We start from the raw sequence: 72,089 nt of genomic DNA, 5'->3' as shown, positions 1-72,089 counted from the left end.
GTTATATTAAACAAACAATAGAAATTATTTCTATGTTTATAAATAATTGTTAATTCTAATACAATTATTGAGAATTTGTTTAATAAAAGGATCTTTTGATCTAATAGGGGTGGAGAAAAGTTAAGAAAACTATGCAGTTCAACGATCTTTTATATCTAATGAACTCTGGATTGTATTCAACTCCACATAATCTCTATAACACTTAGAGAATCATGATCTTTATAACCTTTAGGGGTGGATCATAATCTCTATATACTTAGGGGTGGAATTTATCCACAATACCCTACATAAAACATATTTTCTTTAAACATGGAAGTAATATAATGAATTAGCTATTATCAGTATAAATCCTTGATCTTGATTGTATGTTCCAATTTAGTTTTACTGTTGTAGTAAATAATGATACTTTTGGAACTTATTTTACCAAGATCTTAGATCTACTCACAAGTATGTTTATTAACATCCTAAATATGAACTTTCTAAAAACGATGAAATAAACACGTATAAAGTTTAAGAAACCTTACATTGGGTGCATCGGAATTAAATGACTCCTTCCGTTCAGATCTCTAACCCTTGTATCCTTTCTGTAGCAGAGTATTATCAAGATCTGAACCTGGATCTCTTTCTCTGAATCCTTGATGCTGAAACTCCTTTGCTGATGATCTTTCTTCACGATCTTCCTCACTATGATTGAGGTATTGCTTGCTGTGTGTGGGCACTACTCTAATCACTAAGGGAATTTCAAAATTCTAAGGAAGAAGAGAGAGAGAGAGTGGCGGCCAAGGAAGAGAGAGAAGGCTCAAGTTTTTCTGATTCAGAAGTGTATTTTTCCTGAAGCCTTCACTATCTATTTATAGCATTCCACTAGGGTTAGAATTGAATTATTTGGCATTAAAATAATAAAAATATCAGTTTAAAATGCCTACAAAAGTGGCCGGCCATGGCTTGGTGGATTTGGGCCTTGCTTTTTACAATTTTGCAATTTTAACACTTTTGTATCTGATTTTCTCAAAAATACCAATTTTCTAATTCAACCATTTAAATGCCAATTCTAACTATTTAATAACTATAAATAATTATTAAATAATATTGTCATTTATCATATTTATTAATTGAACCATACAAAGTATCATAATTAACAAATATGCCCCTATTAACTCTTTCTTTACAATTTCGCCCTTACTTAGTGAAAATTTCACAAATAGACATAGTCTAATTTGTGAATTATAATTGATTAATCAAAACCAATTACATGAGTCTTACAAACAATATTATCTCAACTAGTGCGGGGACCATGGGTCTATATAACCGAGCTTCCAATAAGTAGATAAAGAATTTAGCACTAAAATTCACTAACTTATTAATCCTTCGTTGAATCAACGCATAGAACTTAGAATTGCACTCTCAGTATATAGAATGCTCTATATGTTCCACCATATAGATGCATCATTAGTTATCCATTGTTATAATCCTAATGTGATCAATGATCCTCTATATGAATGATCTACACTGTAAAGGGATTAGATTACCGTAACGCCCTACTATGTATTTTATCCTTAAAACACTTGACCCCGTATAAATGATATTTCAGCTTATGTGAAATGAGTACTCCACCATTTATGTTCGTTTGGTCAAGCTCGAAGGAGATCATCCTTTGCTTACTATTCGCCAGATAGAAGCTATAGATTCCATGTTTATGTTAGCGCTCCCATTCAATTGCACTACCGTGTTCCCAAAATGTACGTATCACCCTGACCTAAAAGTAGGCTTAACTAACAAATCAAAGAACACGAATAGCCTTTCAAGATTGAGCCTAATCATAACAGGATTAAGAACATTTGATCTAGGATCAACTTGGCGATTCGGTCCCTTCCGATGCATACTCCATGCATCCAACCTGAGCTTTACTTTAACCAATGTTCTGGAAAGAACATAGGATTTCTCCAACTGCAAGTTAACTCTTGTTGTAGATTATCATATCAGTAAAACCCTGTGTCTGATAAATCTAGGAAACTTTATTCACATAGTAATGTTTACTTTCCAATGTGATGACAGCACGATAAACATGATCAAGTATGTGAAAAGGGTTTAAGATGAATTTATAAATCAAATAGACAAGCAATTGATAAAGTGAACCAAAACATACACAAATGAATGAAAAATACTATTGTTTCTTTATTGATGTTGAATAAAATAGATTACATTGAAATGGAGTTTTATTTAGGGCATAAAACCTAACAAACTCCCACTTGCACTAATATAAAACTAATTAGTACATATCAATTAATCCTAAATTCTGACGGTGCTTTTCAAAGGCTGTCACGACCAGGACTTTGGTAAATGGATCAGCTAGGTTGTCCTCTGTGTCAACTTTCTCAACTAGTACATCCCCTCTTGCCACGTATTCTCTGATAATGTGATACTTCCTTTCAATGTGTTTGCTTCTCTTGTGGCTTCGAGGTTCTTTACTGTTTGCTATTGCTCCATTGTTATCACAAAGTAAAACCAGAGGCTTTTCCATTCCAGGAACGACACCTATACTGGTGAAGAACTTTCTTAGCCAGACAAGTTCTTTAGCAGTTTCGGCAGCAGCTATGTATTCAGCTTCCATAGTTGAGTCCGATATCGCGGTTTGTTTAGCACTTCTCCAAACCACTGCTCCACCCCCAAGAGTTAACACCATCCCAGATGTAGATTTCCTGTCTTCAAGACTTGCCTGGAAATCTGAATCAGTGTAGCCTCTGGGATTTAAAGCACCACCCTTGTAGACTAACACAAGATTCGTTGTACTCTTTAAGTATTTCAGAATATACTTAACTGCATTCCAATGTTCATGTCCTGGATTAGACTGATACCTGCTCACGATCCCAACTGCATAGCAGATGTCAGGTCTAGTGCATAGCATTGCATACATTAGACTTCCAACTGCAGAGGCATAGGGAATTTTCGCCATGTCCTCTATCTCTTGAGGATCAGTCGGAGACTGTTCCTTAGATAGACGAATACCATATCTAGAAGGCATGTTTGCCCCATTGGTGTTGTTCATGGAGAATCTCTCTATGACTTTGTCTATGTAGGTTGTTTGAGAGAGAGCACGAGATCTGTTCTTCCGGTTTCTAATAATCTGAATACCAAGAACATAGGCTGCTTCACCCAAATCTTTCATATCGAATTGAGTGTTGAGCCATTCCTTGATGTGAGTCATTTTCTTGACATTGTTTCCAATAATCAAAATGTCATCAACATAAAGGACCAGGAATACTACTACTTGGTCTTCCTTGAGTTGGTAAACACAAGGTTCATCTTCATTCTGAAGAAAGTCGTAGGTCTTGATGATTTCATCAAACCTTTTGTTCCATGAGCGAGAAGCTTGCTTAAGTCCATAGATAGACCTATTTAATTTGCAAACTTTCTTTTCCTACCTAGGAAGAACATAACCTTCTGGTTGCTCCATATAGATGGTATCTTCAAGTACCCCATTAAGGAAGGCAGTCTTGACATCCATTTGCCTGGTTTCATAATCGAAAGCAGCACCTATGGAGAGAAGAATTCGGATGGATTCGAGCATGGCAATAGGACTAAAAGTTTCCTCATAGTCCACGCCTTCTCTTTGGGTATAACCCGTGGCTACAACTCTAGCTTTAAAAGTTTCGACTTCGCCTCCAGCTCCTCTTTTCTTCTTGTAAACCCACTTGCATCCTATTGGATGATAGTCGTCAGGTGCGTCTACATATTCCCAGACTTTGTTCTTTTTCATGGAATCCATTTCTGAATCCGTGCCGGCTGACCATCGTTTCCGTTGCGGACTAGCCATTGTCTGTTTATAGGTTAATGGATCATCATCAATACTGTCACCTACGACCATATTGATTTCACCATCCAAGCCATAACGAGCAGGTTTTGTGGAAACCCTCCCACTACGACGAGGTACGGTGGTCTTCTGAACAGAAACTTTAGTAGTAGATTTCTCAATTTGTTCAACTGAGGGAGTGGGATTGTCTTCTTCACTAGTGGAAGAGGACGCAACATTGGAAGGACTTATATCTGATAGCAATTCCTCTAGAATAACTTTACTTTTCGGTTTGTAGTCTTTAATATAGTTCTCTTCAAGGAAAGTAGCATTTGTAGAAACAAACACTTTGTTATCCTTGTGACTATAAAATAGTCCACCCCTAGTCTCTTTAGAATTTCCTACAAACATGCATACTTCGGTACGTGATTCAAGTTTGCCTTCTTTCTTTCTTAAGACATGAGCAGGGCACCCCCAAATTCTGTAATGGCGCAAACTAGGTGTTCGACCATTCCAAAGATCGACGGGTGTCTTAGGGACTGCTTTAGATGGAACAACATTTAAAATGTCATTCGCCATCTGTATAGCATATCCCCAGAAGGACGTAGACAGAGTTGAATAACTCAGCATAGACCTAACCATTTCCAAAAGAGTGCGATTTCTTCTTTCTGCAACTCCATTTTGTTGTGGAGTGGCTGGGGCAATGTATTGGGATTCAATTCCAAGTTCAATTAAATGATCTTTGAACTGCATATCCATATATTCTCCACCCCTATCAGTTCGCAAGATCTTTAATGATTTACCTAATTGGTTTTGGGCCAAAGCATGAAACTCCTGAAACTTTTCAAACGTTTCAGATTTCTTTTGCATTAGGTAAAGAAAACTATATCTAGAGAAATCGTCAATGAAAGTGACAAAATACTCATAACCACCTCGGGCTTTGACATTCAAAGGTCCACAGACATCGGAATGCACTAACCCTAGAGGGATTTTGGCACGCTCTCCCTTTGCAGAGAAAGAACGTTTAGTCATTTTTCCTTCTAGGCAGGACTCGCATACTGGCAGATCACCTAAGACGACATTTTTTAATGGACCGTCTTTGGTGAGCCTATTGAGTCTATCAAAGCCTATATGACCTAAACGTAAATGCCATAGATATGTTTGATCATCATTATCAATCTCTTTTCTTTTGAGGTTTCTAGGTCTAGCTACACTGAAAAGTTCACTATTTAGTGAGATTTGAGTACTCGGTCTTAAAACATAAAGCCCTTGTTCCATTATAGCAACACATATTTGAAATCCATTACGAGAAATTATACAATTTGTACTCGAAAAATTCAATATATAAGATTGTGTTTGCAAACATGAGACACTAATCAAGTTTCTACTAAAGTTTGGAATAAATAAAACATTTTCTAAAATTAAAAATCTTTGTTGAAACTTGATGCGGGCTTTTCCTCTAGCTTTGACCGACACTAATTCCCCATTGCCAACTTTAAGCTTTAACTCTCCTGGAAGTAGATTTTCCCAAGTTTCAAGCAACTGCAGTGAAGAACATACATGGTTATTAGACCCAAAATCAACAATCCAGATGGATTTGTCGTTCTCTAAAACACATGATTCAAAGACAAAAGCATTACCTTCGTTTGAATTGTTTAGAAGCCTGGGACATCGTTCTTCATGATGTCCCTTTTCATTACAATTCGAACATAGAAGATCATGTCTGATAATTGTACTTGAAGAAGCAGCTTTGCTAGATCCTTCATACCTAGTCCTTTTCCTTCGATTATGGATTGCAAACCCAGGGGGACCCATTGCAATCAAATTCCGTTCATGGGCTCGTAATTCTGCTTCGAGCTTGTTCATGTCGGAGGAGTTAGAATTGTTGATCATGTAAGAGATAACAAATTCATTATACTCCGGAGGAAGACTATTAAGGATGAGTTGGACCCATTGTTCTCTTGATAAATCAATTCCTAGTAGATTTGCCTTTTGGAAGTTCAGATTCATCATCAACAGGTGCGAGTTAATGGAACTACCAGGATGCATTTTCACACTATAGAGTTCTTTTGCTAAGATAGTAACTAGGAGAGGATCGGGGTGAGGTTTATTCAAAATGACACTACAACACATCAATAAAACAGAAGTAAGGTTTTGGCTCATAAATTCATACACAGTTCAGAAAATAAAAAGTAATGACATATGTTATAGAAATACTAAATCTAACATAGTTTATTTTCCAAGGTATTTCAACAAACTGATACAGTGTCCCGTTTAGGGGAGAGTCAAAGCATCATCCATTGAATAGAGTTGTCAGCTCATCTAAAATGATAACCATTCTAGCAACCTTTTATTCGATCAAGATTGGAATTCAGCGTTGTCCCGTTTAGGCGAGAGTCAAGGCAATTCTATCTTATGAGCTTCCACCATTGTTTCATAATTTGCAAGTCAAGTATGGTCGCCACCATTAGGGTGATCCATACCATACAAAACACTTACAAACTACTTATCATGCGAGGTTAAACGGTGCGAAATTGCTAATGAACGTTCCTCCATTAGGGAGGATTACTCACTAAAACAAACACGGTGTAAAACCCACAATGGAGATCGAATGTCTCTTGATTAAAAGCTCATTATTTAAAAAATATTATATGTATTTTGTATAATCATTTTAATTCGATATTATAATAATGAAAAATTACAAACTAAAGTTGGTTTAAATAAAAAATCAACTTTAATTAATTTTCAATTATTATTTAAATTTGAAAAATAAATTCAAATAAATATCGAACAAGTTCCATAATATAATAATGAAAAATTACAAATCAAAGTTGGTTTAAATAAAAAATCAACTTTAATTAATTTTCAATTATTAATTAAATTCGAAAAAAAAAATTCGAATAATAAATGGAACAAATTTGAAAATATCTTCAAATCAGATTTAATTAAATTAAAATTAAGTTATAACCACTTAATTTTGAAGATATTCCATTTTAAGTTAATATTCGAAAAGATATTAACCTAAAAAATATCTAAAATATTCCATTTTAAGTTAATATTCGAAAATATATTAAGTTAAAAAAATATCTAAAGAATCTTAATAGCCAATGCCTAAAATTCCTCAACTTAATTTTGAAATTTTAAATCCAAAAGATATTCAGATTTAAGTTGGTTAGTTGTAGATAACTAAATGTCAACTTAAATAGGAATATTTAATGAAAAATTTAAATTAAGCTTCAGAAAGAATCTAGATGGTTATAATTCTATATTTAATTAAATACAAGAAAATACATATAGTTTAGCTTAGAATATAAAATTCTTTAAACTATGGTTTTCTTAAATTAATTTCAAAATAAATGAAATTAATTATGTTGCTAATCAATTTTATTAGGTTAAACTAGTGTAATTAACCTAGTACAGTCATTCAAATCAGGCAAATGGGCCTTCACAATTGGGGTGGTTCATGTGAGGGGGTGCTGGGTTCAGTATGTCGTACCCACTTCTATGGCTCCCAACTCTCACACAAGGCCCAAAAGAGAGGAATTTAACCTTAAAGTGAACAACTGTTATTAATTGAATAGGCCCAAAAATAAATGGGCCTAAATAAATTCTATCAAGAACTATGATATTTTATTTTAGCAACAACATGCATCTATAATAAAATTAAACACATAGGCTCACACAGGCACACTTTGGATGGGTCCTATCATGTTGCTAGGTCATACACAGATGAAAGAAGATTGTAAATTTACCTGTTACAAATTATTAACTTGACCAAGGGAGCCATCAGATCATTAGATCTGGCAAAAAGTAACCATGGCTATTTGCAATCAAGTAATAATAGGTTTTGAAAACTTACACACAAGCTAAAACACATACTCCTGCAACAAGATTAGCTGGATAGTTGGATGTAGGATTTATTTAATTTTAAAATAAATAATTAATTTCGAAATTAAATAATTAATTAAAAAAAATAATTTTCGAAAATTTAAAAAAAATTTGAAATAAAAATTTCGAAATTAAATTAAAATTAAAATTTAAAATTAAACCTACAATTTTGAAAAATTAGGTTTCAACCATCCTAAATATCATTTGAAAATTTGCTAACTACTTTTAAAATTTTAATGTTATTTTATAAATAAAAAATTAAAAAAGATAAATGAATATATTTTTCAGATTTTAAATGTAATTTAAATAAATAAAATAACAAAATTTAAAAGTTAGCAAAATATCTTACATCTTTTTAAAATAACATGATTATAGTTATCTTATTTTAAATTTAAATAAGGTCAAATTATTAAAAAAAAAAGATTTAATTTAAAATATTTAAAATCTGACCTTAAATTTAAAAATAAGATAAGATATAATCAAATTTAAAAATAAGATAGATTATTAAGCAAAAAAGATAGATACTAACTATTTTTAAATACAAATTACACTAATATCTTGAATTAAATTTAAAAAATATTAAATTAATTCAAAATGATAATTAGAATTGAATTAGGAATAGAAATAGTATAAATACAGAACTACACAAAAAATTGGAAGTTAATTCCATGAAAAAGCATGAAAAAACGAAGAAAAATGAAAAAATTGCGAGCTGTACGGACGGGATGCTGTGCGCAAGGGTGTGATCTGGGCGAGTTTGTGCGGCGGAATCATGTCGTGCATGATTTTCGCGCGCGCATGCAAGTTTCACCACAACTCCGATTTTTTCCACACTAATTCAAATTAAATCGAAATTGAGTTCTGTAAAAAAGTAACTTGCTTAATTTTTTCCACACTATCCAATAAAAATAATTCCAGAAAAAGATATTCAATTATTTTTATCGAAAATCCACAAACATCAATCAATCATCAAATAACACTCAATACAACATGATACCATCCAAAAACAAACAAACAATCGTTTTAAAGTCCAAATTTCTTGCAAGTAAATCAATTACCATGGCTCTGAGGCCAGTTGTTGGAATTTATTTTACCAGGATCTTAGATCTACTCACAAGTATGTTTATTAACATCCTAAATATGAACTTTCTAAAAACGATGAAATAAACACGTATAAAGTTTCAGAAACCTTACATTGGGTGCAGCGGAATTAAATGACTCCTTTCGTTCAGATCTCTAACCATTGTATCCTTTCTATAGCTCAGTATTATCAAGATCTGAACCTGGATCTCTTTCTCTGAATCCTTGATGCTGAAACTCCTTTGCTGATGATCTTTCTTCACGATCTTCCTCACTATGATTGAGGTATTGCTTGCTGTGTGTGGGCACTACTCTAATCACTAAGGTAATTTCAAAATTCTAAGGAAGAAGAGAGAGAGAGAGTGGCGGCCAAGGAAGAGAGAGAAGGCTCAGGTTTTTCTGATTCAGAAGTGTATTTTTCCTGAAGCCTTCACTATCTATTTATAACATTCCACTAGGGTTAGATTTGAATTATTTGGCATTAAAATAATGAAAATATCAGTTTAAAATGCCTACAAAAGTGGCCGGCCATGGCTTGGTGGATTTGGGCCTTGCTTTTTGCAATTTTGCAATTTAACACTTCTGTATCTAATTTTCTCAAAAATGCCAATTTTCTAATTCAACCATTTAAATGCCAATTCTAACTATTTAATAACTATAAATAATTATTAAATAATATTTTCATTTATCATATTTATTAATTGAACCATACAAAGTATCATAATTAATAAATATGCCCCTATTAACTCTTTCTTTACAATTTCGCCCTTACTTAGTGAAAATTTCACAAATAGACACAGTCTAATTTGTGAATTATAATTGATTAATCAAAACCAATTACATGAGTCTTACAAACAATATTATCTCAAGTAGTGCGGGGACCATGGGTCTATATAACCGAGCTTCCAATAAGTAGATAAAGAATTTAGCACTAAAATTCACTAACTTATTAATCCTTCGTTGAATCCACGCATAGAACTTAGAATTGCACTCTCAGTATATAGAATGCTCTATATGTTCCACCATATAGATGCATCATTAGTTATCCATTGTTATAATCCTAATGTGATCAATGATCCTCTATATGAATGATCTACACTGTAAAGGGATTAGATTACCGTAACGCCTACTATGTATTTTATCCTTAAAACACTTGACCTCGTATAAATGATATTTCAGCTTATGTGAAATGAGTACTCCACCATTTATGTTCGTTTGGTCAAGCTCGAAGGAGATCATCCTTTGCTTACCATTCGCCAGATAGAAGCTATAGATTCCATGTTTATGCTAGCGCTCCCACTCAATTGCACTACCGTGTTCCCAAAATGTACGTATCACCCTGACCTAATAGTAGGCTTAACTAACAAGTCAAAGAACACGAATAGCCTTTCAAGATTGAGCCTAATCATAACAGGATTAAGAACATTTGATCTAGGATCAACTTGGCGATATTGACTTGAATAGATTTTACGGTAAGTTTAATTAAATCTAAGTCAAAGTTCAATATCGGTCCCTTCCGATGCATACTCCATGCATCCAACCTGAGCTTTACTTTAACCAATGTTCTGGAAAGAACATAGCATTTCTCCAAATGCAAGTAAACTCTTGTTGTAGATTATCATATTAGTAAAACCCCGTGTCTGATAAATCTAGGAAACTTTATTCACATAGTAATGTTTACTTTCCAATGTGATGAGAACACAATAAACATGATCAAGTATGTGAAAAGGGTTTAAGATGAATTTATAAATCAAATAGACAAGAAATTGATAAAGTGAACCAAAACATACACAAATGAATGAAAAATACTTTTGTTTCTTTATTGATCTTGAATAAAATAGATAACATTGAAATGGAGTTTTATTTAGGGCATAAAACCTAACAGATATCTATAAAAGTTCTTTGATAATGTATCACACTACCTTAATTGAGTGGGAGAATTTTCAAATTCTTTACCCATCTTCATTTGGTTGACACTTGTTATAGGAACTTAAGAACACTACTGAAAAGCAAATCTAACCATTCATGTGGATAGAAATAACTTATCAGAATTATGAGAATAAGATAAAAGAATTCTAGCACAGACTATTCGAATGACTTGAGCCAAGATTTCTTAATCCTCATAACATTTTATGGTATCTTAATTTTGATTACTGAATCTCTAGCAAGTATTTTTCACTTCAAATACTAGTCTGCTATGTTGATGATTTAGTCTTAAAAGAAACTTATAGTTTTAGACTAATACAATAAGTCACAACTAGATAACTCTCCAAACAATAAGAGGTTAAAGATATTATTTAACCAGACATCTGCTATTGAGTGGGAGCTATCTGAGATGTAATCAAATAAGGAACGTTAGAAGATATTCAAGAAAGATTTATGAAAGTGATCTATATGTTAGATATTAAGGAACTGTATATCAGTTATCCTTATATCTACCCCAACTCATTCAAAATTTTGAGGTGGTGGTTACTCTGGGGGTGGAGGAGTTATTCTATAATAATTCAAGCTCTACCAGAGAAGACTTATAACTTTATAAATTTGAAATTACTAGAAAGTTATTTTACTGAAGAAAATTTTACGCTGTATTATCTCAATTCCATATTTTAAAATATGAGAGGTATGTCTTCTATTTATTCAGATGTACTTTAAACAGTAAGGATTTCAGTATCCCTTGATGAGTAATGCATATAGTAAAGGATGTTTCATATTGTTTTGTGAACTAGTTTCCAGAAGTTTGGGTGGATTCAAATATACTACACTTGATCTGAAGATCAAGACAACAGATTGATTAATTTGCACAGTTTGTTTTATGTTAGTGCAAGTGGGAGTTTGTTGGGTTTTGTGCCCTAAATAAAACCCTTTACAATCTGATTAGTTATCAATATAAGAAATTTGAAGTGATTTATGTTTGCATGAATTTTACATGCTTATGGTTTAATATGTTTATTATGTTTATACACAAAATCTGTTAAGTCATCATATGTTTATTCACAATTACAGTATTGTCAACTCAGTGGAATGTGATTGTGATTATATGATTCAAAAGACTAAGTCCCTGTTTCATCAGTGTTTTGGATTTACAGTGATGTGATAATCAACGATGATGTGTACTTACACTTGGAGTAAGTGTTATGTTCTTTCCAGGACATTGGTAAAGTATACTAGTTTCGAATGTATGGAGTATACATTGGACTAGAGCGATATTGAACTTAGTTAAGATACTATAAACTTACCATTGTATCTTTCCAAGTCAATATCAGTAGTTGATCTTAATATTAAAAGAATCTAAATCGTGATATGCTTAGGCTCAACTCAGGAGTGCTATTCATGTTCTTTGATTTATTAGTTAAGACTACTTTTGGATCAGGGTGATACGTATATTTTGGGAACATGATAGTATGATTGAGTGGGAGTGCTGAACATAAATATGGAATCTATAGCTTCTACTGGTGTATAAAAGTCAAGTGATAATTCCCTTCGAGCTTAGCTAAATAGAAGTAAATGGATGAGCTCTTGTTTAAGTGACTAATTCTTAGATCACTAAACATCATTTACAGGTAGCTAAGTGTTTTAAGGGGCCAAATACGTTGAGGGGGTGAAAACGGTAAAATTATCCCATCTCGATGTAAATCATCTATATGGAGGATCTTTGATCACAATAAGATTATAACAATGGTTAAATGAGATAGCATATCTATATCGTGGAACATATAATATGCTCTATATAAGTCTGAGAGTGCAATTCTTAGTTCTAAGAGTGGATTCAACGAGGAATTAATAAGTAGGGATTTACTTAGTAAATGCGGTTCACTTATTGGAAGCTCATCATATAGATCCATGGTCCCCATTCTAGTTGAGACTATACTGCTTGTAAGACTCAATAATTGATTTGTAATTAATCAATTATAATTCTAAAGTTAGACTATGTCTAATTTGTGAATTTTCACTAAGTAGGGGTGAAATTGTAAAGAAAAGAGATTCTAGGTTTATTTATTAATTAAGAGACATGTCTAATTAATAATTAAATTAAATGACAATATTATTTAATAATCTATTTTAGTTATTAAATAATTAGTTTTGGCATTTAAAAGGTTAGAATTGGAAAATACTCGTTTTTGAGAAAATAGAAATAAAATTGTGAAAAACTGCAAAATCCAAGTGGGGCCCAATAACACCTGTGGCCGGCCACTTAAGCAGATTTTTCCAGTTGATATTTTCATTATTTTAATGCCAAATAATTGCTAACCTAAACCTAGTAGTTGGCTATAAATAGAAAGTGGTGGCTTAGTTCAATATATGTCTTTTGGTCAGAAAATCAGAGATTGCCTTTTTAGAGATTGCCTCTCTCTTTTCCTCTTCTCAATTTCGAAACCTTAGTGATAGAGTTGTGCCCACACACAGCAAGTGGTACCTCAATCATAGATTGGAAGACTATGAAGGATCACACACAAAGAGAAGGACATTCGGGCTCAGATCTTGATAATACTTTGCGACAGAAAGGATACAAGGGTTAGAGATCTGAGTGGAAGGAGACATTATTCCGCTGCCATCAATGTAAGGTTTTCTTAACTTTATATGTGTTTAATTATCGTTAAAGGTCATATTTAGGGTGTTAAACAACATACTTGTGAGTAGATCTAAGATCCTGGTAAAATAAATTCCAACAGTAAACGGGATCCCGGAATTTTATAAGTATAAATGTTATGTTTTAATTAAAAAGAATTTTTTTTAATTAATCATTTCCGATAACCTCATTGATTAGCAACGAGCTGCACAGTACGTTCAAAATCACGCTAACACGCCTATGCTAGTTAGGGTGTTACAATTTGGTATTAGAGTCGCCAGGTTGTCTTCCGAAGATCGTCATGACATGCACAATCATCATCAGCAGTTAGCTCGTTTCACGGTTCAGTAACAAAAAAAAAAAAAACTTAAAAACAGCACCAAAACAACTCCTTTACAATAAAGAAAAATTAACTACAAATCACCTATACAACAACTCATTATATTAACAAAAACAAATATATAACTAAAAATCAATTCATTACAATATAATTTCTAACAAATAACTAGGAATTAGAAATAAGCTAGATGTGATTTGTATTACGTCGTGAAAAAATACTTAAATAAATATTATTAAAAAAAATATACTTTTAAATAGTATAATTTTTTTATTATTATTTTGAATAAAAATAATAGGAAAAAAACAGACTTTTAGATTGTTCTCTTTTGGCACCTAAATAACAACAATAACAACAAACCAAAAAAAATTACTGAACAACAATACAATTTTAATACATACAAAAATCAAATATGCATCAATACATTAGTTTTTATTTTTATTTTTTTTGACATTCTGAAATACAAAAAAAATAAAAATAATCTTAATATGTGTACCATGAAAAGCTAAATATATACATATATATATACATTAAATTTCTCTTAATTAATTGAATAACTAAATAATAATAAATAAACAATTGTATGACGGTCCAAGTTAAGAAGAGAGGTATTTATTGCTTTGATAAATATATTGGTCTACAATATTTAGAATGCAAGAAATGATACCTTGCAGAATGCTCAAGTATATACTACTAATTTTCTGGAGATATTTATTTTAGGTTTTCTCAATTCAAAAAAGAAAAAGCTAGTATAAAGGATATTGAGTGGTTAGATATAGAGGTGTTCACATATTGATTTGGTCTGAATTTTTAATTTTTTTCAAACCAAACCAGTATTACAGCTTCTTAAAAATTTAAAACTAAACCAGACCAATTAAATGATGAAATCAAACCAAACCAAACGCCTCAAAAATAGATTGGTTTGGTTCGAACCATGATTTGTATTTCATAGTTGTTCTAATTATTGTTACAGTAATTGTTCATTTTTTTGGTATTTTTTTTTACTTTTAATAAGTTTATAATACATAAATAACAATAAAAAATTATTATCGTAACAATATAAACTCAATATCAATATTCTACCTAAAGTTGTCCCCAAATATAAATATTTCGTCCAAAAAATATATTAAGTACATTTATAATAATTATACGGATTGGATTGGTTTGAATCGCTACCGAGATTTTTAAAACTGTGACCGAACCACAAAATTTAAAACGGTCTGAACTGATCAAATCATTCACATCGGATTCATTTGGTTCGGTCTCAAATGATTTGGTCCGGATTAGCTGGAATTTGGAACCACATATTGCAGATTATATGAACACCCCTAGTTAGATAGTCTAAGTACAACACATTAGTTGTGCTTTGTTGTTCTTTGTAAAAAGTTAGTAGTTTGCAATAAAATTCTTACTTACCAAAAAAATAATAATTGTATGACAACTCCATTGTAATATGAAAATTAAGTAGGCATCATAAAACAACCCAATGATTGTATCAACTCGAAGAAGAAAACAAAATACCAGTATTCTATTGAAAAAAAATTAAAAGCTACTACAAAACATTTGTATATCAACTCAAAAATATATGTACCCATAAAAAACTAAGTATATACTTTTTTTGTTGTTGTTAAACAACTTACAAAAATAAATAAACAACTCGATAACAATCGCACTTTAATATGAAAATAGATTAGACATCAACACATTGCAACAACTTAAAAAAATATACCAATAATCTCAAAAAAAAAAAAAAACTTAAAAGCAACTACAAATTACTTGTACATCAACTTAAGAATATATGTACCTAAGGAAAACTAAACATATACTCTTTTAGTATAATTTAATTTGATATTTTATATTGGTAATATTTTTTAATCACTTGAATTTTTAAGGATTAGCAATATGGTAGTTAGAAGTTGTGTTAAGTGTCAAAAATGTAAATACGTGTAAAATTAATTTTATTTAAAATTTTAATAAAATTAATGTGATATATTTTTCTCTCAAACATTGTTGTATGAATAATTAATTTTGTGACACATTTGAAAAATAATTAGAAAAGAGCAAATATCATTTTTAAAAGTAAAACAAAAATAGAATTTTAGGGAAAAAAAAGAAAGAGCATTACTATTGGGCACCAGTAGTGCTCAACACCTTCAATAGGTGTCACCATATGATTGGTTAGTAATATTCTCTAAAACTTATTTTCTTAAGTTATATGGGACCCGCTATTTAATTGCACCAATAGTGGTATGACACTAAGGAGGGTGCTAGGCACCTGTTGTGCTAGGCACCTGCTGTGCTAAATAAATAGATATATATATACGTAAGTGGATGTAGTCACAAACAAGTAATGCAATAATAAGTAAAAGAGTATCGTCTCCACAGGGATTGATTAGAAATTAATTATGTAAAAATTAATACTAAACAATTTGAGTAAAACAAACAAGAAGTGATGATGATTTGAACTAGGATAAAACTAAACAAGAAAGTAAATAAAATGAGAAAGAAAATGAGCAAAGTGATGAGCTAGAATAATCAAATCCACTTAGAATGCAAATTCAATGTAAATGTCATAGAGGAATGCATTCGTAATTAAATTTTGTCAACCGAAAATATAAATGAACATATGATTTTGCCAAACCTATATGTTATGGGCTCTCAAGATTAAATTAACATATTCCTATATAAATATAGACTTAGAGAACACAAATTAAATACCGATTTCCCATGGGTCATACAAGGTAAATAGCATATTCCTATACCATCTACAAATCACACTTTTCTAAGGTGATAATCTTGCATCATTCAAGTATTTTCACTAATTTTATTTTTTTCCAAAATTAAGATTAGCTAAACAGCCTACAATTGGTGATAAGCAAAAGTAGGTAGACAAACATTAAGCATCCTTGAATGAACAAAACTTCATTATTAAAAATATTTATAAAACATCAACAAAATTCACAATCCAAGGTTTATTAAAAGTTCTAACCAAAATAAATTAGTGCATGCTCAAAAATACAAAAATACCCAAAATGAAAATAAAGAAGTATAAAAATAAAATACAAAAGATTAAAGGAGTAGAAAAAACTATGTGGATGACTCCTCCTTCTTCCTTCTGCATTCCTTTTCTTCTTCTTCTTCTTCTTCTTCTTCTTCTTCTTCTTCTTCTCCTTCTTCTTCTTCTTCTTTATTCCTCTAGCTATTTTCCATAATGGTGGCTCCATGGATTGTCTTCCCCCCTTTTCTTTTAAGCTAGGGTAAAATCCCCTTTTTTACCTTTTAAAAAATGCCCTCCACATGGTCCCTTAATTCTCACTTAGAGACTTTTCCAACTAGATCAGCTCTAAACAACTTTTCTTTTTCCACCTCAACCATTTTTCACCACATCAATTAATGAGTTGCCACGTCATCTTTTTTATATATTAATTTCTACATTCAGTCCCTGCTACTTTTGCTATAGTAAAATCCCTACAAAACTTCAACAAAACTTGCATTTTCTATATTAGGCTATTTTCTTCACTAAAACTAACAACTCCAAATTACCCAAAAGAACATAAAAATACAAAATAACATATATTCTCACAAAATGGGAGGAAAAGAACTAAATATAAGTAAAATACACACACAAATTAAGCTAAAAAAACGTGACAAATAACTCTTTATTCAAGAGTTATCACACCCTCAAAATTAAAACATTACTCGTCCTCGAGTGATGACTCAAAGAGGAATAAAAGACAGACGACAAAGAAAATTGACTCAAAACACAACTCACAAAAAAAAAATGACACTCAAGACTCGAGACAAAGAGAGGAGATCTTTATTTAGCATACAACTTAACAATGATAAATGCTCTCTAAACTTTATTAAAATGAAGATGGAAGATGATGATGACGATGATGACGATGAAGATGATGATGATGATTATGCCTCTTGCCAATGCCTTTGACTAATTTACTCAAGTGTTAATGAAGTGATAAAATTATAATGCAAGTGTTTCTGCTAATAGCTAATGCATAGTTATTCCCAAAACAAACTCAATTTTTCCTAGAACAAGCTCGATCTCAATCCTAAAGCCTAACATTTTGTTTCCATAAGCTGACTCAATGCTTCCCTCTCCACTAATGTAGACATAGACTCAACTAAGGATCAATAGGACTTTATCAAGCTTGTATTGTTAGGTTAAGGTGAAGGTAGGATAAAAGATATTATTTTCGGTTCAAATTACCTTAAACACCTCAATCTTTCTAGGACTCAAGTAATAAAGGCACATAATCACTTCCCCAAAAGAATGTCCCCACAAACATTGAATACAACGCTTCCCACTTTCAAAAAAAGAAAGAGAAAGAGAAAGATAAACTTCTTTTTTTTATTTATTTTACTACACCCCCAAATTTAATTTCAAATTATATTTATACAACTTGGCTATATTTTTTTTAAACAGGGTGCACTCTTTTTTTTAATATTTTTTTTTTCTTTTTATCATTTATCTCTCTCTCTCTCTCTCTCTCTCTCTCTCTCTCTCTCTCTCTCTCTCTCTCTCTCTCTCTCTCTCTCTCTCTCTCTCTCTCTCTCTCTCTCTCTCTCTCTCCCTCCCTCTCTCTATCTCTTCAATAATCAATCATAGATATATAAAAGTGGCAAGAAACACAACATACACTCTCCCCCAAACTTAAATCCAGCATTGTCCTCAATGTTTCTACTAAGAATATAAATATATGATATGGTGGCACCAAAGACTTTACAAATCTCACACTCCTCTCACCTTCTCTCAAATTAATGCATAACCTAAATAGATCAAGGTGTTTAAGGAGGTATAGGAAAATAATGTGTGTAGGGAGGCTTATCATGGGTTAAAGAATGAAGAAGGCAATTAAGCTCAATGGGGTGACTAGGGATAGAAATATATATCAGTTAGCTCGAAAAGCTCAAATGTTCTATAGATCGCCTAAATCATAACCTTAATTAAGTGTTGTCTAGGATTTCACCTCAAAGAAAACATTAAACAATTCTAGAGACTTAAGCTCTCTTAAGAATTTAACTTGTTCTAGGATTTCAAGATAGATTTCGACAAGCTATGTAAATGAGATTGGGAAAGACACTTTCATCACAATTTTTCTCATGCCAAGAACACTACGAGTACTATGAACCAATTACACAACAAGAGGCAAATGATGGAATGAAAAGATTTTTTTTCAATAAAATGTGGTTAATCATCGAGCACAATATTAAGAGCACACTAAGCAAAACAATTTACTCTTAATCACAAAATTAGGACTAATAAAACAAAGCAACACAAAAAAAAAAAATTAAAACACAACACATTACAAACACCAAATTAACCACTCTAAACACAAAATAGAGCAACATATATCATAAAATAACAATACAAAAATAAAGAAATAACAAGGAATAATACGATTATAAAGCTAAATAAAACTAGAAAAATAATAAAAATGAGAAAAATAATTAAATGAAAGAAAATAAAAGAGCTCCCTCAAAATATATCTTAGGCTGAAAAGGAGCAATAGGCCAATAGAAGTTGCTCGTTGTGTTGAATTGCTCTCAGGGAAACAATGAAGGGAGCTTGGTGGCCTGAGTGGTAGCAGCGAAATTAGAGAGATGTTCCAAGATCAGAAAATAAGCTCAAAAATGTAACAAGAACAACCACCTAACATTGAGCATCCTCAGTTAGAATCGTAAGCATGTCCCACCTAAAAATAGTCATAGAGAGCTCTAAAGATTCAAGCCTGTCCCACCTAAAAATAGTCACAGAGAGCTCTAAAGATTCAAGCCAAAAGCATGGAGCATACTCTCAAAATATATAACACAAATGCAACTCCAAGAACATATTTGTTGCCACTGAAAACCGACAACAGAATAGGTATAACCCCAAAAGACCACACTAGAGGAATAAGACATCACATGTTACCCCATAACTTATCAATTAGAGATTCATCTCAATGAACATTGCATGGAAATGCATGAGTGTAAATCTCTGTACAATCTTACCACAAACCTTAGAAGAGTTGGTGCACTCTAACCTGACACAACAAAAACAAACCCAAAATAAAGCAAGAAGCTGGAGTGTTTCTCTATGCACTGGCTCAGACGAGAAGAAATAGAAGAACTTATTGTAAGATGAGGTCGTGGTGGCCTTGGAAATGAGAGAGAAGAAAGAAGTGGTATTGAGGATGATCAGAGAGTGATGGCGGAGCTGGGTCGTAACGGCTAGGTTTCATTTCACAAGCGGGTTGAGGTTTAGGTGATACTGGAGGGTAATGGTGGGGTTTTGGGCTTGGGTCGAATATTGGAGAGGGGTGTGTGATTTCTAAGGTTCAGGTGAGTTGGGGAACGGTGGGTGGTGGTCGGGTTCTGGGAAGAATGGAGAAAAGGACACAGTGGAGCTTTGGGCAGAATGAAATAGGTATGGGAGGTTTTTGAATGGGGTATTGACGGGGATAATGAGTAGTGGGGTCTCAGACGGACGAGGTTTTGGTGAGTATGGAGGCAAAGAGGGTGGAGCTTTGGTCAAATTTGGGCTCTAGTGGCTGTTATTGTGGCTTGGTTTGAGAAGGAAGAAGAAGGGAGATAGAAGAATATAAGGTTGGGCTTTGCTAGAAATTAAGGATTTTTTTTCTTTTCTTTTTAGGTGGGGTAATATTAAATTAGGCTCTAAAATTGGTTTTTTTCTTTTTAAGCTGGTTTTACAAAAGAAAAGCCTCTAACTCGCCTACTGCAGCAATTTTCGGGCAAAATTTTTGCAAAAACATAGCTGATTGTCCACAAAGGCCTATAAATTGGCAACCCACTTTTTACTGCAGCAAAATTGTAACAAAATTCCAACAAAACCACCAGACTTCAAAACTCACCCAAACCACCAAATTTTTTTCTTGGAGCACCTAAAACACAACACAAAGTGTAAAGTCCACACAAAAATAAAAATAAAAACTAGAAATTGACAACAAAAATTAAACATAATTATTTTTTCTTCAAAAGAAATCAACTAGAGTTATAAAAATTAAAAACAAAGTTGAGAAACTTGGGTTGCCTCTTAAGAAGCGCTTGATTTAAAGTCACTAGCTCAACTTTTGGAGAATTGCTCATCAAAGACCGGCTTCCGCCCATAGAGAGCGGCATATGCCCTCACATATGGGTCTTTGTTTTGGACGCCCTCAAGCTTGGCGAGATGTGAAATTTGCGAGCTCCAATATTCAACTTGACTCTTCTTAAATGATTGAGCATAATGGAAGCCAAGGAATGATGCTAGTGGAGGTGGTAGAAAATATGGATCTTCATATGTGTACTTCTCCATGACCATTTGCTCACTATATTGATACCCAATTACTTGTTGCATGAGGGGTGGTGGTGGATTTGGCCTTTCTTTATTGCTTTGCTCAAGTAATTTCTCAACACCTTGGGTAGAGATAGTATTCGACAAACTTTTTTTTTTAACGAGAGAACATTTTTATTCAAAGAACCAGCCAATACAAACAGCTGAGACAAAACTCAACACAACAACACAAACGCTGCTGCAACAAACAGCAGCAACCCCAACAAGAACAACTACCAATTATTAATAATACTAAGTAAATACATGTTTTTTTTTTACAAACTTTATAAGGACCCTTGCTCTTAACTCTAATTTGCACAACTTTCTTGACATCTTCACTTAATCTACAAGCAGTCGTACACATCGAAGATGCATTAGTTTCTGTTCTTCCAAATCAAATACAAGGCAGCAGTTACAACTGCATTCAAGACTCGGCTTTGGAAATCATGAGGCATAGTCTTGAACCTTAAGAGTAACTCAACAATAGAGTTGGGCCATTGAATACAACCAAGCCATTTACTTATGTCCTCAAAAACCTATTTAGCATTAACACAAGTAAAAAGCACATGGTCATGAGTTTCAAACTCAAGTAAAAACCTGTTTAGTATTCGACAAACTTGAATATACTATTTTGTCTACCTTTTCTTTGTGATTTTGGATTAAAGTAGGCTCCATTTGATGCTCAAAGATTTCCCCACCCTTCTCAAATTCTTCATTGTTTTTCCAAGTACTTTCTTCATCATCTTGCCACACATTTTTCATATTACTTGGAAGTACACCTTGGGGACTATTATGCAACTCCCAAGATAACTCCTCAACTTGCTTCTCTAGATTCTTTAAGGATGTGGCATTGCTATGAATTAAGGTATCATTTTTAGCCATATATTCATTTATCTTATCCATGTATGTGTTCACTTTCTCCATGAATGCACTCATCATTGATATTTGATCTCTTAATAAATCATCTTCCCATGGTCCTTGAGTGTCATTATCAAAAGTTTGCTCCATGTGGTTATAGGTTTTCTCCCAAACTTGGTGAGTTGTTGAAGAATTCCAGCAACACTCATCATACCCTGCCATGTCCTCTAACATCCAATAGACTTCATCAATAGATAGTTGGTAGAAATTGGTGGTACCATCTCCTCCTTATACCCATTCTCTTATGCTTGGATACAATCCATTTAGGAAGACTTCAAGTACACACTCTTTAGACAAACCATGGTTAAGAAACCGTATTAGAAAATCCTTATATCTCTACAATGCTTTATGTAAAGACTCGGAGTCATGTTGAATGAAATTAGTAAGTACTTGTTGACGAGATATCTTAAGTACCTTTCAAGAAAAAATCAAACAAAACAAGCAAACGTAAAAGCAAACAATAAAAACAAAAGACCAAATTGAAAAGCAATTGATTTTAACAAGAAATTTTTTTCTAAATCAATCCCTAGCAACGACGCAAAAACTTGTGCTAAATTAATAGATATATATATATACACAAGTGCACGTAGTCACAAATAAGTAATACAATAATAAGTAAAAGAGTATCGTCTCCACAGGGATTGATTTGAAATTAATTATGTAAGAATTAATACTAAACAGTTTGGGTAAAACAAATAAGAAGTGATGATGATTTGAACTAGGATAAAAACTAAACAAGAAAGTAAATAAAATGAGAAAGAAAAATGAGAAAAGTAATGAGCTAGAACAATGCAATCCACTTAGAATGCAAATTCAATGTAAATGTCATAGAGGAATGCATTAGTAATTAAATTTTGTCAACCGAAAATATAAATGAACATATGATTTTTCCAAACCTTTATGTTACGGGCTCTCAAGATTAAATTAACATATTTCTATACAAATCTAGACTTAGAGAACACAAATTAAGCACCAATTTCCCATTGGTCATACAAGGTAAATAACATATTTTTATACCATCTACAGATCATACTTTTTCAAGGTGATAATCTTGCATCATTCAAGTATTTTCACTAATTTTATTTTTTCCAAAATCTAGATTAGCTAACAACCTATAATTGGTGATCAGCAAAAGTAGGTAGATAAACATTAAGCATCCTTGAATGAACAAAACTTCATTACCAACAATATTCATAAAACATCAACAAAATTCACAATCCAAGGTTCATTAAAAGTTCTAACAAAAAAAAAATTAGTTCATGCTCAAAACCATAAAAATACCAAAAATGAAAATAAAGAAGTATAAAAAAGAAATACCAAAGATTAAAGGAGTGGAATAAACTATGTGGATGGCTCCTCGTTCTTCTTTCTTCCTTATGTATTCCTTTTCTTCTTCTTCTTTTTATTCATTCCTCTAGCTATTTTCAATAATAGTGGCTCCATGGATATTCTTCCCCCTTTTCTTTCAAGCTAGGGTAAAATCCTCTTTTTTACCTTTCAAAAAATACCCTCCACATGACCCCTTAATTCCCACTTAGAGCTCTAAACCACTTGTCTTTTGCCACCTCAGTCATTTTTCGCCACATCAATTAATGAGTTGCCACGTCATCTTTTTTCTACATTAATTTCAACATTCAGTCCCTGCTACTTTTTCTACAGTAAAATCCCTGCAAAACTTCATCAAAAAACTTGCATTTTCTCTATTAGGCTCTTTTTTTCCCCAAAATCTAAATAAAACTTAATAAACTCCACTAACAACTCCAAATTACCCAAAAGAACATAAAAATACAAAATAACATATATTCTCACAACATGGAAGGAAAAGAACTAAATATAAGTAAAATACATACAAAAATTAAGCTAAAAAAGCATTGCAAATAACTCTTTATTCAAGAGTTATCGACACCAATGGCGCCCTTTAGCAATTCTCAAAAAGAAAGTAAAATCTCAAACTAAAAGTAATATCATTAGTGCTTTCAAAAAAAAAAAAAGTAATGTCATTAGTTGTTGGTAACACAAAATAATATTTTATCAGTACAACATAAATTTAATTTAATGTTACTTTTAGTATTATTTGAAAGAAATAATCAGTTGGTCACATCATTTCTATTTCTCTTTATTTCTTATGCTATACAAAATAAGTAGTTATTTAATTAATATTACATTTATTTTTAAAAAAAAACATATGGCAAGGTCCAAAAGATACATTTTATTTTTTAAAAAAAGACAAGATTATTTCCAAATGCGCGATTTGGCGCGTCCTCCTTCCACCACTAGCAAGTGGAGCCTCCACGCATCACCATTTGTACTCACATCGTATAAAAGTAAAAAAAATAAAAGTTAAAAAAGAAAAAACATATTAACATAAAAAAGTACAATAGAATTTTTTTAATTAATTTGTGTAAATATCCTTAAAAAAATGCCTATACAATTTTTTAGGGATAATAATATAAATTATTACATGGAAAATATAAATTGATACTTTATTTACAAAAAGACCTTCATAAGGTATGGACAGTATTTATAAATTTTATGTGCTTTTAATTACAAAAATACCTCTTATACTATCACTTACACAATCAGATGAAAGTTGTTGGATGGTTGGCCGAAGGTTGCATCATACGAAGGTTTCAATCAGACGAAGGTTGCTGGATAGTTGACCGAAGGTTCCATCAGACGAAGGTTGTTGGGTGGTTGATCGAAGGTTGCATTAGTCGAAAGTTTCAATCCCAAGAAGCATGGATCGTGGGTTGATGTTGAAACTGCAATGCAGCAGTTATATCTATTGCGAGCCAACTAACGGGCAACTTAATAAAAAAATATAAAATGTGAAATTGTATATTTAAGAATCTATTTGTGAGTATTTTTTTTTGTCACTGATCGATAATTACTTGTACCTTAATAGTAATATGTGACGAAATAACTGTTAGCAAAATATTTATGCAACTAATATATGTTAACCACCAAAAATAGGAGAAGTGAAATGTTTTCATAAATAGCAAGCAGGCAGATGAATGACACTGGGTATTCCATACAAATAGAAAAGGACAAAAGGCGACCCCCACGTCCTTTGCTTGTAAGTATCCTTTAGTCAAATTGCGTCATGCATCTCTAAGATGAATCCACATTTAAGAGGCCCGCAAGCCATGACCCGCGCCCATGGACAGCCTGCCCACGCGCCCAGCCTGCCCGCGCGCCCATCTAGGCCGCGCGCCCAACCAGCCCCCACCCGTGTACACAGCCTCAGGATTTCGTCCATCTGCCTTTCCTCCCCAACATCAGCAGGAATTAGTGAGAAGGTGTCAGAGGGGACAACGACGGATCAATCTGCTTATATAACATGAACAAATTTTGGTCTATCTGAGGTACAAAATGAAAGGAGCTTTTTTAGTGTAATTTAGGATTCTAGACATGGCATGTTGCTTAGGGGAAAGTGTAATGATAGGTGAAAGCGACTGGTCATAGGGTTCATGGGGGAAGCTAAATGTAAAGCCCGCTTAGTTAATTTGGAAATTAGCAGTTGTTTATGTTTTATCATGAAATTATTTAAAGCCATTTAAATAATTTATTATGGATATTTATGGAATTCAGATATGCATGAGTATGTTATCAGTAGCTTTTATATTTCGCATTTCCGGTGTCCGGTATTTTGGAACGCGGCGTTTGGCTCAGTAGAAATCACAACTTAGTATGTTAGTATTTTGGGGACGGGTTTTAGACATTGGGAATGTCGGGTTTGGCCGGGAATTTAGAATGTCCCAAAAATACCCCTTTAGTATGATTTTCATGATTTTATGGTGGAGGGGCAAAATGGTCTTTTTGCCCCATTAGTGTTTTGTCTTTTGTGGCTTTATGAGATGGAAAATTAAATGTTTATTTTTATTATACATGGCTGAAATAAATGAGAAATGTGATTTATATTATGTTTTTTTTTAAAATTCAACACTTAGTCAAATTTTAAAAGAAATTACAAAACACTCAAAGCTCTCTCTTCCTCCCTCTTTTCGGCTTGGTGTTGGCTGCTAGGGCAGGGATTTTCTCCTCAATTTCTTGTGATTTTCTTCTCCTCTAAGTGTAATTCAAGTGTAGGTAAGATCCTTGAAATTGTCCTTCTTTATTTTCTTGAATTTTAAGTGAAAATGGAGGAAAATGCATGTGAGTTTGGGAGATGTTGCTGCTGTGTTTTTATTGTTGATTGGTGAAGACTAAAGCATGATTATTGTTGTTGATTTTGTGTTGAAAGCATGTTGGATTGATTGTTTAAAGTTTGAGTTTTATATGCAAAAATGTGGTTTTTGGAGTAAAATAGTGTGATTATGTTTCTGTGAATTGCTGGGTGTTCTTGTATGTTTTCAGAGATGATTATATGCTTACTTGAGTAGAATTAAGTAGGTTAGGATGCATGTTAGGTGGTTTTGCTCAAGCTTGAGTTTGGAACTCAAAGCTTGAGCTCCAATGGTGAATTTTGCATATGTGTTTTCTGGGTGAATTTGATGCCTTGGATTTGTTCTAGGGGTAGTTTAGAATGTGTCTCGGAGGTCTGGGACCAATTGGGGTTGAATTGGTCGAGTTAGGAGATTTTTAGTTGGGCTCGCGAGAACCGATTCGGCGGAGCATCCGGAATTCTGGGATGGGGGTTCGTATTTTCCTGTAACCGAATTCCGGGTTGGGCAACCTCCTCACGGCTGGGGATTTTTCGTAACCCTAGCTTTTCCTCGTTTTTGGGTTTTTAGGGGTATTGCCATGCTTTTTATCGATAGGGAAACTTTTAGTTTCAAGTTTTAGTCCCCGGAAGTGATTTAGCGTGTCACTTATAGCGTTGTGATTTTTATGGTTTAGGAGCGCAATTGTCGCCGTTCGCCTTCGGCCTACCAAATACGCACACCCGAAATCGGAATCCGGGTAAGATTAGTATAACAAGATGCATATGTAGATTACATGTTTAGCGAGCATGTAGGAAGCCTATTAGATTACATTAGTTGTATGTTGGCTTGAACCATCCAACCCCGTCACGTCTGCAGTGCCGGAGTATGACCAAGCTTGAGTATGACCGATGACCGATCAGCCGACACTTGGTTGGTGGTTCCGTGCTATTGACGTATCCCGTCGGCATGTGCCGGAGTATGACCAAGAGCCGAGTATGACCGGTTCGACCGATCGGGAGGATATAGTAACACGTCGGTACAGCCGGGAAGTATGACCAAGAAGAAGAGTATGACCGGCTCGACCGATCAATTGTTACGTGTCAATAGTACCGTCCCTATGAACGTTCGTAACTCGGCACCATGTTGGACATGGCAAGAAGGGGCTCGCACCATGTTGGACATGGCGCAGCGGGACCTCGGTGGCTCGGTACCGGGTTGACATGGCAAGTAGCGGGACTCGGTACCATGTTGGACATGGCAAGAAGTGGCTCGCACCATGTTGCCGGACATGGCAAGCAGGACTCGTTGGCTCGCACCATGTTGGACATGGCAAGAAGGCGGACTCGGTATCGTGTTGGACATGGCGAGCTTAGTATTATGTATGAGTATTATTATGCTTTTCTTACCGAGTCCGTCGACTCACAGCTTATATTCATGTGTAGGTAAAAGCAAGGCTATACCGATGGACCGTGAGCGAGCTTATGAGATTGTACATGTCGGGCGCGGTTAGGCCCGGAGCGTACGATCATCGGGGATGTCGAGGTCGATTTTTGTAACCGGTCGTTAGACGACTTTTATTTTTGTAAATTAATCGGCTTAAACCTTTTGTAAATGATTTTTATAATCGGGATCCCGAGTCTTTTGTAATATTGTTTATAAGTTTAATTAAAAAGCAAAATTTTAATTAATCACGTTTTTCCATAAACCTCGTTGATTAGCAACGAGCTGCACAGTATGTTTAAAACTCACGTAATACGCCGATGGTAGTTAGGGTGTTACAATTTGGTATCGTAGCCGCTGTGTTGTCTTCCGAAGATCGTCACGACATGTACAATCATCATCGGCGGTTAGCTCGGTTCACTGTCAGTAAGCCTTTATTGCTTTAGTAGTTTATTTTATTCAGTTATGAAAAGAAAAGCCTGTTAGGAAGCATGTTAGTAGCCTGATAGTAGAATAGGCGCATGTTTCGTTTTTAATTTCCAAATTAAGCGGCATTAATAAGCTCTCGATGATCGTGACCTGAGTGCCAACTCGGGATTTCGAGGCGGTTCAGACTAGATGGACGCCAGACGAACTGTTAGGAGTCGTGCATCTCGCCGGTCGATCAAGGTCGAGGAGCTCGGTTCCCTCAAGTGTTATGGGCCGAGGTAGAGGTCCCAAAGGGGCGGGGTTCGCGGTTGGAGTGATGTAACTCGCGCGTTGTGCCGCCCAAGTCAATCAGAAGCCCATGGGAAGTTACGGTTTCGAAATGCAAGCCCGGATAGAAGAGCAAGATCTCGAGATTCGAGTAGGTTGAGACACAGGTGCTCTTGCAGTCCCGGTGCCGTAGTTCCAAAGGGCACCGCCCGGCCGCCTGTGCCGAGATAGTGGTGGCGGCCATTAGATTGGAACCTCGTACGAGCGGTCCAAGGTGCACCTCCGGTTTTTCCTGGGAGGTCCGGACGTGATGAAAGCCGAGCAGTGGCTGACGGTGATCACCAAGATCTTGAACTTTATGGGTAAAGACGGGATCAAGGTGGATCCCGGGAAGATTGAATCCGTCAGGGATTGGCCGAGACCGAAGACAGTGACAGAGATCAGAAGCTTCTTGGGATTAGCTGGGTACTACCGTAGGTTCGTGGAGGGGTTCTCCAAAATTTCAATGCCCCTAACCGAGCTTACAAAGAAGAATCAGTGATTTATCTGGTCAGATAAATGCGAAGCCGATTTTCGAGCCGAAACGAGGTTAATTACTCGCTCCGGCATCACTTTGCCTTCGGACAAGGAGAAGTTCGTAGTCATCGTGACGCATCCAAACAGGTTTAGGGTGCGTATCGATGCTTCGGACGGTTATCGCTTATGCCTCCCGTCAGTTAAAGGAGTATGAACAGCGATACCCGACTCATGATTTAGAATTAGCCGCAGTGGTTTTTGCGCTAAAGATTTGGCGGCATTACCTGTATGGGGAGAAGTGTGAGATCTACACCGACCATAAGAGTCTCAAGTATTTCTTTACTCAGAAAGATTTGAACATGAGACAAAGGCATTGGTTGGAATTAGTGAAGGACTACGATTGCGAGATCCTCTATCATCCCGGAAAAGCCAATGTAGTGGCTGATGCCCTGTGTAGAAAGGGTCCCGGGCAAATAGCTAGCATGGTTCAGATCTCACCTCAGCTAGCAGAGGATATGGTTAGATCCAGCATTGAGTTTGTGGTAGGTCAGCTTCACAACTTAACGATGCAATCTGACCTGTTGGAAAGAATAAAGGTTGCTCAGACGACAGATCCGGAGTTAGTGAAGATCCGAGATGAGGTATTGGCCGGTCAAGCCAAAGACTTTTCGCTGTCTCTGATAAAGTGGGATGCTTTTGTATAAAGCCAGGGTTTGTGTCCCGAACAGTGTGGACTTGAGAAACGAGATTTTTGAGGAGGCTCATTCTACTCCATATTCTCTGCATCCCGGCACCACCAAGATGTACCAAGATTTGAAACCGTACTTCTGGTGGAGCGGTATGAAGAAGAATTTGGTAGAATTCGTATCGAGATGCCTCACGTGTCAGCAGATCAAGGCTGAACATCAGAGACCAGCAGGGTTGTTGCAGCCTCTAACCCTACCAGAATGGAAATGGGAGGATATTACTATGGATTTTGTGGTCGGGTTACCTAGGACCACGGGTATGTTTGATTCCATCTGGGTAGTGGTGGACCGATTTACGAAATCTGCTCATTTTCTGCCGGTTAGAACAACGTTTACAGTGGATCAGTTGGCAGAGTTATATGTCAGGGAGATAGTGTGACTTCACGGGGTACCGAAGTCTATAGTTTCGGACAGGGATCCGAAATTCACCTCCAAATTTTGGCAAAAGTTTGCAACGGCAATGGGTACGAATCGAAATTCAAGACAAGATTCCATCCTCAGACAGATGGTCAGTCCGAAAGGACAATTCAGATATTGGAGAATATGTTGAGAGCCTGTGTTATGGACTTTGAGGGTTCATGGAGCAAATATCTACCGTTAATAGAATTTTCATACAACAACAGTTATCAGTGTACGATAGGGATGGCACCCTATGAACTGTTGTACGGTAGAAAGAGCAGATCCCCTATCCACTGGGATGAGACAGGGGAGAGGAAGTATTTAGGTCCAGAGTCAGTTCAACGGACCAATGAGGCAATAGAGAAAATAAAAGCTAGAATGCTTGCCTCACAGAGCAGACAGAAGAGTTACGCAGATCCGAAACATAGAGATGTTGAGTTCCGAGTAGGGGACCATGTGTTTTTGCGAGTATCTCCGATGAAGGGGATTAAACGTTTCGGGAAAAGAGGCAAGTTATGCCCTAGGTTTATAGGACCTTTCGAGATTCTCGAGAAGATAGGTCAAGTGGCATATCGGTTAGCATTGCCTCCAGCCTTATCAGCAGTGCACAACGTATTCCATGTCTCAATGTTGAGAAAATACGTTTCAGACCCCTCTCATATACTCGCTTATGAGAGTCGGCTTCACAGACATGTCATATGAGGAACAACAAGTGCGGATCCCGGATGGAAAGTGATAAAGTCCTTCGGAATAAGACCATAGAATTGGTCAAGGTTCTCTGGAGAAACAGCAAGGTGGAGGAAGCCACCTGGGAGCTAGAGTCAGATATGAGAGCTCAATTTCCAGAGTTATTCAGGTTAGATTTCGGGGACGAAATCCTTTTAAGGGGGGAATAGTTGTAAAGCCCGCTTAGTTAATTTGGAAATTAGCAGTTGTTTATGTTTTATCATGAAATTATTTAAAGCCATTTAAATAATTTATTATGGATATTTATGGAATTCAGATATGCATGAGTATGTTATCAGTAGCTTTTATATTTCGCATTTCCGGTGTCCGGTATTTTGGAACGCGGCGTTTGGCTCAGTAGAAATCACAACTTAGTATGTTAGTATTTTGGGGACGGGTTTTAGACATTGGGAATGTCGGGTTTGGCCGGGAATTTAGAATGTCCCAAAAATACCCCTTTAGTATGATTTTCATGATTTTATGGTGGAGGGGCAAAATGGTCTTTTTGCCCCATTAGTGTTTTGTCTTTTGTGGCTTTATGAGATGGAAAATTAAATGTTTATTTTTATTATACATGGCTGAAATAAATGAGAAATGTGATTTATATTATGTTTTTTTTTTAAAATTCAACACTTAGTCAAATTTTAAAAGAAATTACAAAACACTCAAAGCTCTCTCTTCCTCCCTCTTTTCGGCTTGGTGTTGGCTGCTAGGGCAGGGATTTTCTCCTCAATTTCTTGTGATTTTCTTCTCCTCTAAGTGTAATTCAAGTGTAGGTAAGATCCTTGAAATTGTCCTTCTTTATTTTCTTGAATTTTAAGTGAAAATGGAGGAAAATGCATGTGAGTTTGGGAGATGTTGCTGCTGTGTTTTTATTGTTGATTGGTGAAGACTAAAGCATGATTATTGTTGTTGACTGAGCTGTGTTGAAAGCATGTTGGATTGATTGTTTAAAGTTTGAGTTTTATATGCAAAAATGTGGTTTTTGGAGTAAAATAGTGTGATTATGTTTCTGTGAATTGCTGGGTGTTCTTGTATGTTTTCAGAGATGATTATATGCTTACTTGAGTAGAATTAAGTAGGTTAGGATGCATGTTAGGTGGTTTTGCTCAAGCTTGAGTTTGGAACTCAAAGCTTGAGCTCCAATGGTGAATTTTGCATATGTGTTTTCTGGGTGAATTTGATGCCTTGGATTTGTTCTAGGGGTAGTTTAGAATGTGTCCGGAAGGTTTGGGACCAATTGGGGTTGAATTGGTCGAGTTAGGAGATTTTTAGTTGGTTGCTGCGAGGAACCGGAATTCGCGTTGAGCATCCGAGTCCGGATGGGGGTTCGAATTTTCCTAACCTAATTCCGTTGGGCCTGCCTCACGGCTTGGGGGATTTTTCAGAACCCTAGTTTTCCTCGTTTTTGGGTTTTTAGGGGTATTGCCATGCTTTTTATCGATAGGGAAACTTTTAGTTTCAAGTTTTAGTCCCCGGGAAGTGATTTAGCGTGTCACTTATAGCGTTGTGATTTTTATGGTTTAGGAGCCAAGAATTCGCGCGTTCGCCACCCAGTTCCGGTCAAAGGGTTGACCTAAGCACACCTGAAATCGGAATCCAGGTAAGATTAGTATAACAGTATGCATATGTAGATTACATGTTTAGCGAGCATGTAGGAAGCCTATTAGATTACATTAGTTGTATGTTGGCTTCGAACCATCCAACCCTGTCACGTCGGTACGAGTGAGTATGACCAAATGGAGTATGACCTGGGTTTGACCGATCAGCCGACACTTGGTTGGTGGTTCCGTGCTATTGACGTATCCCGTACGAGTGGAGTATGACCAAACTCGGAGCATGACCGGCTCGACCGATCAGAGGATATAGTAACACGTCGGTACGGTGAGTATGACCGCAGCCGAGTATGACCAAGTTCGACCGATCAGGTTGTTACGTGTCAATAGTGTCCCTATGAACGTTCAGAACTTAGTACCATGTTGGACATGGCAAGAAGGGCTCAGTACCATGTTGGACATGGCAAGAAGCGGGACTCGAAGCTCGCACCATGTTGGACATGGCAAGAGGCGGGACGCACCATGTTGGACATGGCAGTAGTGGCTCAGTACCATGTTGGACATGGCAGTAGCGGGACTCAGTGGCTCAGTACCATGTTGGACATGGCAGTAGCGGGACTCAGTATCGTGTTGGACATGGCAGTTAGTATTATGTATGAGTATTATTATGCTTTTCTTACTGAGTCTGTCGACTCACAGTTTATATTCATGTGTAGGTAAAAGCAAGGCTATAGCTGATGGACCGTGAGCGAGCTTATGAGATTGTACATGTCGGGGCGGTTAGGCCTGGAGCGTACGATCATCGGGACAGCGAGGCTGATTTTTGTAACTGGTCGTTAGACGACTTTTATTTTTGTAACAGTTAATCAGTTAAACCTTTTTGTAAATGATTTTTATAATCGGGATCCCGAGTCTTTTGTAATATTGTTTATAAGTTTAATTAAAAAGCAAAATTTTAATTAATCACGTTTTTCCATAAACCTCGTTGATTAGCAACGAGCTGCACAGTATGTTTAAAACTCACGTAATACGCCTATGGTAGTTAGGGTGTTACACTAAAGGTGTAAGGAGAAGGGGCTGGCTATAAATTAGACTCTCCCATCCATTGTAGGGGAGTTTTTTTTGGCCAGAGGGAAAAACTTTTATCATTGAAAGAGAGTTTATGAGATATTACTTTCAAACACTTTAGAGATTCTAAAGTTCTTTCTTCTTGGAATTAAAGTCAAAGTTCCATTAAAGTTTGTCAATATTATTAGTTAAAAATGTTTTCTATATCGTTAATGAGTTCTGACCGTTAACATTTTTACACTGTCTGTGGGAAGCGACAGTCTAAAAGCGACGTTTCTTCCCTAATACAAGTGACACGAAAATGCTGAGATGTTCTCGCTGCCATCAAGAAGTAGAGGTACGACTTGATGACCATTAACTGATCGCTTCAATACCTCCCCTGCTAGTAACAGCTGCCGGAGGAAGAGGCCTAGTGATGAAGCACCATAGAATGGAGGAGGTACAAAAGTTCAAAGACTCTCAATGAAAGAAGAGAACGGGCGACCTGAGGATGACCCAGTGAACCGAATCCAAGATGGGATGACCGCCTCCCTCACGCTGAAAGAGGACAACAGAGCTCAACGGTCGAAAGCTTCGTCCCTAATAAGGCACCCACAGCTGCCAGGGCCGAAAGACTCGGGAACCGCCCACCAACAACTGGGAAAAGAGAAGCGGACCTACTCTGTAAGTTTGGGTTCACGGACCCGACTACACCATGAGGAAATGAATGAACTAACGCTGAGGAACCTGGGACTGGAAGAGACGGTCACAAACATGCAAATGGCATTGGAGGAACTCCTTAGAGGTCACTCCGAGATACCACTAGTCAGACGAGGAGCATCAGAGGCTGAGATAAGGAAGTCGGACAAGCCGGGGGATGAAGGGGCTTGAAGATACTCAACCAGCAACACCCCTGAGTCATCCCCGCATAAGGTTTCTACTCGGAGAAATCTTGAGCCCTCCTCACAACTTAAGAAAATAGAGTCCAAGCTGGTCTAGGAAGACTTAAGGAAGAAACTCCACCAGAAGGCCATAGCTAAAAAGCGCTCGCCGACAGTAGACTCTCCTCGGGAGGAGAAGAAGGTAAAGCCAGCCACCACAGATCTGCAGGAGAAGCTGATTAGGAGGAGGAAGGAGTTAGACAAAGAGATGGAAGACCTACTATGGAGAATAGCCTCAGCCGCATCCGAAGACTGTAATTGGGAAGAGGACGACTTTGACGAGGAGTCCCCTTTCTCAAGAGAGATCCAGGCGGAGCCCTTGCCCGTAAATTTCAAGGAGCCTAATATGCTCCCGAATGAAGGTTTGACGGACCCAAAATACCACCTGGACGCCTTCAACAAGAGAATGAAAATGAAGAGGGTAACAAGCAAATCGAGGTGCTAGTGTTTTGCGGTGACACTCAAGGGGGCGGCATATAAGTGGTTCAAAAGGTTGGCGCTCGGATCCATCACCTCTTGGAAGTAATTCATTGACGAATTCTTGGCGCAACACCACACGTCCTGGGATTATACTATCCCTAGGACGAGCCTGGCAAATATTAAGCAAGGAGAGGTTGAAAGCCTCAAAAGCTACATCCAGCGCTTCAATGCTGAAGAAGCCAGGGTAGGCAGGCTGACAAAAGATGAGCACAAGATGGCCATCGCGGAAGGCGTCCATCAAAAGAGTAAGTTGTGGAACAACATGCTCAAGAGAGAATTGAAAGGCCTCGAAGATTTCTACGAAAGGGCCAAAAAATACATCCAGGTCAAGGATGGGCACAAAAAATCTCACCAAGGGAAAGAGCGAGCCCGGTGGGTTGGCCAACCCTCGCACGCATGAAGAGTCACGAAGGAAGAGGGAGTTTGACAGAGGTAAAAACGACTAAAATAAGAGAGTTAGAAGGAAAGATGAGCCGCTACGTAGGGAGTTCACATATTACATTGGGCTAACATGTTCCAGGGAACACATCTATATGGGAAGCAAACACTGGGTGCCGTTCAAGAAGCCGCCCCCAATGAAAAAAGATAGGTCCAAGAGAGATCCCAATAAATTCTGCAAATTTCATAAAGATATTAGGTACACCACGAAAGAGTGTACCCACCTCAGAATGGAAATTGAGGACCTGATCCAAAGGGGGTACTTGGGGGGCTACCGGAGAGAAGAAAGACGCCCTAAGGAGAGAGGGCAGGAGGAGCAAAGGCGAAAACACCCCCGCGAGGCCCCTGAGTTGATAAGAGATGTCAGAACTATCTGCGGAGGACCTGGAATAGGTGGAGACACTCACAAGGGGAGAGACAGGTACGTCAGGGAAGCCAGACATCCACCTATAGTGATGAACCTGGAACAAAGACCGCCCAAGAATTCGAAAGAGGAGAGGTACTCTATAACGTTAACCGAAGAAGATGCATGAGGAGTTCACTTTCCCGATAACAACCCGCTCTTGTTGGTTGTCCAACTGGCTAATGCTAGGGTCCATCAAGTACTTGTAGACAATAGAAGTTCGGCTGACCTACTCTACCGGAGTGCCCTAGAACAAATGGGGTTGGGATGATGGATTTGAAGCCATGCGCAACACCCATATATGGGTTCATCGGGGACTCAGTCCATCCCCTAGGAATGATTGAGCTTCCCTCACCATGGGGGAGCGCCCCGATCAGGTGACTGTGATGGCTACTTTCATTGTGGTGGAAAGTCCGACAACTTTCAATGAGGTGTTTGGGAGACCCTTGCTCTACCACTTAAAGGCAATTGTGTCAACTTATCACCTAGCCATGAAGTTCCCAACTCCCGGGGGAGTCGCGGCCGCAAGGGGGGAGCAGTAGGAGGCAAGAGAGTGCTACAACACTTCCCTTAGCATGGCCACAAAACCCCACGAGTCCATGGCCATGGTTGCTTGCGACAAGGAGGCGCACCAGCAAAGAACCGATGTAGATTTGAACGCAAGGCTGAGGGAGGAGGAGCTTCATGTTGAGCCCAACGAAGAAACTGAAGAAGTGGTGATATCTGAGCATCCGTTGAAAGTGCTTAAGATTGGGAAAGGGCTTTACAAGGACCTCAAACGTGAGCTAAAGCAATACCTTGTGAGGATGGCAGATGTCTTTGCCTGGGGACATGAAGCTATAGTAGGGATAAGTTCCACAGTGATATCTCACCACCTAAACATAGACCCACTGGCCTGACCGATAAGACAGAAGAGGCGGGCCCTTGACTCAGTGCGATATGTGGCGTTAAAAGAGGAAGTGGACAAACTCAACATGCACCGCTTCATATGGGAAGCCTTCCACCCGGTGTGGGTGTCGAACCCCGTCCCGGTCCCCAAGTCAAACGGGAAGTGGAGGGTTTGTGTGGACTTCACTAACTTAAATAAAGCATGCCCAAAAGATAGCTTCCCACTCCTCCACATAGATCAGGCGGTGGACGCAACAACCGGAAACAAAGTGCTATGCTTCATGGATGCATACTCAGGCTATAATCAGATCCCTATGAACCCAGCAGACGAGAAACACACATCCATCATAACTGTAACGTCCTCGCTTCAAGCCTCCATTGGGCCTTTACACCCACGGACTAATGGCTCTTATACACGAGTACATCACTTAAGCTGCTTCATGGACTGATGACTGACCCTACAGACCAACACGAGTGTTTTCAGCGTGCTTTGTCCTCACTCACACGCTTCCTGGGAAAACTTCCCAGGAGGTCACCCATCCTTGAAATTGCTCCCAAGCCAAGCACGCTTAACTGTGGAGTTCTTTCGAGATGGGCTACCGAAAAACAAGATGCACCTTGTTTATATAGGTAGTACCAATCAATCCATTTAAGCCCTCTTCAACTGTGTAGTCCCATACCTACACAGTCTCAGAATCATCCCACTTGACCTTCCCCAGGCGGTGTGGGATTGCACAGCTTACCCGGTGTTTCCCCTTACGGATCACGGGACTACTGACTGTCACAATCACCCCCCCCTTACGGGGTCCGACGTCCTCGTCGACCACACTTCCGGCTGGGTCAAGGCTCTGATACCATTTGTAACGTCCTCGCTTCAAGCCTCCATTGGGCCTTTACACCCACGGACTAATGGCTCTTATACACGAGTACGTCACTTAAGCTGCTTCATGGACTGATGACTGACCCTACAGACCAACACGAGTGTTTTCAGCGTGCTTTGTCCTCACTCACACGCTTCCTGGGAAAACTTCCCAGGAGGTCACCCATCCTTGAAATTGCTCCCAAGCCAAGCACGCTTAACTGTGGAGTTCTTTCGAGATGGGCTACCGAAAAACAAGATGCACCTTGTTTATATAGGTAGTACCAATCAATCCATTTAAGCCCTCTTCAACTGTGTAGTCCCATACCTACACAGTCTCAGAATCATCCCACTTGACCTTCCCCAGGCGGTGTGGGATTGCACAGCTTACCCGGTGTTTCCCCTTACGGATCACGGGACTACTGACTGTCACAATAACAGATAGAGGACTCTATTGCTATCGAGTAATGCCTTTTGGTCTCAAGAAATCCGGGGCCACATATAAGAGATTTGTTAACAAAATCTTTACCAACCAGATTAGGCGCAATAAGGAAGTATATGTGGACGATATGTTGGTGAAGTCGAAAAAGGCGGGGGACTTGATTAAAGACCTGGATGAAACGTTCACCACCTTGATGAAGTATCAAATGAAGCTCAATCCCGCCAAGTGTGTCTTTGGGGTCTTATCGGGAAAGTTGTTAGGCTTCATGGTTAATGAAAGGGGAATTGAGGCCAAACCAGAAAAGATACAGGCCCTAATTGACATGGAATCATCGAAGAACCCTAAGGAAGTGCAATGTCTGACAGGGAGGGTAGCAGCACTCAGTCGATTTATCTTAAGGTCAGCCGACAAGTTTTTTCCGTTCTTTAATACACTTAGAGGAAACAAGCAGTTAACCTGGGGAGAGGAATGTGAAGAAACTTTCCAAAAGCTCAAAGAGCACTTGGGAAAGCCACCGCTGCTAGCAAAACCAGAGAAAGGAGAACCGTTGTTCCTTTACTTGGGTGTGTCGAAACACGTCGTCAGCGTGGCCCTAGTAAGAGGGGAGAGGAAATAACATTAACCAGTGTACTATGTCAGTAAAAGATTGGTGGACGCTGAGACCTGCTACCCGGATATGGAGAAGTTCGCTTACGCACTAGTGATGGCTTCAAGGAAACTGAAGCCATACTTTCATGCCCACTTAATCGTCGTGCTGACCAATTATCCCTTACGCCAAGTTTTACACAAGTCAGAGACCTTGGGTCGCCTCCTAAAATGGATAATTGAACCAAGTCAATTTGACATCTCCTATGTACCGCAGACAGCCATCAATGGGCAAGTGCTTACCAACTTTATAGTTGAATTCACCTACCAGCCCGACGAGTTGGAGCACGCGGAAGCGGTAGAGAAGGACCACTGGGATGAAACGGGGAGGTGGAAGTTGCATGTGGATAGGGCATCAAATGATGGCGGCACAGGTGAAGAGTAGTTATGACCGCGCCTAGAGGGCAGAAGATTTATTGCGCAGTAAGATTCCGGTTCATAGCTTACAACAATGATGCTGAATATGAAGCCCTACTAGCCAGCCTACGTTTGGCCAAGGAATTAAAAAATCACTAAGCTAGATATCTACAGTGACTTGTAGCTAGTCGTGTGCCAAGTCAAAGGAGAATATCAATTGAATGGGAATAGGGTGGTGGCGTACCTAGCCAAAGTGAAAAATTACTTAGGAAAGCTGCAACACTACATAATGGAGCAGATACCCCGTGATGATAACGTCCATGCTGATGCATTGGCTAAGTTGGTATTAACATGGGATATTGATGTTGGAAATTATTTTACCAGGATCTAGATTTACTAACAAGTATGTTTGATTAACATCATAATATGAATTCTAAAACAATGAAAATAAACACATAAGAGTTTAAGAAAACCTTACATTGGGTGCAGCGGAATATTATGACTCCTTCCATTCAGATCTCTAGCCCTTGATTCCTTTCTGTAGCAGAGCATAATAAAGATCTGAATCTGGATCTTCTTTTCTCCTTCTTTGATGCAAATTTTCCATAATCTTACATACTATGATTGAGGTACCACTTGATGTGTGTGGGCACTACTCATTCACTCAAGTGTTTCGAAATTTAGAGAGAAGAAAAGAGAGAGAGGGGCGTGTGGCTTTTCTGAAAGAAACCAATGTTCAAAATTGTGTGTTTCCTGAAGCCAACACTTTCTATTTATAGAATACCCTCTAGGTTTAGGTTAGCATTGTATGGCATTAAAATAATGGAAACTATAAATGGTATTTCTTGTGCATGTGGCCGGCCATACAAAGGGAATTGGGCCTCACTTTGCAACTTTCCCATTTTGTTATTTCTCATCCCCATTTTCTCAAAAATGCCAATTTTCTAATTTAACCTTTTTAAATGTCAATTCTAATCATTTAATAACTTAAAAACAATTATTAAATATTATTGCCATTTAATATATTTATTAATTTTGACATATAAAGTCTCTTAATCAATAAATGAACCCAGAATCTCTTTTCTTTACAATTTCGCCCTTGCTTAGTGAAAATTCATAAAGTAGACATAGTCTAACTTTAGAATTTTAATTGATTAATTATAATCAATTAACTGAGTCTTACAAGCAGTATGGTCTCAACTAGTATGGGGACCATGGGTCTATATAACCGAGCTTCCAATAAGTCGAACTGAATTTACCAAGTAAATTCCCTAACTTATTAATTCCTTATCGAATCCACACTTAGAACTTGGAATTGCACTCTCAGTCATATAGAACACTCTATATGTTCCATGATATAGACACGTCATTAGTTATCCATTGTTATAACCCTAATGTGATCAATGACCCTCCAATAGATGATCTACATTGAAAAGGCACTAAGTTACCGTTACACCTTCAATGTATTTTATCCTTAAAACACTTAGCTCCGTATAAATGATATTTTAGCAAAGTGAAATGAGATCTCTACCATTTATCTCTATTTAGCCAAGCTCGAAGGATATCATCGTTTCACTTCTAAATTCCTATAGAAGTTATAGATTCCATATTTATGGTAGCGCTCCCACTCAATTATACTATCATGTTCCCAAAATGTACGTATCACCCTGACCCAAAAGTAGGCTTAACTAACAAATCAAAGAACATGTATAGTACTCTTGAGATCGAACCTAACCATATCAGGATTAAGATCATTTGATCTAGGATCAACAGGTGATATTGTATTGAATAGATATTACGGTGAGTTTTAATATATCTAATCAAAGTTCAATATCGGTCCCTTCCGATGTATACTCCATACATCTGATACTGGTAAACTTTGCCAATGTCCTGGAAAGGACATAACACTTTTCCAAGGTGTAAGAATACCTATCGCTGATTATACCATGTCAGTCTAAATCCAATGGTCTAAATAATCAGGGAATAAACTTTCGAACATATAATTAAGATTATATTCCACTGTGCTGACAACACTATAATCTTTAACAAATTCATATGTTCTAGACTTCAAAAGAATTCATACATTATATGTATATAATCATGAGATAAATCATGTGAACCATGCAACATAAAATGTTATTTCTGATCTTTATTAATAAGTAAATCTGATTATATTGAAATGAGTTTTATTTAGGGCACAAAACCCAACAATTGACACCTTAGAGCCAATACCTGTGGAGTACCTAGAGAAGCCTACCATCAAAGAGGAGCAAGCATACGTGGTGACCAGTAAGGACTCTTGGATGGTCTCCTATCAGAACTACATCCAAAGAGGAGAGTTACCCACCAACAAGAAAGAAGCTAGGGGGTAGTGTATTAGGCGACCCGTTATGTGGTGATGGATCGGGTGTTGTACAAAAGAGGATTTTCCACTCCCCCCCCTTCTGCAGTGAGTGGGTGAGGAAGAAGCACTACGAATCTTGTCTGCTATACATGAGGGGGAGTGCGAGAACCATGCCAGGGGATACTCAATATCATAAAAGATTTTGAAACAAGGGTACTATTGGCCCTCCTTGGAGGACGCCACTGAATTTTCCAAGAAGGGCGATAAATGTCAAAGGCATGTGAATTCCAATCGACGTCTGCCCACTAAGCATGGCCAGCCCTTGGCCCTTCCCAGTATGGGGGATAGATCTGATAGGAGCCTTACCCACATGAAGGGCCTGGGTGAAGTACGCTATCGTGGCGATGAACTACTATACCAAGTGGGTAGATGTTGAGCCTCTGATGCACATAGCAGCCAAACAAGTCGTTTCCTTCGTCAATAGGTTCATCATTTTTTCGTTTGGGGTCCCCTATAAGATCATCACTAATAATGGGACTCAATTTGGTGACTTGATAGGAGTTTACTACGATGAGAGGGGAATACACAGAGGATTTTTGGCTGTGGTACACCCTCAGGCCAATGGTCAGGTGGAGGGCACCAACAAGGTGATCATGAAAAACCTTAAGACCAGGCTGGAAAAGCTCAAGGGAGCATGGGTGGAGGAGCTCCTCAATATACTGTGGGCTTACAGAACCACCCCTGTACAACTGCTGGAGAAACCCCATTCGCCCTAGCTTACGGGTGCAAAGTTGTACTACCTATCGAGATGCAGGTAAGCTCCCACCGGGTTAAAAACTTTGAAGAAGTGCAGAACGAGGAGGTGATGGCGTGGAACTTAGACTTGTTAGAAGAAAAGAAAGAAGAAGTGCAAATGAGGGTTGTAGAGCACCAACAGAGGGCGGCCCAATACTACAACTGAAGGGTGCGGCTTCGTGCCTTCTGAGTTGGGGGCTTAGTATTGAGGAAAGTCCTCCCAAAAACCAAGGATCTCACAGCAGGTGTATAAGGGAAAATTGGGAGGGGCCTTACCGCATCGCCCAAGTAGTTCCTCTTGGAACGTACAAGTTGGCTCGAATGGATGGCACAGTAGTGCCTCGAGCGTGGAATGCTAAACACCTGAAGAGATACTACCAGTAGAAGGCTCTAGTTTTCAGTCAAGAAGGAGAGTGACTACCCTCTAGAAGGAAGTAAGAAGTTTTTTATTATTATTTATTTAAGTGGCTAGTGGACAATCAAGGAGGACGTTCGAAATGTCCACCATTCTGATGTAACTTAAGCACGATGTAATTCAAAAGCCTTATTGCAATGCATGATATGATGAGTTTTGTTGAGATAATTGTGCAGACCATTCCAACAAATGAGTAACACAACTCAAGCATCAATGCCAGCACATGCTTAGGGGAGATAAGAGTAAAATGCTTCAAAAAATATATATATACAGGCCAAAGGTTCTTGCTTAAAATTATGGGGAGTAGCTACTTCCACCAATCTGAGAAAAGAAAGAACCTAGTAAAGGAATGTCACGTACTCTCTAAAGTACATAAATAATGAACATGCACAAAAGGTCGAGTCGGTTCACAAAACAATTATCTCCCTTAAAAATAATAAACACATGCAAGAGGTAAAGTCGGTTCATGGAACCAACATCTCCCTCGTGAACAACAAAAGACAGAGAAGAAAAACCACGCAGTAAAGTTAAAAATCCAAAAGTGGTGAGTGTTGGAAATATTTTACCAGGATCTAGATTTACTAACAAGTATGTTTCATTAACATCCTAATATGAATTCTAAAACAATGAAATAAACACATATAAAGTTTAGAAAACCTTACATTGGGTGCAGCAGAATATAATGACTCCTTCCGTTCAGATCTCTAGCCCTTGATTCCTTTCTGTAGCAGAGCATCACCAAAATCTGAACCTGGATCTCTTTCTCTCCTTCCTTTGATGCTGATTCTCCTTCTTGTTGGTTGATTTTCCACAGTCTTACACACTATGATTGAGATACCACTTAATGTGTGTGGGCACTCACTCATTCACTCAAGGATTTCAAAATTAATGAAGAAAAAAAGAGAAGAAGAGGTTTCGGCTATAGAGAATAGAAAGAGGCCCAAATTTCATCTGACAAAGTTAACAAAGTTAAGTGTGAATGAGAGCCATCACTATCTATTTATAGGTAACCACCTAGGTTTAAGTTAGAATTATTTGGCATTTAAATAATAAAAAAATAAATGATAAAAGCCTACAATAGTGGCCGGCCTGGGCTTTGGATAATGGGCTTCACTTATGCAATTTTGCTGTTTTATCATTCCTGTATCTAATTTTCTCAAAAATGCCAATTTTCCAATTCAACCATTTAAATGCCAATTCTAACTATTTAATAACTAAAAATTAATTATTAAATAATATTGTCATTTAATATATTTATTAATTAGACATATAAGGTCTCTTAATTAATAAATAAACCTAGAATCTCTTTTCTTTACGATTTTGCCCTTGCTTAGTGAAAATTCATAAACTAGACATAGTCTAACTTTAGAATTATAATTGATTAATCAAAATCAATTAACTGAGTCTTACAAGCAGTATGGTCTCAACTAGTATGGGGACCATGGGTCTATATATCCGAGCTTCCAAGAAGCAAATCAAGAATTTATATCTTAAATTCACTGACTTATTAATTCTTCGTTGAATCCACGCATAGAACTTAGAATTGCACTCTTAGTATATAGAATGCTCTATATGTTCCACGATATAGATACGTCATTAGTTATCCATTGTTATAATCCTAATTTCATCAATGATCCTCTAATAGATGATCTACAATGAATAGGCACTAAGTTACCGTTACACCTTCAATGTATTTTATCCTTAAAACACTTAGCTCCGTATAAATGATATTTCAGTGAAGTGAAATGAGATCTCCACCATTTATCTCTGTTTAGCCAAGCTCGAAGGATATCATCGTTTCACTTCTAAATTCCTATAGAAGTTATAGATTCCATATTTATGTTAGCACTCCCACTCAATTATACTATCATGTTCCCAAAATGTACGTATCACCCTGACCCAAAAGTAGGCTTAACTAACAAATCAAACAACATGTATAATACTCTTGAGATCGAACCTAACCATATCAGGATTAAGATCATTTGATCTAGGATCAACAGGTGATATTGAATCGAATAGATATTATGGTCAATTTTAATATATCTAATCAAAGTTCAATATCGGTCCCTTCTGATGTATACTCCATACATCCGATGCTGGTAAACTTTGCCAATGCCCTGGAAAGCACATAACACTTATCCAAGGTGTAAGAATTTCTATCGCTGATTATCATGTCAGTCTAAATCCAGTGAACTGACAAATCAGGGAATAAACTTTCGAACATATAATTAAGATTATATTCCACTGTGCTGACAACACCATAATCACTAAAAAATTCATATGTTCTGGACTTAAATAGAATTCATACATTATGTATATATAATCATGAAATAAATCATGTGAACCATGCAACATTAAATGTTATTTCTGATCTTTGTTAATAAGTAAATCTGATTATACTGAAATGAGTTTTATTTAGGGCATAAAACCAAACAAACTCCAACTTTCACTAATATAAAACAAAATGTGCATTTCAAATAATCTCAACACCTTGATATACAAATCAAGTGTAGTAGTAGTAAACTCCTCGTAATAGGATCTGACATGTTGAATTAACCACAACCTTTCCTCCACCATTACTCTTCCTTAATCACAAAATCATTGATAATGTGAAATTCCTCTCTATATGTCTACTCTTTTGGGAGACTGGATTCTATAGCTTTGGCAACTACTTTTGGTTATTCAGGAAATAACACTAGTAGTTAAGACAGGTTGGAACGGTGCCACAATTGTATAGAACTTTCCTTAGATGAATAAGTACCTTTCTTGCAACTTTAACATTCAGTCTCTCTCTGGTAGACCTAGAGATTTTAGATAGGTTTTTACACTTCTCCAAAATCACTACTCCACCCCTAGAGTAATCACCATCTTATCAGCAGACTTTCTAGCACAAAGGCAAGTCTCGAAATCTGATGTGGTGTAGTCTAAGAGTTTTAAACACACCCTTATAGACTAACATATAGTTCCTCTTCTTAATCTTAAGATTTACTTGATTGTCTTCCAATGTTCTTCTCCTGGATTAATCTGATACCTACTCATTACTCCCACTCAATAACAGGTGTCTGATCTAAGGTATACTAAAGCATATCTGAGACCTCTCACGGTTGATTTAAGAAATTCTTTCATGAGTTTATCTTTACTGGAATAGTTGAGACTTTTCCTTAGATAAATAAAATCTATGCCTAGAAGTCGAGAAGCTTTCATAGATTGCCATTAGAAAGAAAATGCTTCAGCATCTTATAAAAGTAAGTTGCTTGCATTAGAGTAAGTAATTACCAGGTATACCACAAGCCATAGGTTTAGATAAACTCAAACCTATAATACTAGGAACAGGAAGTTTTGTTAAGTCCATTGAATAGACCTATTAACGAAAATTTCCTTTTATGTCCTTGTAATAGAAAACTTTAGGTTACTCCATGTGAATGGATCAAACTATAGTCCTCTTGGCTTTTCTTCTTGGTTTCTTATCTTGACAATCCATTACTTGTTTAAACTCACAATGGATTTTAATCACTAGTGTCTTCCAAGTCATAAGAAGGTGAGTTCCTAAAAACTCTCCCACTACGACAAGGTACCGTGAATTATGTCTAAGAAAACTAAATGGTATTGACCTCTTCGGTTGTGTCAAAACAACAGAGACAGTCGGATCATCATATGAAATAAGATGATAGAACACTTTTGGAATCAAGAAAAAAATATCTCCTTTATTTGCTACTTTATTTTAAGACTTAGTCATTTTCTTAGAAAAGTAGTATTTGTTTAAACAAACACTTTCTTATCTATTGACTATGGGATGGTCCACCCCTAATCACTTAGAATAGCTAACAAACCATGGTTAATAGTTCTAGCTTTTCTTAAGATTTTGATTAGGTCATCCATGAATCTAGTAATGATTTACACTAAGTACCCAACCATTGCATCATTCTGAAATTGTATTACCATAGAAGCATTTAGGCAACGACTAGTAACTAATCATCAATATGCAAACTGAAATTTCTGGGGAGGTAAGTTTGGATATAATTCAAAAATCAAATTAATGATCTTTGAACTGCATATCTACTAACTATTTCTCCACCCCTATCACTTCGCAAGATCTTTAACCACTTACCTTAATGGTGTTCCACTGTTTAAGGTAAAATCTAGAGTGATCGTTTTAAGAATACAACGAAAACTCATATCCACCCCTGAATGTACATCCATCTGCGAATGAGATGAATTACTTTCAGTGGATATAGGCATATTAACTCTTTGCAGAGATTGATCTTGTCAAAAATATTATGAACAAGATACAAATGCCATAGATTTTTAAAAAAAAATGTTGTTTTGTCTTTTTGATGATTTAGGTTTAGTTACATCAAAGAGTTCTTAGAATAGTGCAAGTGGATCTTGGTCACAGAATACTAAACTCATATTCCATACAGTTTGAAACCATTGATAGAAAATGGTTATTAAACACTTGTGAAAGTGAAACTGTATTGTAAAAATATTTGGAATCTAAAATTTAAAGTCTAAGACTTAAATTTATACCAAATATAATGAGTAATTCTTTCTTGGACCACCACTACTCATTTAACTCTAAGTTTGATTTGCCCATACAAGTAGGAGATTTCTAAGATTGAGGATTTATATCATTTTGGGATAGAATGTCGGGAATATAATCACATGCGTCATTTAATTTCTTAAGAGAAAATATAGAATGACATGAAATGATTTATAGACCATTCATCCAATGATATGTTATTGAGCTAATTTGAAATGAATAAGCTAATAGGAATTAGGATAATTTCGAATTTAAATAAGAATCCAACGATGCTCCAATTAGCGAGAGTCAAAGTAATCTTATTTATACAATCTTCTTGTTTCATATTGTAAATACTAGTCTAAGGTGTCATCAATTGATGAATAGCTAGATGTTACATTTACAATGTTTATCATTCGAGATCTAACACTAGTATGTTTGTCTAATGTTGACAATCCATTAAGGATTTGTCCCATTAGAACAACAAAGCAAGTTAGACAAACAATGAAGATTCGAAATTAAACTACAATTTAATAACAGAAAATAACATGGTTCAATATAAATGCATACACAATTCAGAAATTATTAAACATATAGCAAATAAGAATGACAAGTGAAAATACTAAAACAAACAATCCTAAATAATTTCTAAGATTTCCAACAAACTGATACAGTGTCTCGGTAGGCGAGAGTCAAAGTATCATTCATTGAATAGAGTTGTCAGCTCATCTAAAATGCAAACCATTCAGCAACCTTTTATTCGATCAAAATAAGAATCCAACGTTGTCCCGGTAGGCGAGAGTCAAGGTTATTCTGATTTTATGTGCTTCCACCATTGTTTCATGTTTTATAAGTTTATCTCTAAGTAGTCACCGTAGGGGAGAATCTAATAGAGACGAAAACTTACAACACACTTATCAAATGAGATCTTGCGGTGTTAAATGCGTTCAACGAATAACCATCCATAAGGGGGACGAGGTCTAGCGTCTCGAGGTTATATTGAAAATATTTAACTATTGTAAGACATACAATGGAGATCGAATGTCCTAATAATAATAAAGCTCATTTTTTTTTTTTAAAAAAAATGTATTTTCTCTAATATTTATTTTAAATATATATTTATTAAAATTTCCAATTTAGAATGAAAAATTCTAAATATAAATTTTAATTAAATATTTATAAATTGTACTTAGATGGATATGAAAATAAAATGAATTTTTTCCATCTTAGTAATAATTTCCAATAAATATTTAGAAAATTATTCAATTTAAGTTGTTTCAAAATTAATTTAAATTAACTTACAACTCAAATTTAATTTTCTATAAATATATATTGCATTTCCAAAAATTGAAGTATTTAAGAATAAAATTTTCAAAATTGCTTGTTAAAATAAAATAAAATAAATCCTGGAAAAAATTATTTTAATTTAATGTTGGCCCAAAATTAATTAATAAAAATTAATTTACAACAAAAAATATAATCTTCCTATTTAATTAAATATTAAAGAAAAATCTCAAATATTTAAGTATCATGATGAAAATCAACTTAAATATTAACTTTCTATTTAATTAAATACACTAGAAAAATACTTCAAGCAAAACAGATAATATCTATCTAGACTTTCATTGACTAATTAATTCATTTTCTAATTAAATATATTTTACTTCATTTATTTTAATTAATCATTAAATGAAAAAATCATTGATTTAAGTTGGTCCAAAATTAAAATAAATAATTTTCAACTTTAATCTATTTTTCAAATAAAATTCAAAATTTCTGCATTTAAGAAATACAATTTCGAAATTGTGGGAAAAAGATTAATAAAATAAAATAAAATATATTTTGAAAATTATTCAAATTTAAGTTATCATGAAATAAGATTTCAAACTTAAAATAATTTTTAATTTTAAGTAAATAACATGAAAATAATAATATTTAAGTATCATAATGAAAATCAACTTGGATATTTAAATTTTCAATTTAATTAAATGTATTAAATTCAAGAAATAAATAATTAAGTATAAAGGAGACTTAATTATTAATTCTAGTTTAATACTAGGAAAAATATACTTAACTTAGATTGTACCAAAATTAATTATTAAACAATTAATTTCACAATCTATGATATTTTCCTAATTAAATATTAGAAAAAATAACTACTTCTTGAAATAACTATCTAGAATAATTTCATTTAATAAGTGTTTTTCTAAAATTAACTTTAAAATATTAAATGAAAAATTAAATTTCATATATTTTAAAAGTTAATTATGTTGCTAATTCAATTTTAATTAGGTTAGACTAATATAATTAACCTAATACAATTATTTAAATAAGGCAAATGTGCCTTCACAATTGGGGTAGTTCATGTTAGGGGGAGCTGGGTTCAGTATGTCGTACCCACTTCTATCGGCCCCCAACTCTCACACAAGGCCCAAAAGAGAGGAATTTAACCTTTAAATAAACAATTATTATTCATTGAAAAATCCCAAATCTAATTGGGCCTAAATAAATTTACTTATGTCAAAATTTATTTTAGCAACCTAGTCCATTTACTTAATAAAACTTAAATGAGCTTCCTATATGCATCTAAGCCCAATAGCAAACATAAAGGCTCACACAGGTCAAAAGATTTGGATGGGTCCTATCATGTTACTAGGTTTACACAGATGAAAGAAATTGCAAAATTTACCTATTACAAATTATTTATAAGATCTATTGACAATTGGACTATGATTAAAATCATATCATTGGATCTCTCAACAAGTTAATCATAGCAATTTAGATCAAATAAACAATAGGTTTGTAAAAAAAAAAAATTGAATAATAATATTATCAAACAATACAAACAAATAACTTATCTGGAATATCTGGAGAGTAAGCTAAAATATCTCAATTTTAAAATTTAAAATAAAATTAAATTTTAAAATAAATATCTTAACTAGAATTCAAATTTAGGTTGTTAGAGAATATTTGAAAAAAATTCAAAATTCAACAAACTCCTAAATTTCTTAAATTCTAACAAAAAAAATCAAAAATATCTAACCAATTTTTCAAATATCAAGTTTATTCAAAATTTAAATTTATTTAAAATTTCTAATAAGATAATATAATATAATATCTTGAATTTTAAATTTAGATATTTTATTATATTCCGAGTCTTATAATTTAATAAATTTAAATATTACATAAATAAACTAATTGAAAAATAAGATATTTTATATGGTTAGAATATTTTTTTTAAAAAAAATATTACGTTTGAAAAATTTATGGTTTGAAACTCTAAACAATCTATTCAAACTAAACTAACCAATTTTTCAAATCTTCATGTTATTTTTGCCAAAATATAATTTTAATAAAAAAATGTCTCGTAAGATAAAATGTTAAACCTAACATATTCCTAATCTTATAATTTTAATTAATAAAATATATTTTGAAAATAACAAATTTGAGAAAGATATGATATGGTTAGCAAATTTTGAAATTAGTACAAGATTATTTTTAAAAGATAATATTTTAATATCAAGTAAGATCATTTAAAATTTAATAAAAAAAAAATATCTGATTTTATAATAAAAATAAATCAAATAATCTAAAATTTCAAAAATAACCATAACGCTCCTTTGTGAGAAATCAAATTTTCAAAATTCAAAGCCTACTAATATCAGAAACTAATTTTAAATTAATTAAAATTAATTTTTTTCTGAAAATTATATTTTTAATTGAAAATTTAGATTCTACACAAAATTCTACCAAAATTTGGCTTTTGTTTTAATGAAAAACGATTTTTGAATCAAAAGTTATGACGAAAATAAAATTGGTGCACAGGGGTATGCATTGCATACCCCTGCGCGCACGGAATCAAGAGGATGGCCGAGATTTGAGGCTGCATGCAGCCTACTTGACCGAGGGAGCTCGGCGGGACGCGTCTTTAGACAGCCTGTTTCCGAGTTTTCTCGGTCAGGATGTCTGAAACCGCGTGGAAATGCCGAGTTACCCTATGTGTGCGCGTGTGCAACCCGATTTCAGATATTTTCGTTCAACTTCAAAAAATCATAACTAATTCATAAAAAATTCAAATTAGGTTCTGTAAAAGCCTAAATTTATTAATTTTTTGTCTAATTTCCAGAAAAAATAATCCCAGATCGAAATAAAAAAAATATTTCAGTAACATATATTGCGATTTCAAAACTATCATCAAATAAGAACATAAACCACACGAAACCATCCAAATCAACACATAACATCATTTTAATTCATATTTCATGAAAGTAAATCATTACTATGGCTCTGAGTCCAGTTGTTGGAAATATTTTACTAGGATCTAGATTTACTAATAAGTATGTTTCATTAACATCCTAATATGAATTCTAAAACAATAAAATAAACACATATAAAGTTTAGGAAACCGTACATTGGGTGCAGCAGAATATAATGACTCCTTCCATTCAGATCTCTAGCCCTTGATTTCTTTCTGTAGCAGAGCATCACCAAGATCTGAACCTGGATCTCTTTCTCTCCTTCCTTTGATGCTGATTCTCCTTCTTATTGGTTGATTTTCCACAGTCTTACACACTATGATTGAGATACCACTTGATGTGTGTGGGCACTCACTCATTCACTCAAGGATTTTGAAATTATTGAAGAAGAAAAGAGAAGAAGAGGTTTCGGCTATAGAGAATAGAAAGAGGCTCAAATTTCATCTGACAAAGTTAACAAAGTTAAGTGTGAATGAGAGCCATCACTATCTATTTATAGGTAACCACCTAGGTTTAAGTTAGAATTATTTGGCATTTAAATAATGAAAAAATAAATGATAAAAGCCTACAATAGTGGCCGGCCTGGGCTTTGGATAATGGGCCTCACTTATGCAATTTTGCTGTTTTATCATTCCTGTATCTAATTTTCTCAAAAACGCCAATTTTCCAATTCAACCATTTAAATGCCAATTCTAATTATTTAATAACTAAAAATTAATTATTAAATAATATTGTCATTTAATATATTTATTAATTAGACATATAAAGTTTCTTAATTAATAAATAAACCTAGAATCTCTTTTCTTTACGATTTTGCCCTTGCTTAGTGAAAATTCATAAACTAGACATAGTCTAACTTTAGAATTATAATTGATTAATCAAAATCAATTAACTGAGTCTTACAAGAAGTATGGTCTCAACTAGTATGGGGACCATGGGTCTATATATCCGAGCTTCCAATAAGCAAATCAAGAATTTATATCTTAAATTCACTGTCTTATTAATTCTTCGTTGAATCCACGCATAGAACTTAGAATTGCACTCTCAGTATATAGAACGCTCTATATGTTCCACGATATAGATACGTCATTAGGTATCCATTGTTATAATCCTAATTTGATCAATGATCCTCTAATAGATGATCTACATTGAGTAGGCACTAAGTTACCGTTACACCTTCAATGTATTTTATCCTTAAAACACTCAGCTCCGTATAAATGATATTTCAGCGAAGTAAAATGAGATCTCCACCATTTATCTTTGTTTACCCAAGCTCGAAGGATATCATCGTTTCACTTCTAAATTCCTATAGAAGTTATAGATTCCATATTTATGTTAGCGCTCCCACTCAATTATACTATCATGTTCCCAAAATGTACGTATCACCCTAACCCAAAAGTAGGCTTAACTAACAAATCAAAGAACATGAATAATACTCTTGAGATCGAACCTAACCATATCAAGATTAAGATCATTTGATCCAGGATCAATGGGTGATATTGAATCGAATAGATATTATGGTAAATTTTAATATATCTAATCAAAGTTCAATATCGGTCCCTTCCGATGTATACTCCATACATCTGATGCTGGTAAACTTTGCCAATGCCTTGGAAAAGACATAACACTTATCCAAGGTGTAAGAATACCTATCGCTGATTATCATGTCAGTCTAAATCCAGTGAATGGACAAATCATGGAATAAACTTTCGAACATATAATCAAGATTATATTCCACTGTGCTGACAGCACTATAATCATTAACAAATTCATATGTTCTGGACTTAAATAGAATACATACATTATGTATATATAATCATGAAATAAATCATGTGAACCATGGAACATTAAATGTTATTTCTGATCTTTATTAATAAGTAAATCTGATTATACTGAAATGAGTTTTATTTAGGGCATAAAACCCAATAGTGAGATCCAATAACCAAGAACAATGAGTAAAATCCGCTAGCGGGGGGATAGGGAAACGCCCCCTGGTAAGACATTAGCTACCGAGTCCAAAAAAAAGAAGAGCAGTGAAAATAAATAAGTTCAGTACAATCATCAAAAATTATAACAGACACCCATACTAACATAACTGGAGGGTGTCACCAACAAAATATATGGTAGTGGAAAAGAGGAGATCAACTCAGTAACTGCCCCCTAGACCGATCAAAGTAGGCTTTCCATTCAGCGACCTGCAGAACTGCCTCAGGACCGAAAGAGCTAAAATCAGTGTTAGGATTAGTACACCAAATGCTGTACAGAGCCTGGTCTACCATGGCACCATCGTGCTCAGATGACCTTTGGCTGGCTGCCTTCAGTTCTTCCCTCAATTCCTGAACACGAGACTGGAGTTTGCCTACTTGGTGCCCGAGGTTCTTCTTGTTCTTATGGGCGCTCTTAATCTAGCGCGTTCCTTTGTCCTTCTCAGCCGCAGCCGCGACAAGCTGTGCACGGATGTCAACAAGCTAGGAACGGGCATTGTCTCGCTCCCTCGTGACTTTGTCAAGGGATAGGTCAAATGTCACCTTATAGTCACCATAGGCAGCAAGGTCTGTGGCTGCTTGCTCTTGGGCCTCCTTCCGCTGCGAGATTACCCTCTCATTCTCGGATGCGGACATCATGGGAGGCCACTAGGGTGGATAGTCGGTCTCTTTCCCCTTTGACAGATTCCAACTCACCCAGGAGTGCGTGATACGTTAAGGAAAACTGTGAGGCCCCACCTTGTGAGAGCACCTCTTGAGACACGACGACCATCTGCATGAAGTATGGTCAAACAAAAAAAAAATAATAACAAAGGAAAGGATGGAAGAAAGAAAACTCACCTAAATATAGTAGCGGAAGAGTTGCTCGCACAGGCCTAGTGGGGGAACCCCCCGTATGCCATCCCAATCCTCCCTTAAATATTAGGACAGGCATTGCTGGACCGCCCCTGTGTAATGAGAGGCGCATGTCTGCTCACAAGAAGGGTTCCATGGCACAAAAGGAGGCGCCGTGCCTGAACCACCCTCACCAAAGGCACAAGTCTGGTTGGAGTAAGGGTCTTGGGTGCTTGCATCAAAAGGCTATAAGAGGCCGATGGCGCATGGTGTCCCACCAAGAATATGAGAGGGTTGTAGTACCCTTGCTGCTCATGAATAAGGGGAGACCCCTGGTGATGGGGAAAGATCACACGGGGGTCCTCCTCCATTACGTGTTCGCCTCCTATATCAGAAAGGGTGGACAAAGGGACACCTCTGCGGTAGTCAGTTGTGCCAAGGTCAACCTAGCCCTCTTGAGGAGAGGGAACCTGATGCCTTAGCTGCCTAGAGCGCCCCCTCTCTTCCCTTTCAGGCACTACCGTCTGGGCGTCATCCACCTCCGGGGTGGGAAATGGCGCCGAGGGATCCGCCCTCTCTAAGTTAGCTGGCCTTGTGGGTGACCCCGAGTGAGCTTGGGGTTTGGCCGAAGCGGCAGCAACTGGGGCAAAATCACTTTTGATGCCCACTTGAGACATGTCAGGGGGAGGGCCGAAGGGCATAGAACTCCAAGGCCCTGAGCTGACTCTTTCTTTTACATCAGAATGATGCCCTGAGGATGAACTGGTCGAAGGTTTCCCACCAATGTTCTTTTTAAGGAAACTCTTCGTCTTGGCGAGCAAGCCCTTAGGCGAGGTTTTAGGGCAGACAGGCTCCGGCTGATGTACCGCCGACACGACCATTTTCTCACTAGAGGGAAGACCCCCCGATGATTTTCCCATAGCGCACGACCACTGCCAGCCCTCGAGAACCTCTTTTGCAGCATCTACCACTACCTCCTCTGCTGCCACATCTCCTTCCTGGACCTACGAGGGAGTAGCATCAGACCCTACGTCGTTTCCGGCTTCCTCTCCTGCCTCGCTCAGAGGAAGGGGCAAAGATTATAGCTTTTCCCCCTGCAGCTTATCATCTGACTGAATCAACACGCTTTTATTTAGGTGCGGGTAAGGACAAAAGATAATTTCAGAGCTTCCTGTTGTAGTCCACCCTGAGTAGTTTCAGCAGTCAGATTCGTATGCCTTTTGCGTTAGGGCGGGGGAAGGTCGTGTCGCTACAAGAAAAATAAGAGTAAGCAATGCCAAGAGGGGGAGTTAATCAAACATTTTAGGGGGTTCAAGGTTATGCCATTAATGAGGATACAAGCCAAGGAATCACTTACGAGGCATACGAAAGACCTCCAGTACTCCTTCTTGTTTCAGAATAAAAAAGAAGTTCTCCTTCCAATGCTTCTCCGTATTAGAGAGGACGCCCGCCACTGGCGCATCACAGATAACTTTCTAGTGAAGATAATCTGAGCCCCTGAACGAAGAGTTATGCTTAAAGCTGTACATATAATGAACCTCCCTGGTCGTGGGAGATGTTGGAAATATTTTACCAGGATCTAGATTTACTACAAAGTATGTTTTATTAACATCCTAATATGAATTCTAAAACAATGAAATTAAACACATATAAAGCTCAAGAAACTTTACATTGGGTGCAGCGGAATGTAATGACTCCTTCCATTCAGATCTCTTGCCCTTGATTCTTTTCTGTAGCAGAGCATTATCAAGATCTGAATCTGGATCTCTTTCTCTCCTTCCTTTGATGCTGATTCTCCTTCTTGTTGTTTGGATTCTCCTAGGGTCTTACACACTATGATTGAGATACCACTTGATGTGTGTGGGCACTACTCTATCACTCAAGGATTTTTGAAATTTTAGAGAAGAAAAGAGAGAGAGGGGCGGCTAGGCTTTTTGTGAAAGAAACAATGTGCAAGTCATGAGTTTCCTGAAGCCAACACTTTCTATTTATAGAATGCCATCTAGGTTTAGGTTAGAATAATATGGCATTAAAATAATGGAAAAATAAGATGGTAAAAGCTTGCATAGTGGCCGACCATATAAGGAAATTGGGCCTCACTTTACAACTTTCCCATTTTGTTATTTTTCATTCCCTTTTCTCAAAAATGCCAATTTTCCAATTTAACCATTTAAATGCCAATTCTAATTATTTAATAACTAAAAATTAATTATTAAATAATATTGTCATTTAATATATTTATTAATTTAGACATATAAAGTTTCTTAATTAATAAATAAACCTAGAATCTCTTTTCTTTACAATTTCACCATTGCTTAGTGAAAATTCATAAACTAGACATAGTCTAACTTTAGAATTATAATTGATTAATCAAAATCAATTAACTGAGTCTTACAAGCAGTATGGTCTCAACTAGTAGGGGGACCATGGGCCTATATTTCTGAGCTTCCAATAAGTCGAACCGAATTTACCAAGTAAATTCCCTAACTTATTAATTCCTTATTGAATCCACACTTAGAACTTGGAATTGTACTCTCAGTCAAATAGAACGCTCTATATGTTCCACGATATAGATACACTATTAGTTATCCATTGTTATAATCCTAATTTGATCAATGACCCTCTAATAGATGATCTACATTGAATAGGCACTAAATTACCGTTACACCTTCAATGTATTTAATCCTTAAAACACTTAGCTTCGTATAAATGATATTTCAGCGAAGTGAAATGAGATCTCCACCATTTATCTCTCTTTAGCAAGGCTCGAAGGATATCATCGTTTCACTTCTAAATTCCTATAGAAGTTATAGATTCCATATTTATGTTAGCACTCCCACTCAATTATACGATCATGTTCCCAAAATGTACGTATCACCCTGACCCTAAAGTAGGCTTAACTGACAAATCAAAGAACATGTATAGTACTCTTGAGATCGAACATAATCATATCAGGATTAAGATCATTTGATCTAGGATCAACGGGTGATATTGAATTGAATAGATGTTACGATAAATTTTAATATATCTAATCAAAGTTCAATATCGGTCCCTTCCGATGTATACTCCATACATCCGATACTGGTAAACTTTGCCAATGTCTTGGAAAGGACATAACACTTTTCCAAGGTGTAAGAATACCTATCGCTGATTATATCATGCCAGTCTAAATCCACTGTACTGACAAATCAGGGAATAAACTTTCGAACATATAATTAAGATTATATTCCACTGTGCTGACAACACTATAATCATTAACAAATTCATATGTTCTGGACTTAAATAGAATTCATACATTATGTATATATAATCATGAAATAAATCATGTGAACCATGCAACATAAAATGTTATTTCTGACCTTTATTAATAAGTAAATCTGATTATATAGAAATGAGTTTTATTTAGGGCATAAAAACCCAACAAACTCCCACTTGCACTAATATAAAACAAAATGTGCATTTCAAATAATCTCAACACCTTGATATACAAATCAAGTGTAGTAGTAGTATACTCCTCGTAATAGGATCTGACAGGTTGAATTAAACAAACCTTCTTCTCCACCATTACTCTTCCTTAATCACAAAATCCTTGATATTGTGAAATTCCTCTCTATATGTCTACTCTCTTGGGATACTTGATTCTATACTTTTGGCAACTACTTTTGGTTATTCAGGAAGTAACACTAGTAGTTAAGACAAGTTGGAACGGTGCCACAAATGTATAGAACTTTCCTTAGACTGAATAAGTACCTTTCCTGCAACTTTAACATTCAGTCTCTCTCTGGTAGACTAAGAGACTTCAGATAGGTTTTTACACTTCTCCAAAATCACTACTCCACCCAGAGTAATCACCATCTTATCAGTAGACTTTTTAGCACAAAGGCAAGTCTAGAAATCTGTTGTGGTGTAGTCTAAGAGTTTTAAACACACCCTTATTGACTAACATATAGTTCCTCTTCTTAATCTTAAGATTTACTTGATTGTCTTCCAATGTTCCTCTCCTGGATTAATCTGAGACCTACTCATTACTCTCACTCAACAGCAGGTGTCTGGTCTAAGGCATACTAAAGCATATCTGAGACCTCTCACTGTTGATTTAAGAAATTCTTTCATGGCTTTATCTTTTCTGGAATAGTTGAGACTTTTCCTTAGATAAATAAAATCTATGCCTAGAAGTCGAGAGCTTCTATAGATTGCCATTAAAAAGAGAATGCTTCAGCATCTTACTAAAGTAGGTTGCTTGCATTAGAGTAAGTAATTACCAGGTATACCATAAGCCATAGGTTTAGATAAACTCAAACCTATAATACTAGGAACAGGAAGTTTTGTTAAGTCCATTGAATAGACTTATAAACTAAAATTTCCTTTTATGTCCTTGTAATAGAAAGCTTTAGGTTACTCCATGTGAATGGATTAAACCATAGTTCTCTTGGCTTTCTTCTTAGTTTCTTATCTTGACAATCCATTACTTGTTTAAACTCACAATGGATTTTAATCACTAGTGTCTTCCAAGTCATAACAAGGTGAGTTCCTAGAAACCCTCCCACTACGACAAGGTACCATGAATTATGTCTAAGAAAACTAAATGGTATTAACCTCTTCGGTTGTGTCAAGACAACTAAGGCAGTGGGATCATCATATGTAGAATAAGATGATAGAACACTTTTGGAATCAAGAAAAATATCTCCTTTATTTGCTACTTTATTTTTCAGACTTAGTCATTTTCTAAGAAAAGTAGTATTTGTTTAAACAAACACTTTCTTATCTAATGACTATGGGATGGTCCACCCCTAATCACTTAGAATAGCTAACAAGCATGCCAACCAGGGTTAACAGTTCTAGCGTTTCTTAAGATTTCGATTAGGTCATCCATGAATCTAGTAATGATTTACATTAAGTATACAACCATTGCATCATTCTGAAATTGTATTACCATAGAAGGATTTAGGCAACGACTAGTAACTAATCATCAATATGCAAATCGAAATTTCTGGGGAGGTAAGTTTGGATATAATTCAAAAATCAAATTAATGATCTTTGAACTGCATATCTACTAACTATTTCTCCACCCTTTTCAGTTCGCAAGATCTTTAACCACTTACCTTAATGGTTTTCACCATTGCTAGAAATTAATGAAATTTTTCAAACATTTCAAATTTCTTTTGCTTAAGGTAAAATCTAGAGTGATCGTTTTAAGAATACAACGAAAACTCATATCCACCCCTAATGTACATCCATCTACGAATGAGATGATTATACTTTCAGTGGATATACACATATCAACTCTTTGTAGAGAATGATCTTGTCAAAACCACTATGAACAAGATACAAATGCCATAGATTTAAAATATGGTTGTGTCTTTTGATGACTTAGGTTTAGTTACATTAAAGAGTTCTTAGAATAGTGAAAGTGGATCCTAGTCACAGAATACTAAACTCACATTCCATACAGTTTGAATCCATTGATAGAAAATGGTTATTAAACACTTGTGAAAGTGTAACTATATAATTAGTAATTCTTTCTTGGACCACCACTACTAATTTAACTCTAAGTCTTATTTGTCCATACAAATAGGAGATTTCTAAGATTGAGGATTTATATCATTTTGGGATAGCATTTTGGGAATATAATCATATGCGTCATTTAATTTCTTAAGAGAAAAAATAGAATGACATGAAATGATTTATAGAACATTCATCCAATGATATGTTGTTGAGCTAATTCAAAATGAATAAGCTAAGAGGAATTAGGATAATTTCGTTTTAAATAAGAATGCAACGATGCTTCGATTAGCGAGAGTTAAAGTAATCTTATTTATACAATCTTCTTGTTTCATATTGTAAATACTAGTCTAAGGTGTCAATTGATGAACAACTAGATGTTGCATTTACAATATTTATCTTTCGAGATCTAACACTATTATGTTTGTCTAATGGTGACAATCAATTAGGGATTTATAACATTAGAACAATAAACCAAGTTAGACCAACAATGAAGATTCGAAATTAAACTACAATTTAATAACAGAAAATAACATGGTTCAATATAAATTCATACACAATTTAGAAATTATTAAACATATAGCAAGTAGGAATGACAGGTGAAAATACTAAAACATACAATCTTAAATAATTTCCAAGGTCTTCAACAAACTGATATCAGTGTCCCATTTAGGCGAGAGTCAGTGATACCATTCATTGAATAGAGTTGTCAGCTCATCTAAAATGATAAACATTCTAGCAACCTTTTATTCGATCAAGATTGGAATCCAGCCTTGTCCCGTTTAGGCGAGAGTCAAGGCTATTCTATCTTATGAGCTTCCACCATTGTTTCATACTCTTGCAAGTCTTATACAATCGCCACCATTAGGGTGATCAATACTATATAAAAAACTTACAAAAATACTTATCTTTCGAGATTAAACGTTGCTAACTTGCTAATGAACGTTCCTCCATTAGGGAGGATTACTCACTAAAACAATAGCTATGTAAAAATAACAATGGAGATCAAATATCCTAATAATAAAGCTCATTATTTAAAGTGTATTTTCTTCTAATATTTATTTTAAATATATATTTATTTAATTAAAATTTCCAATTTAGAATGGAAATTTCTAAATATAAATTTTAATTTAATAATTATAAATTATACTTAGATGGATATGAAAATAACATGAATTATTTCCATCTTAGTAATAATTTCCAATAAATATTTAGAAAAATATTCAATTTAAGTTGTTTTAAAATTAATTTAAATTAATTTACAACTCAAATTTAATTTTCAATAAATATATAATGCATTTCGAAAAAATGAAGTATATAAGAATACTACTTTCAAAAAATGCTTTTAAATAAAAATAAATCATGGAAAAATTATTCTAATTTTATGTTGGCTCAAAATTAATTAATAAAATTAATTTACAACAAAAATACAATTTTCCTATTTAACAAAATATTTAAGAAAAATTTCAAATATTTAAGTATCATGATGAAAATAAACTTAAATATTAATTTTCTATTTAACTAAATACACTAGAAAAATACTTCAAGCATAACAGATAATATCTATCTAGACTTTCATTGACTAATTAATTCAATTTCTAATTATAATATATTTTAGTTCATTTATTTTAATTAATCATTAAATGAAAAAATCATTGATTTAAGTTGGTCTAAAATTAAAATAAATAATTTTTAACTTTAATCTATTTTTCAAATAAAATTCAAAATTTTTGTATTAAAGAAATGCAATTTCGAAATTATGGGGAAAAGATTAATAAAATAAAATAGAATATATTTTTGAAAATTTTTCAGATTTAAGTTATTCTGAAATAATATTCCAAACTTAAGATAATTTTAAACTGTAATTAAATAACATGAAAATACCAATAAATAAGTATCATGATCAAAATCAACTTAGATATTGAATTTTTCAATTTAATTAAATGTATTAAATTCAAGAACTAAATAATGAAGTATAGAGGAAACTTAATTATTAATTCTAGTTTAATACTAGGAAAATATACTAAACTTATATTGTACCAAAATTAATTATTACACAATTAATTTCACAATCAATGATATTTTCCTAATTAATATTAGAAATAATAACTAGTATAGAAATAACTATCTAGAATATATATCATTAAATAAGTGTTTTTCTAAAATTAAATTTAAAATTTTAAAATGAAAAATAAATTTCATATATTTTAAAAGTTAATTATGTTGCTAATTCAATTTTAATTAGGTTAGACTAATATAATTAACCTAATACAATTATTTAAATAAGGCAAATGGGCCTTCACAATTGGGGTAGTTCATGTGAGGGGGAGCTGGGTTCAGTATGTCGTACCCATTTCTATTGGCCCCCAACTCTCACACAAGGCCCAAAAGAGAGGAATTTAACCTTAAAATAAACAATTGTTATTCATTGAATAAGCCCAAATCTAGTTGGGCCTAAATAAAGTTACTTATGTCAAATTTTATTTTAGAAACCTAGTCTATTTACTTAGTAAAAACTTAAATGGGCTTCCTATATGCATCTAACTAAATAAATTTTGAAAATTTAGGGTTGTTAAAACAAACCTTAAAAATCTCAACAAAAAAAAAAAAAGAAACTAATTTTAAAATATCTAGGTTTATTTGAATTATTTTTATCAAATTAAATTAAATATCAAATAAGATCAATGATTTGAAAGAAAGAATCTTCAATATCACTTTCAGATCTTATAATTTAATAAAATTAAAATAATAAAATAAACCAATATTAAAATAGATTTGGTTAGATAATTATTATTTTAGATAATTTAATATCACTTTCTCTCCTTCCTTTGATGCTGATTCTCCTTCTTGTTATTTGGATTCTCCTAGGGTCTTACACACTATGATTGAGATACCACTTGATGTGTGTGGGCACTACTCTATCACTCAAGGATTTTTGAAATTTTAGAGAAGAAAAGAGAGAGAGGGGCGGCTAGGCTTTTTCTGAAAGAAACAATGTGCAAGTCATGAGTTTCCTGAAGCCAACACTTTCTATTTATAGAATGCCATCTAGGTTTAGGTTAGAATTATATGGCATTAAAATAATAGAAAAATAAGATGGTAAAAGCTTGCCTAGTGGCCGGCCATATAAGGAAATTGGGCCTCACTTTACAACTTTCCCATTTTGTTATTTTTCATTCCCTTTTCTCAAAAATGCTAATTTTCCAATTTAACCATTTAAATGCCAATTCTAATTATTTAATAACTAAAAATTAATTATTAAATAATATTGTCATTTAATATATTTATTAATTTAGACATATAAAGTCTCTTAATTAATAAATAAACCTAGAATCTCTTTTCTTTACAATTTCGCCCTTGCTTAGTGAAAATTCATAAAGTAGACATAGTCTAACTTTAGAATTATAATTGATTAATAAAAATCAATTAACTTGAGTCTTACAAGCAGTACGGTCTCAACTAATATGGGGACCATGGGCCTATATTTCCGAGCTTCCAATAAGTCAAACCGAATTTACCAAGTAAATTCCCTAACTTATTAATTCCTTATTGAATCCACACTTAGAACTTGGAATTGCACTCTCAGTCATATAGAACGCTCTATTTGTTCCACGATATAGATACGCTATTAGTTATCCATTGTTATAATCCTAATGTAAAGACCGCTTAGTTTAATTTGGAAATTAGCAGTTAATCACGTTTAATTATGAAAATTATTTATAGCTATTTAAATAATTATTATACTGTTATTATTGAATTCAGAGATGCATTTTTATGGCATTTAGTAGTTTTCATAATTTTGCATTTCCGGTGCCCGGTATTTTGGAACTCGGTGTTTGGTTCAGTAAAATCACAACTTAGTATGTCAGTAGTTTGGGACGGTTTATTAGACATTGGAATGTCGGGAATGGCCAGAAATTTAGAATTTCCCAAAAATACCCCTGTAGTGTTATTTATGTTATTTTAGTGTGGAGGGGCAAAATGGTCTTTTTGCCCCAATGATAGTTTGTCCTTTAGTGGACTTTATTTAGTTGAATTATATGTTTATTTCTTTAAGTGCTGGCTGAAATAAAGGGCATGACTTTGCATATTTTTTTCATTTATTCAAAAATTCAAAAGTTAGAAAAATAGAATTTTCCAAAGCTCTCTCTCTCTCTCTCTTTTCGGCCAAGCTTGGGAGCTGCTAGGGCTGGGTTTTCTTGGTTGATTCAAGTGGTTTTTAGCAAGATCAAAGTAATTCTAGTAGAGGTAAACCTTGCTCTAGCTCCTTTTCTTGTTTCTTGGAAATTTTGGAAGAATTTTATGATGATGCATGCTTGATTTTGTTATGTTCTTGCTGCTGTGAGTTGTTATTTCCAGAGAATTAATCTTGTTATTTTGAGTAGATTACATCTAGTTAATGCATGGTATGTGCTTTGATTCAAGATTTGAAGTTTTTAGCTCAAAAATATAATTTTCAAAGAAATGTGTTGAATCTGTTAATTGCTTGCTGTAGATGGTTGCTTTTGTTTTCTGAGGTTATTTTATGCATGATTACGTTGATTTGGGCTGAATTGAATGCATGTTAGTGGGGTTTGATCAAGTTTGAGTTTAGAACTCAAAGCTTGATGCTTTAATGGTGGTTTTGGTTTGGTTGCATGAAGCTTGGTTTTTATGCTTTAGAATTGTTCCTTAGGGTCTAAATAGCAGGTCTGGAAGTTTTGGTATTGTTTGGATTGGATTTGTGCAATGTGTGAATTTTTGAGTGATTTCTGCGAGGAACCGGAATTCCGGTTGTGCATCCGGAATTCCGGATGGGGTTCTGAAAATTCCCAGAACCGGAATTCCGGTTGGGCAACCGGTCTACCGGTTGGGTGATTTTCAGAAACCCTAGTCCTCCTCGTTTTTATGTTATTTGGGGTATTGCCATGCTTTTTATCGATAGGGAAACTTTTAGTTCCTAGTTTAAGTCCCCGGGAAGTGATTTAGCGTATCACTTATAGTGTTGTGATTTTTATGGTTTAGGAGCCTGTAATCCGCCGCGCAGATAGTTCCAGTCAGGTTGACCGGCACACCTGAATTCGGAATCCAGGTAAGATTAGTATAACAATATGCATATGTAGATTACATGTTTAGCGTGCATGTAGGAAGCCTGTTAGATTACATTAGATATGTATGTTGGCTTCGAACCATCCAACTGTGTCACGTCGGTACAGGCTGGAGTATGACCAGCAGCCGGAGTATGACCGGTTCGACCGATTAGGCTGACACTGTATCACGTCGGTACAGCCCGGAGTATGACCAAGCAATGAGTATGACCGGCTTGACCGATTAGGCCGATACTTAGGTTGGTGGTTCCGTACTATTTGACGTATCACGTTGGTACAGGCTGGAGTATGACCAGCAGCCGGAGTATGACCGGTTCGACCGATCAGGCTGATACTGTAACACGTCGGTACAGGCTGGAGTATGACCAGCAGCCGGAGTATGACCGGTTCGACCGATCAGGCTGTTACTTGTCAATAGTAACGTCCCTATGAACGTTCAGAACTCAGTACCGTGTTAGACACGGCAGTTAGGGGGACTCAGTATCGTGTTGGACACGGCAGTTAGGGTTATGATCAGGGGTATGGGCGTCTGATCATGACCGGGATTTATGTATGAGTATTATTATGCTTTTCTTACTGAGTCTATCGACTCACAGTGCTATGTTTATGTGTAGGTAAAGGCAAGGCTAGAGCTGATGGATCGTGAACGAGCCTATGAAGATTGTACATGTCGGGGCGGTTAGGCGTGGAGCGTACGATCATCGGGACAGCGAGGCTATTTTTGTAACTAGTCGCTAGGCGACAAATATTTTGTATAAAAAGTAAACTTTTGTAAATGATTTTGTAATCGGGATCCCGAGTCTTTTGTATAAATATTTTACAAGTTTAATTAAAAAGCAAAAATTTTAATTAATCACGATTTCCATAAACCTCGTTGATTAGCAACGAGCTGCACAACATGTTTAAAAATCACGTGATACGCCTATGCTAGTTAGGGTGTTACACCTAATTTGATCAATGACCCTCTAATAGATGATTTACATTGAATAGGCACTAAATTACCGTTACACCTTCAATGTATTTTATCCTTAAAACACTTAGCTCCGTATAAATGATATTTCGGCGAAGTGAAATGAGATCTCCACCATTTATCTCTGTTTAGCCAAGCTCGAATGATATCATTGTTTCATTTTGAAATTCCTATAGAAGTTATAGATTCCATATTTATGTTAGCGCTCCCACTCAATTATACTATCATGTTCCCAAAATGTACGTATCACCCTGACCCAAAAGTAGGCTTAACTAACAAATCAAAGAACATGTATAGTACTGTTCAGATCGAACCTAATCATATCAGGATTAAGATCATTTGATCTAGGATCAACCGGTGATATTGAATTGAACAGATTTTACGGTAAATTTTAATATACCTAATCAAAGTTCAATATCGGTCCCTTCCGATGTATACTCCATACATCCGATACTGGTAAACTTTGCCAATGTCCTGGAAGGGACATAACACTTTTCCAAGGTGTAAGAATACATATCGCTGATTATATCATGCCAGTCTAAATCCAGTGTACTGACAAATCAGGGAATAAACTTTTGAACATATAATTAAGATTATATTCCACTATGCTGACAACACTATAATCATTAACAAATTCATATGTTCTGGACTTAAATAGAATTCATACATTATGTATATATAATCATGAAATAAATCATGTGAACCATGCAACATAAAATGTTATTTTTGATCTTTATTAATAAGTAAATCTGATTATATTGAAATGGGTTTTATTTAGGGCACAAAAACCCAACAGGAGCCTTGCCTGCCGCCTCTTTAAAGGCTATGAACAAGCATGTCAGTATGATCCACGCGTTGGGCATTAGCTTGAGAGGAGCTATGCCGAAATAGTCCAAGACCTCAACGATAAAGGGTGGAGTGGCCAGGCCACCCCAGCCTTTAGAATGGATTTACTAAAAGCCACCATGTCCATAGGTGGTAGGTTGGCCTAGTCCTTCGGTAAGGGGTTGAAACCCTGCTCCACTGCGTACTCGTTGACTATTCTCCAAATGTCGGCTTGAGTCACTATACTTGCGACATTAACCATCCCGTATGGGAGTGTAGGGTCGCAAGTAGGGAGGGATGTGCTTGACTTGCTTCGTGGCGTGGCTTATCCATATCTGCAAAAGTTCAAAGGAGGTTAGAATGGGATGCAGTGCATTTCATTCCTTTCATTCGATGGGCTAGAGCCTTGCGGCTCGATCTAGGCTTGAAAGGGGCTTCGCCCTCTGCCTGATGAATGAGTGATTCCACAACTAATGGTATGGGAGAGTAGTCGGGGGAGGGTGGGTCAGGTGGGAACATGCACTCTAAGTAAGAAAGATAGGTCGTTGTGTCAACGTAAACTTTCTTAAGATGAGATAGACATGCATGCGTGTGGGGATGCCCTTGATCCTCCAAGAGTTTAATCTCTCGTTTAAGCTTAGCCAAACATTCCTGGGTCTCACATATTGCGTCCAAGCACTTCAAGCGCTCAGACATCAGTAGGTGGTATTGCATTTAAGGGTTAGGACCTTCACTGTCCGAATCGGATGAAAGTTTGATAAAGGTAGCTCCCTCGAGAATGTAGGATGGTCTGCGGTTTACCATGAGAAGGGAGAAGGGAAAATGCTCTAGTGGGGAACTAACTGCTAGGAGACTCGAGGGCAAACTATGTGAATTATATAAGTAGCCGCAGATATAGCCAAAATAAAGTTATAAGAAATGAAACAAGTTGTACGGTTTGAGAAGATACCTGTCGAGATAGGCGTAAGTTAAGATGAGCCTGTTGTGTCGGGAGTAACGAAGGTCGATACACTAAGGACGTTAGCAAAACTTAGAGGCAATAGATGTTGGAATTTATTTTACCAGGATCTTAGATCTACTCACAAGTATGTTTATTAACACCCTAAATATGAACTTTCTAAAACGATGAAATAAACACATATAAAGTTTAAGAAACCTTACATTGGGTGCAGCGGAATTAAATGACTCCTTCTGTTCAGATATCTAGCCCTTGATTCCTTTCTGTAGCAGAGCATTATCAATATCTGAACGTGGATCTCTTTCTCTTAATCTTTGATGCTGAAACTCCTTCTTGCTGAAAGTCTTTCTTCACGATCTTCCTCACTATGATTGAGGTATCACTTGCTGTGTGTGGGCACTACTCTCACACTAAGATTTTCGAAATTGAAGAGGGAAGGAGAAAGAGAAGGGTCAGCCAAAGATAGGGAGAGAGAAGGCTCAGTTTTTTCTGAATCAGAAGTGTAGAAATTTAAGTGTAAATTTCCTAAAGCCTTCACTATCTATTTATAGCATTCCACTAGGGTTAGGTTTGAATTATTTGTCATAAAAATAATGAAAAAATCAATTTAAATTTCCTACAAAAGTGGCTGGCCCTATACAAGTGGATTTGGGCCTCACTTTTTGCAATTTTGCAGTTTTATCTTTTCTGCATCTGATTTTCTCAAAAACGCCAATTTTCTAATTCAACCATTTAAATGCCAATTCTAACTATTCAATAACTATAAATAATTATTAAATAATATTGTCATTTATCATATTTATTAATTGAACCATAAAAAGTATCATAATTAACAAATATGCCCCTAAAACTCTTTCTTTACAATTTCGCCCTTACTTAGTGAAAAATTCACAAATAGACATAGTCTAATTTGAGAATTATGATTGATTAATCAAAACCAATTACATGAGTCTTACAAGCAATATTATCTCAACTAGTGCGGGGACCATGGGTCTATATAACCGAGCTTCCAATAAGTAGATCAAGAATTTATTACTAAAATTCACTAACTTATTAATTCTTCGTTGAATCCACGTATAGAACTTAGAATTGCACTCTCAGTTATATAGAATGCTCTATATGTTCCACCATATAGACACATCATTAGTTATCCATTGTTATAATCCTAATGCGATCAATGATCCTCTATATGAATGATCTACACTGTAAAGGGATTAAATTACCGTTACACCCTACAATGTATTTTATCCTTAAAACACTTGACCCCGTATAAATGATATTTCAGCTTATGTGAAATGAGTACTCCACCATTTATGTTCGTTTGGTCAAGCTCGAAGGAGATCATCCTTTGCTTACTATTCGCCAGATAGAAGCTATAGATTCCATGTTTATGCTAGCGCTCCCACTCAATTGCACTACCGTGTTCCCAAAATGTACGTATCACCCTAACCTAAAAGTAGGCTTAACTAACAAATCAAAAAACACGAATAGCCTCTCGAGATTGAGCCTAATCATATTAGGATTAAGATCATTTGATCTAGGATCAACTAGGCGATATTGACTTGAATAAATATTACGGTAAGTTTAATAAATCTAAGTCAAAGTTCAATATCGGTCCCTTCCGATGCATACTCCATGCATCCAACCTGAGCTTTACTTTAACCAATGCTCTGGAAAGAACATAGCACTTCTCCAAATGCAAGTAAACTCTGTTGTAGATTATCATATCAGTAAAACCCTATGTCTGATAAATCTAGGAAACTTTATTCACATAGTCATGTTTACTTTCCAATGTGTTGACAGCACAATAAACAGGATCAAGTATGTGAAAAGGGTTTCAGATGAATTTATACATTATATACATATAATCATGAAATAAATCATGTGAACCATGCAACATTAAATGTTATTTCTGATCTATATTAATAAATAAATTTGATTATATTGAAATGAGTTTTATTTAGGGCATAAAATCGAACAGACTCCCACTTGCACTAATATAAAACAAAAAGTGCGTTTCAAAAAATCTCAACACCTCGATATACAAATCAAGTGTAGTAGTAGTAAACTCCTCGTAATAGGATCTGAAAGGTTGAATTAACCACAACCTTTTCTCCACCATTACTCTTCCTTTAATCACAAAATCATTGATAATGTGAAATTCCTCTCTATATGTCTACTCTCTTGGCATACTGGATTCTATACCTTTGGCAACTACTTTTGGTTAATCAGGAAATTAACACTAGTAGTTTAAGGCAATTTGGAATGATGCCAAAAATGTATAGAACTTTCCTTAGACTGAATAAGTACCTTTCCTGCAACCTTAACATTCAGTCCCTCTCTGGTAGACCTAGAGACTTCAGATAGGTTTTTACACTTCTCCAAAATCACTATTCCACCCCCAGAGTAACCACCATCTTATCAGAAAGATTTACTAGCACAAAGGCAAATTTCGAAATCTGATATGGTGTAGTCTAAGAGTTTTAAACACACCCTTATAGACTAACATATAGTTCCTCTTCTTAATCTTAGGATTTACTTGATTGTGTTCCAATGTTCTTCTCCTGGATTAATCTGATACCTACTCATTACTCCCACTCAACAGCAGGTGTCTGGTCTAAGGCATACAAAAGCATATCTAAGACCTCTCACTGTTGATATAAGAAATTCTTTCATGGCTTTATCTTTTCTGGAATAGTTAAGACTTTTCCTTAGATAAATAAAATCTATACCTAAGAAGTTGTGAAGCCTCTATAGATTGTCATTAGAAAGAAAATGCTTCAGCATCTTACTAAAGTAAGTTGCTTGCATTAGAGTAAGTAATTACCAGGTATACCACAAGCCATAGGTTTAGATAAACTCAAACCTATAATAATAGGAACAGGAAGTTTGTTAAGTCCATAGAATAGACTTATTAACTAAAATTTCGTTTTATGTCCTTGTAATAGAAAACTTTAGGTTATTCCATGTGAATGGATTAAACCATAGTTCTATTGGCTTTTCTTCTTAGTTTCTCATCTTGACAATCCATTACTTGTTTAAACTCACAATGGATTTTAATCACTAGTGTCTCCCAAGTCATAAGACGGTGAGTTCCTAGAAACTCTCCCACTATGACGAGGTACCGTGAATTATGTCTAAGAAAACTAAATGGTATTGATCTCTTCGGTTGTGACAAGACAACAGAGGCAGTGGGATCATCATATATCAAATAAGATGATAGAACACTTTTAGAATCAAGAATTAAATATCTCCTTTATTTGCTACTTGTTTTCAGACTTAGTCATTATCTTAGAAAAGTAGTATTTGTTTGAACAAACACTTTCTTATCTATTGACAATGGGATGGTCCACCCCTAATCACTTAGAATAGCTAACAAACCATGGTTAACAATTCTAGCTTTTCTTAAGATTTTGATTAGGTCATCCATGAATCTAGTAATGATTTACATTAAGTACCCAACTATTACATCATTCTGAAATTGTATTACCATAGAAGGATTTAGGCAAGGAGTAGTAACTAATCATCAATATGCAACTAGAAATTTCTGGGGAGGTAAGTTTGGATATAATTCAAAAATCAATTTAATGATCTTTAAACTGCATATCTACTAACTATTTCTCCACCCCTATCAGTTCGCAAGATCTTTAACCACTTACCTTAATGGTTTTAACCATTTGCTAGAAATTAATGAAATTTTTCAAACATTTCAAATTTCTTCGCTAAAAGGTATAATCTACAGTTATCGTTTTAAGAATACAACGAAAAACTCATATCCACCCCTGAATTTACATCCATCTGCGAATGAGATGAACTACTTTCAGTGGATATAGGCATATTAACTCTTTGCAAAGATTGAACTTGTCAAATCCACTATGAACAAGATACAAATGCCATAGATTAAAAAAAATGTGGTAGTGTCTATTGATGACATAGGTTTAGTTACATCAAAGAGTTCTTAGAATACTGCAAGTGGATCCTGGTCACAGAATACCTAACTCATATTCCATACAGTTTTAATCCATTAATAGAAGATGGATATTAAACACTTGAGAAAGTGTAACTGTATTGTATTCTAGAATTAGAAATATAAGAAAATTTCTATTTGGAATCTAAAATTAAAGTCAAAGACTTAAATTTATACCAAATATCATGAGTAATTCTATCTTGGACAAGCACTACTAATACAAACTCTAAGTTAGATTTGCCCATACAAGTAGGAGATTTCTAAGATTGAGGATTTATATCAATTGGAAATAGAATTTCGGGATTATAATCATATGCGTCATTAAATTTCTTAAGAGAAAATATAATGACATGAAATGATTTATAGACCATTTATCCAATGATATATTATTGAGCTAATTCGAAATGAATAAGCTTAGAGGAATTAGGATAATTTCGTTTATAAATAAGAATCCAACGATGCTTCGATTAGCGAAAGACAAAGTAATCTTATTTATGTAATCTTCTTGTTTCATATTGTAAAAATACTAGTCTAAGGTGTCATCATTTGATGAACAGCTAGATGTTGCATATACAATATTTATCTTTCGAGATCTTACACTATTATGTATGTCTAATGGTGAAAATCCATTAGGGATTTATCTCATTAGAAAAACAAACATGTTAGACCAACAATGAAGATTCGAAATTAAACTACAACTTAATAACAGAAAATAACATGGTTCAATATAAATTCATACACAATTCAGAAATTATAAACATATAGCAAGTAGGAATGACTAGTGAAAATACTAAAACATACAATCCTAAATAATTTCCAAGGTTTTCAACAAACTGATACGAGGTCCCTGTAGGCGAGAGTCAAAGTATCATTTATTGAATAGAGTTGTCAGCTCATCTAAAATAGAAACCATTCTAGCAACCTTTTATTCGATCAAAATAAGAATCCAACGTTGTCCCGGTAGGCGAGAGTCAAGGTTATTCTTATTTTATGAGCTT

General features: G+C 35.4%; 1 protein-coding gene across 1 annotated transcript; it reads left to right on the top strand.

Moving 5' to 3' along the window:
* The first annotated feature begins 41,382 nt into the window (after window positions 1-41,382).
* LOC133031358 (uncharacterized) lies at window positions 41,383-41,754 on the top strand. Its single transcript, XM_061104843.1, has one exon. The coding sequence runs from the start codon at window positions 41,383-41,385 to the stop codon at window positions 41,752-41,754; it is 372 nt and encodes a 123-aa protein (XP_060960826.1).
* The last annotated feature ends 30,335 nt before the right edge of the window (window positions 41,755-72,089 follow it).

This window comes from Cannabis sativa, chromosome 9 (genome assembly GCF_029168945.1).
Source record: "Cannabis sativa cultivar Pink pepper isolate KNU-18-1 chromosome 9, ASM2916894v1, whole genome shotgun sequence".
NCBI classification, from domain to species: Eukaryota; Viridiplantae; Streptophyta; class Magnoliopsida; order Rosales; family Cannabaceae; genus Cannabis; species Cannabis sativa.
Note: the sequence above shows the minus strand (reverse complement) of the source record. Positions and strands in the feature narration are given on the sequence as shown.

Coding starts and splice junctions, on each gene's coding strand:
- LOC133031358 (XM_061104843.1), top strand. CDS start 41,383: ATGAACTACTATACCAAGTGGGTAGATGTTGAGCCTCTGATGCACATA.